We start from the raw sequence: 66,513 nt of genomic DNA, 5'->3' as shown, positions 1-66,513 counted from the left end.
GCAATAATAAGAATCGAAGGAAGCAGCTGAAACAGTATGTCAAAGTTTATGTACTACTTGTCTCGCCTAAATACAAAATTTAAGGTGCCTCCTTATCTGAAAGTATTTCAGAATCTATGTTCTTTCTATGATAGAAACGGATTTTGGTGCTTTTTATCATCAATGCAAATTCTTATGAAAAGTTGATCTTAGCAGCTCACTAGTAATGGTAATGAATCTATCGTAGCGTACGTACTGATAAGTAATGATATTTGTCTTGCGATTGATACTGTTTGCTGCATTCAAAACTTGCTGGCTTTACCCGCGAGGTTCTAAAAATAGAATTTCTCAGGTTTTAGACGTTAGGAAGCAGTAGTCATTAATGATAACAAGTTCGATAAGGGTTATTTACTGAAATATGTGGTCATGTAAGTTACTGTAACATTATTCATGTCGCTGCAGGTGGTAAAAATGTAAAACTTTGTCAAAAGGTCTATTTTATTGATAGTTGAAAACATTCGTCATTGCTGGTAACCTTAGATTTGAACTGACCTATTTCTTGATCAACATTGTTTATTTAAGCCCATGTAATGACAAAGTGGGCTACGCTTGTGTGCTAAGATAGGCATCAGACAGCGTATACTTTGCCGTTGTATCAGCCGAAGATGCTATGAAAAATTCAATCAAACACTTATTATGGGATGTTTTCATAGTAAATATAGCGGTGTGTCCAACTTGGTGATGGCAGTCATTCGGTTGTGATTGCTGGGATCCAGTGTTAAGCGCCAGCAGACCAGGGGAACCAGGCTGTGAAACAAAGTGTGAGCGAATCTGGTTGCTTCCTGTATTTTCGCTGTGCATTTATGAGCGAAGTTGATTACCATACAGATAAGTCACTTTTATATGATGCATGCGATAGTTTTTGTTTCAACCATCGATTCAAATTGCCATCGGAGACTCAACAATTGCAATCCATCAATAGTTCATCCGTGATTCTGGTACTGACCTGATGTGTTTGCTCATATCTCCACCCATGGCCCCAAGCCACCTCACTGGGTTTGCTCCATAGTGTTTGCCTGGGCAGGTGTTGTTACCTGTATGTTGTTGCAGTGCCACAAGCCTGAGTGTTCATTCCCACCTGACAGGTAATTCCACCTGGCCTGACATTGTTGCCTACATTATTCATTTACCTGGCTTGGAGTGGGGGGATCCTCTGTTTGGATCTTCTTCCCTCCTCTATCTCCTACTGGGGCAGACACAAATCCACCAGCCAGGTCAGTTCATATTCCTTTTATCATAGTGCTGCAACATCAGGAAGGTGGGATTGAATGGTGGTGATTCATTGATGAGATGATGACTTTGGTTCTGCTGCATGTCATTCAAATCATCCATCTGGCAGGACAAGAATGGGCTTTCTGGCCTGTTTCTTGGGAATCAGATGGGTTCTGTGGAGAGCAGAACCTTCTCTCAGGCTCACCACTTCCAAATCATTGGTTGCTGGTCTCAACCACAGACCTATTTCCATCGCCCTCTCTGATGTTGATGAAACCATCATAGTAAATTCAGTCCTCCTCAGACAGGGGCAGCCTGGGGCCGACTCTTTTGAGAAAAGGGTAGTTTCAATATCAGTAGACAGAAATCATCATTTGTCGATTGAAGGAGTATGGTTTAGGAATGATTTAGATCATGGGGTGGTTTCATTGTAAGTTCAGTGTGAGATGGGGCCGTATGGGGTTAGAATATGGGAATGGTTTGTTATATAGGTTAGTCATGAGAATGAGATTTGATAGGTTAGTGTAGGGAGTCGTCCTCAAGTTGGATGTAAGTGGGTTGGGGTATGTAGTTGATGCAGAGACAGTTTGGTATGGGACAGGGACAGTTAGAATATAGGGTGTGATTTTGTGTGGTCAGTGTGGGAATAGTTTGATGATTTAAATGTGAGGCCATTTCAGTATAAGGTTAGAATGTGAGAACCGTTTGGGTATGAGTTAGGTCATGAGGTGATTTGGTATGGTTAAGTGTGAGTGTTTAGTATCAGGATGATGGGAATGATTCCGTATAGAGTTAAGATGTAGAGAATGAATTTCAAATATGATTCGAATGCAGGAGTGATTTTAAATATCAAGTTCAGTAAATGATTTTATATCAAAGTTCCATTATGAGGTGGTACTGATATAAAGTTCAGTGTAGAGTGATTTGTTATGGTCCGATGAGGGGCCGTTGCCATGATTCGATGTAGGAATACGTTCATTGATTCAGTCTGGGAACAATTCGTTATAAAATTAGATTTAGTATAGGACAGAGTCATCAAAGAATTGGTTTAGTACTCTAGGTTCAATTCATAGAAATTGGTTTAGGTACTAGGGAAGTTAAGAAGTGGGAGTAGGTTTGGTATAGGAGTTAAGTCTGAGGTAGGATTTAAGATTATAGAGTTCAAAATTCATAGGGAATGCAAGACCTCAGGACTAAAGTGTAGGAGTAAGTTTAGTATAAAGTTAAATTCACATAAAAGTGATTTAAGTGCTCAGTTAAATTCATGAGAATTACATTTTAAGTATGGAGTTCAGGTCACAAAGGGAATTAGTTGAATTATAGAGTTAAAATTTCAAGAAATTGGGTTTGATTGGTCATAGGAATGGGGATTTTAGAACATAGAAGTTAGGAGTCATAGGGTTAATTTTGGTATAGAGTTCAAGTGTATAGAATTAGGATTTTAAGTATAAAGTTCAAATTCTAGAGTTCGTTTAAAAGTATGGGAGGTTCCAGGTGTAGGGGTGAGTTTTAGGAATAGGTTAAGATTCATAAAGGGAGTAGTTCCTAGGTATAGGATTCATGAGATGGATTTTAGTATCAAGTTGATGTAAGATAGTTTGGGGATAAGTTAGGTATGAGAATGAGTTTGAATAAGGGTCAGTGTAATTTTACAGGCCTCCAATTAGAGATGATTTTAGAACAGAGATAGTTTCATCATGATTTGGGTATGGAGATGATTTAAACCTCAATTCAGATTGAATGATTTAAGACCTCATGATGTGAGAGTTGATTTGAGAATAGGGATTAAATGTAGAGATAGTTTAGAATGATTGGAATATAGGGCAAGTTGATATAAGTTAGAAATTAGAATGAGGAATTAATTTAAAATATAAATTGATGTAAGAATGATTTAGGCCTCAGAATTAGGCCATAGAATAGGTTTGGGAACCAGTTAAGTGGGAACAGTTTAAATGGATTGAGTAGAGGTGATTTGGAATATATATGAGTTGGACCAAGACAGTTTTGGGCCTCAAGTTGGTATGAGACATAGTTGGAATAGGAATAAAGTTAGTGTGGGAGTGAGTTTTGGCCTCAAGTTAGATGAATGAAGTTTGAGAATAAAGTTAAGTCATAGGAATGAATTTGGGGTACTCAGGTTGATGCCATTTGGTATATTTAAGTGTAGGAGTGATTTAGTATAGGATGAAATTATAGGAATAAATTTGACATAGGTTAAATTATGGGGCAAGTTTACAGGAATGAGAGTTAGATCTTGGGAACATTTTCAGAATGATTGAGGAGAATAAAATAAATGAGAGAAATCTATACCCATCAGAGAGAGTTTGAAACTCACTAAGTATAAATCATACTCCACTTCGATCAACCTATTCTAAAAAGCTCTTTCTAAAATCCTTCATAATTTCAAGACATTATTTAGAATGAACTGATATTATGAAAACAAAGTTCAATAATTCAGAAGAAAAGAATCATGTCATGAGTTCAACAAATGGTGGCTGCAACAAGCTTTCACAAAAGCAAAACTATTCCCCATGTGATCATTTTCTCCTTTTCTAAATGAACTGATGCATGAATCCTCAACATGCAGAAGCCAAGTATAAAGGACTCATATGAAAATCTATCATTCATCATAAAAATGACATGAAGTTGGTGATTCGGGTGTTTCCTGTTTCTGAGGATCCTTCATCGTAATGGGGTGGTGATTGAATATTTCTGTTTCTGGAATGTCAGTGTCAGAGGTGGTAGAAGCTAGGGTCATTTGTCATTTCTCTGACAGGGATAAATGTCTATTAAAGAATGACCAGTTAGGTGTTTCCTGTTTCTATAGGATATATCATTAAGCCAGAGGTGTTAAATAAGGTGTTTTCTCATTTTCTCATAGACAGGATACCATCATGTATGAATGGTCAGATGGTTTCCTGTTTTCACCAGAACAGGGATATCATTAATGAAATTTAGTAAGCCAAGATGTGTTTCACCATGACAAGGGATCATCAAAGTGGTGATAAATTCAGGAATGATTCCTGGCTCCCCACCATAGACAGGGATATATCAATATTCAAATTAGGCTGATAGAATGACCATTTCATGATAGGATACTATCCATTAATGGGGGTGATGACAATTAGTGTTTCTCATTTCCTGCCTGACAGGAATCAGGAAGCCGTAATAAGAGGTGTGTGGGGTGTTTCTGCTGAAACAGGGAATATATAGAATTGATAGATTATCATTCATGAAATTGATAGTAGAGACATTTCCTAATTTCTGCAGATCTTTCTATTATTCCAGGGGTGACAAATTAGGATGTTTCTCATTTCACTTGGGAGGCAGGATAACTCTGTGAGATGATAGTTGGGTGACAAACAGGGATCCCATCATTAATAGAACAGGTAAGTTAGGTCATTTCCTGTTTTATATGAGCAGGACCTTCATAAATGGAGTGGGGTGTTTTATGACTTAGGGACCAACTTCAATGGGTGAAATGGTTATCATTGATAGGGGGTGATGATGAGGAATGGTTTCATTTCATAGACAGGGACCTATTATTCAGAGGGTGGTGGTGGGGTGTTTCCTCATTTCTGAACAGGGAATATATCATGTGAGAGACGTGAATGGTGGGTGTTTCTGTTCATAGACAGTGTTTCTGTTTCTGCCGACAGGGATGCTATCATTATTAGAGGTGGTAGTTAGGTGTTTCTGTTTCTGCCGACAGGGATGCTATCATTATTAGAGGTGGTAGTTAGGTGTTTCTGTTTCTGCCGACAGGGATGCTATCATTATTAGAGGTGGTAGTAAGGTCTTTGTGTTTCTGCCGACAGGGATGCCATCATTATTAGAGGTGGTAGTTGGGTGTTTCTGTTTCTGCCAACAGGGATGCTATCATTATTAGAGGTGGTAGTTATCATTATTAGAGGTGGTAGTTAGGTGTTTCTGTTTCTGCCGACAGGGATGCTATCATTATTAGAGGTGGTAGTTAGGTGTTTCTGTTTCTGCCGACAGGGATGCCATCATTATTAGAGGTGGTAGTTAGGTGTTTCTGTTTCTGCCGACAGGGATGCTATCATTATTAGAGGTGGTAGTTAGGTGTTTCTGTTTCTGCCGACAGGGATGCTACCATTATAAGAGGTGGTAGTTAGGTGTTTCTGTTTCTGCCGACAGGGATGCCATCATTATTAGAGGTGGTAGTTAGGTGTTTCTGTTTCTGCCGACAGGGATGCTATCATTATTAGAGGTGGTAGTAAGGTGTTTCTGTTTCTGCCGACAGGGATGCTATCATTATTAGAGGTGGTAGTTAGGTGTTTCTGTTTCTGCCGACAGGGATGCTATCATTATTAGAGGTGGTAGTAAGGTGTTTCTGTTTCTGCCGACAGGGATGCTATCATTATTTGAGGTGGTAGTTAGGTGTTTCTGTTTCTGCCGACAGGGATGCTATCATTATTAGAGGTGGTAGTGGGTGTTTCTGTTTCTGCCGACAGGGATGCTATCATTATTAGAGGTGGTAGTTAAGGTGTTTCTGTTTCTGCCGACAGGGATGCTATCATTATTAGAGGTGGTAGTTAGGTGTTTCTGTTTCTGCCGACAGGGATGCTATCATTATTAGAGGTGGTAGTTAGGTGTTTCTGTTTCTGCCGACAGGGATGCTATCATTATTAGAGGTGGTAGTTAGGTGTTTCTGTTTCTGCCGACAGGGATGCTATCATTATTAGAGGTGGTAGTTAGGTGTTTCTGTTTCTGCCGACAGGGATGCCATCATTATTAGAGGTGGTAGTTAGGTGTTTCTGTTTCTGCCGACAGGGATGCTATCATTATTAGAGGTGGTAGTTGGTTTTCTGTTTCTGCCGACAGGTGGTATCATCATTATTAGAGGTGGTAGTTCTGTTTCTGTTTCTGCCGACAGGGATGCTATCATTATTAGAGGTGGTAGTTAGGTGTTTCTGTTTCTGCCGACAGGGATGCCATCATTATTAGAGGTGGTAGTTAGGTGTTTCTGTTTCTGCCGACAGGGATGCCATCATTATTAGAGGTGGTAGTTAGGTGTTTCTGTTTCTGCCGACAGGGATGCTATCATTATTAGAGGTGGTAGTTAGGTGTTTCTGTTTCTGCCGACAGGGATGCCATCATTATTAGAGATAGTTAGGTGTTTCTGTTTCTGCCGACAGGGATGCCATCATTATTAGAGGTGGTAGTTAGGTGTTTCTGTTTCTGCCGACAGGGATGCTATCATTATTAGAGGTGGTAGTTAGGTGTTTCTGTTTCTGCCGACAGGGATGCCATCATTATTAGAGGTGGTAGTTAGGTGTTTCTGTTTCTGCCGACAGGGATGCTATCATTATTGGAGGTGGTAGTTAGGTGTTTCTGTTTCTGCCGACAGGGATGCTCTCATTATTAGAGGTGGTAGTTAGGTGTTTCAGTTTCTGCCGACAGGGATGCCATCATTATTAGAGGTGGTAGTTAGGTGTTTCTGTTTCTGCCGACAGGGATGATATCATTATTGGAGGTGGTAGTTATCATTATTAGAGGTGGTAGTTAGGTGTTTCTGTTTCTGCCGACAGGGATGCTATCATTGTGTCTGTCCTGGATTGTCTGACCAGTGTTTTCGCCGGACTTGTCATCTTCTCCATCATTGGCTACATGGCTCACGAACTTCAGCAACCCATAGACAAGGTAGCCCAGGACGGTAAGTACACATACTACAGTAGCCCAGGATGGTAAGTACACATACTACAGTAGCCCAGGATGGTAAGTACACATACTACAGTAGCCCAGGATGGTAAGTACACATACTACAGTAGCCCAGGACAGTAGGTACACAGACTACAGTAGCCCAGGATGGTAGGTACACGGTCTACAGTAGCCCAGGACGGTAGGTACACAGACTACAGTAGCCCAGGATGGTAGGTACACAGAATACAGTAGCCCAGGATGGTAGGTACACGGACTACAGTAGCCCAGGATGGTAAGTACACATACTACAGTAGCCCAGGATGGTAAGTACACATACTACAGTAGCCCAGGATGGTAGGTACACATACTACAGTAGCCCAGGATGGTAAGTACACATACTACAGTAGCCCAGGATGGTAAGTACACATACTACAGTAGCCCAGGATGGAAAGTACACATACTACAGTAGCCCAGGATGGTAAGTACACATACTACAGTAGCCCAGGATGGTAGGTACACATACTACAGTAGCCCAGGATGGTAGGTACACATACTACAGTAGCCCAGGATGGTAGGTACACATACTACAGTAGCCCAGGATGGTAGGTACACATACTACAGTAGCCCAGGATGGTAGGTACACAGACTACAGTAGCCCAGGATGGTAGGTACACAGACTACAGTAGCCCAGGATGGTAAGTACACATACTACAGTAGCCCAGGATGGTAAGTACACATACTACAGTAGCCCAGGATGGTAGGTACACATACTACAGTAGCCCAGGATGGTAGGTACACAGACCTCAGTAGCCCAGGACAGTAGGTATACAGACTACAGTAGCCCAGGCCGGTAGGTACACAGACTACAGTAGCCGAGGACGGTAGGAACACAGACTACAGTAGCCCAGGATGGTAGGTATACAGACTGCACTAGCCCAGGACGGTGGGTATACAGACTACAGTAGCCCAGGACAGTAGGTACACATACTACAGTAGCCCAGGACGGTGGGTATACAGACTACAGTAGCCCAGGACAGTAGGTACACAGACTTCAGTAGCCCAGGACGGTAGGTATAAAGACTACAGTAGCCCAGGACGGTAGGAACACAGACTACAGTAGCCCAGGACGGTTGGTACACATACTACAGTAGCCTAGGACGGTAGGTTATGCAGACTACAGTAGCCCAGGACGGTAGGAACTCAGACTACAGTAGCCCAGGACGGTAGGTATGCAGTACAGTAGGTATGCAGACTACAGTAGCCCAGGACGGTAGGAACACAGACTACAGTAGCCCAGGACGGTGGGTACACACACTACAGTAGCCTGTAGACAAGGTAGCCCAGGATGGTAGGTACACATACTACAGTAGCCCAGGACGGTAGGTACACACACTACAATAGCCCAGGACGGTGGGTACACACACTACAGTAGCCCATAGACAAGGTACTGGACGACACTTAGCTGTGTCTATTTTACAAGTCATCAATATTTTTGTGTCTTTATATATCTGTAGGTAGAGCCAGGGTTGTGTGAGCGCAATTCATGCACAGCATTCACTTTTCTTATGAAAATCTTGAGTTCAGGTTAAGTATCCCTCCAACGTAAGGTTGACCAAGGGTAGCTTTGTACAACAGATGTAACTTTTTTGTTAAGGTTAACTTAAGCTTAAAGGTCACATGCAACGTAAAACACAACTTTGCAGATTCTGATACCTTTCTTTATGGACTTACCAAAACAAATCATCAAAAATGCAAATTCAACTCTAAGAGTTGAAAAATAACGCGATGAAAAAAACCACGCGAAATCGAAGTTCAAACGATTCACTAATTTTCCCCAGACTTTTCGGGGGAAAACTGGTTTCAACAGCTGGGCTGCGCTCGTAGCACGTGCGCAGTGAAATAGGTTCGCGCGGAGCTTGGAAGCGGGTTGTCCTGTGAATACTCAGTGAAGGCTTTGGTGAGAGCTATTTTCCTAATGTTTTGTTGATATCTCACAGGCGCGAGCTTTTTATATGTTATGACAGTAAATTAACTGTTTATATAATTTCATTTGTCTATTTCACCACACGTTCTTCTTACCGAGTCACTTTCTCAGTTCGATACTTAAAAGCAATGTCATTATTTAGCATTGACACAATTTTTAACTGTGATATAGATATGTCGTTGTCACAGACAAAACTCAATGTCTTGTTTTGTTGACACCTGTGTGTCTGCCTGCCTGTCTGCTAATGACAATATTCAATACACAACTGCGATCACTGACCACATGCAATTTGAACTTAATACCAATCAGGCTATACACCATAAACAAAACGCATTGATTTATGGCCCGAGTTGGGTCTGTCACATTATGTAATTACACAGACAGGCAGGTGTGATACTTGAACACATGACATGTTATGATGTCTGTTGATTGCAAAATGTTATACACAAAAAATGAGCATGTATTTACAAAACCCAACATCTCTATATATACACACACAATGAGCTGTGAGGGCATCTGCAAATGAACCTGACGTTACACTTGAGTGCACACCCACCCGCTCTAACTGGGTTCGGTATCCCGGCTGCTTCGTTTCTTGGGAAGTTAACCCAAGTACACAATATTGCACTTTTGATTTGCGATTGTACGCTTATAATTTTTGTTTATATGTTTTTTCATAACCAGCAATGTATATTATATGTCATGAATAAGTGATAATTGTGTTTTAATTATGTTGATTTTTTTGGTTGCATGTGACCTTTAACCTTAGAAGTTCATCCTGGCAGGTGCACGGCCTATAACAGTCAATGGGTGTTTGTTACATTCAAGACAGGATACATTGTACATTCCAGGTGCTGGCCTAGCCTTTGTTGTGTACCCGGAAGTTGTCACCAAACTTCCCATATCTCAGCTGTGGGCTGTGCTCTTTTTTGCCATGCTGGTCACGCTGGGGCTAGGAACTCAGGTAAGATTCTGCCTACACTGTCTCTGATCTGTCCTCACCTGTGAAGATCTGGTTACAGTTGGTCTTCAGTAACCGTGAAGATCTGGGTTTCAATTGGTCTTCTGTAACCCATGAAGATCAGGGTTACAATTGGTCATCTGTAACCCATGAAGATCAGGGTTACAATTGGTCATCTGTAACCCATGAATATCAGGGTTACAATGGGTCTTCAGTAACCCATGAAGATGTGGGTTACAATTGGTCTTCTGTAACCCATGAAGATCTGGGTTACAATTGGTCATCTGTAACCCATGAAGATGTGGGTGACAATTGGTCTTCTGTAACCCATGAAGATGTGGGTTACAATTGGTCTTCTGTAACCCATGAAGATGTGGGTTACAATTGGTCTTCAGTAATCCATGAAGATGTGGGTTACAATTGGTCTTCAGTAACCCATGAAGATGTGGGTTACAATTGGTGTTCTGTAACCCATGAAGATCTGGGTTACAATTGGTCTTCAGTAACCCATGAAGATGTGGGTTACAGTTGGTCTTCAGTAACCCGTGAAGATCTGGGTTACAAAATGTCTTCAGTAACCCATGAAGATCTGGGTTACAAAATGTCTTCAGTAACCCATGAAGATCTGTGTTACAATTGGTCTTCTGTAACCCATGAAGATGTGGGTTACAATTGGTCTTCTGTAACCCATGAAGATGTGGGTTACAATTGGTCTTCTGTAACCCATGAAGATGTGGGTTACAATTGGTCTTCTGTAACCCATGAAGATCTGTGTTACAATTGGTCATCTGTAACCCATGAATATCAGGGTTACAATTGGTCTTCTGTAACCCATGAAGATGTGGGTTACAATTGGTCTTCTGTAACCCATGAAGATGTGGGTTACAATTGGTCTTCTGTAACCCATGAAGATCTGTGTTACAATTGGTCATCTGTAACCCATGAATATCAGGGTTACAATTAGTCTTCTGTAACCCATGAAGATTTGGGTTACAACTGGTCTTCTGTAACCCATGAAGATGTGGGTTACAATTGGTCTTCTGTAACCCATGAAGATGTGGGTTACAATTGGTCTTCTGTAACCCATGAATTTATTTATAGACCGCCGTGATATAGCTGTAATATTGCTGAGTGCAGCATTAAACAACCAACCAATTTGACCTGTAGATTTGTTTGAGTGGCATTCTAGAACTTGGTGGTATAGGGATTACAGGACTTTATGGATGATCAACTTCTTTATTTTGACAATGGCGACGTTCGGTATAGATTCTTATACCGTTTTCAAGCATATAGGGGAATGAAGCCAAGGTAGAGTCAAAGTGGAAGTACTGGTCAGTGTACGTGGGTTTGTGGTAGTCAGGTTTGGATAGTGTTGTCAGTGGTACGAGTGACTAGGACACTGAGGAAGGGAACTTGTGATGAGTTGGATATGAGGGTGCTGTTGGTTGAGGTGTTTGAGGAGGACAATGGGGTCGTTATTTTGAGGGAGGATGACAAAGGTGTCATCAGCCTTCCTGAACCAGCAGGTTGGTTTGATTAGTGAGGTGCTGAGTGCATGCTGTTCAAAGGAGGTCATGTAGATTTCAGAGAGGATGGGAGAGAGTGGGGAGCCCATGGGTAAACCATGGACTTGCTCATAGAGGTTATGCTTTCCTAGCATTCACCCATTTCCAAAAACAACAGTCAAGATTTAAGGATCCAGTTTATCGTTTATTGGTAATCTTCATTTGTAGATATGGAAGATATAGGGTAAGACTGAAATGTACAAAACACAATAAGTACAAAGTTCCTAAAGTTCACACACATTCAAAGTTTTCCCTAATAGAGTAAATTTCCCCAAAATATGCATAAGTCACAATAATTGCTGAATAAATGCATAAACAGCCCAAACCTGAATTTGTTACACTGTTACATGTAAATGAGAATAATATAACTTCAGTAGATGCACAAGAGGTAACTCTGCAATGACCATATTAAAAGTACATACACTTTGTGGATTTGTAGCCCAAAAAGGGGAGAGAGTCCTGGCCAAGCGGCTTTCCATATCGAAAGTTCGAAAACAAGAGGCACGAGAAAGTTGCTTCCACAAAAAAGTACCCTTGACAAACGGTGCAAGTGAAAAAGTTCCCTGTGAAATACAGCACACTCCCCGCCTAATATCTGATAACTCAGATATTACAAAAATAATGGCCTAACAATAAAATACAAACATACCCACAATAAGATTCCCAAAACATGAAACGACAAATTGCTGGAAAATTATACATTTCAAAGCGTTCATATTAACGCAACAGACAGCAGCGATCTCTCCGGAGATCATACATCACAAGCTGAGTACCCGGAAGGATCTAGGCTGACATCAAAAGGACAAAGTCTGTGATAGGACGGGTAAGATAGGTCATCTTATTATTCTGAAACAACTTCACAACAGCTTTTCTGACATGTCCATCACTGCTTTGAATAGGATCAGTAATAACAGCAACTGGCCATTCATTTCTATGTACATTTTTGTCACAAACCAAAACAAAGTCTCCGATAATCAGGTCAGGTCGACCTTCCTTCCATTTCCTCCTATATTGCAAAGTGTGAAGATATTCACGATGCCATATGTTCCAGAATGTCCCTGCCATGGCTTGTACCTGTCTCCATTGTGATTTATACAGGTTTCCAAGATTATCTGAATTAGCAAAATCACAGTCCACTTCCTGAGTAGATTTCTGTGTCAACAGAGTTTGTGGGGTCAGTATAAATGGGGACTCTGGGTCACTTGATATTGGTGTGATAGGTCTACCATTCACTATTGCAGACACTTCTGCCATGAAAGTACATAAAACTTCATGTGTTAGGCTCCTTGTTGATTGGTTAAACAACAAACTGTCTAAGATTCCGCGAACTACACCGATCATCCTCTACCACACTCCTCCCATGTGTGAGGCGTGAAGCGGATTAAAATTCCACTCAGACTGGTTGCCCAATAGAAATTTCCTCATTTCTTCATATTCAACTGCGCCCACAAGATTTGTCCCTCTGTCCAATCGGAATTCTTTAACCTTTCCACGAATCGAGATGAAACAGCGGACTGCATTTACAATAGATGAAGAACTCAACTCTTCGATCAATTTGATGTGAACCGCTCTGCATACAAGACAAGAAAATAACAGCACCCATCATTTACTTTGTGCTAAACCACCCCGTGTTCTTCTTGAGGAGATATTCCAAGGTCCGAATGTGTCAACTCCTACAAATGTAAACGGCGGTGATGATTTCAGACGGTCTGAAGGCAAATCTGCCATTTTTTGAGTTTCCTGTTTTCCTCTCAATTTTATACACTTCCCACACTTGTAGATCAAAGATGAAATCAGTTGCTTACCTCCGACAATCCAATATCCAGCACTCCTCACGGCTCCAACTGTAGAATGGCGTCCCTAATGTTGCACTAATGCATGAAAGTGTCGTACCAGGTGTATTCATCCGCCAACACGTAGAAGTCCAGATTCATCTAAGAAAATATTAAGACCAGGTAACCGGCTGTCTTTTGACAAAGATGACTTTTGTTTGAGTGACTTGATTTCTAGAAAGAACTGTTCTTGATGAACTTCTTGAAGAATGAACAAGATGTAACAGATTCTGCAATATCCACTGCTAATACAGCTCCACAAAGTTCCAATCGGGGTATCGTATGTCAATGAGTTGGCGCAACTTTAACTTTCCTGTGTATGAAACCTGTATGTGACTGCCCAGTGTTATCTGTGACACAAAGGTACGAAACTGCTGCTATGGCTTGCTCTGAAGCGTCACAATAAACCAGTACTTCCTTTCTACTGGAGAGGTCATAGGAGGTGGGAACAAACATTCTTGGAATCTTAAGGTCCTGTAGTTGCTGGAGAGAACTTTTCCATTGGTCCGTTTCCTGTTCAATTTGTTGATCTAGAAGTTCATCCCAGCTTGACTTTCCAACCATTGCATTGCGAAGTAGTAGTTTTCCATGCACTGAGACAGAGCAATGAATTCCATTGGATCAAATATGTAATTTTCTGACTAAAATTGATATTTTATACTTATCCTGACTCATGCTTAATTGCTTGTCTTCTTCTTGCGAACTATAGTGGAACACTTGAATCCCCTTTTGAAGCTCCCTTCAAAAAAGTGGACGTAAAATCACTCACCCCAGTTGTCTCCCTTTTGCCCATCTTTTGGCGCGAAAGTGGTCACATGATCGGCCATGCTTGTCACTCTCTCCGTTAGTTTGAGCCCGACAGTTGGATTCGCAGGGAAATCCAGAGTGCTATGATGGGAGGTTGGGAGGGCTAACCTCATGAGTCAGGATAAGTATAAAATATCAATTTTAGTCAGAAAATTACATATTTTTCCTTATCCTGACTCATGCTTAATTGCTTGTAGAATCTGACGGAAACGGTGGTGGGTCAAGCCACTCTGGATTCTCTGCTGATTTACATCCTTATACCCCCTTGGGAACTTCTAATGGCATTTGTCCTTTCTTCCAGCTTCCTCTGATGAGTGGGGGGACCACAACTTGTCAGATTTATCTTGGAAATCTTCTCCTGACATTCTGTGTGGATTTATACAACTCCATCTCTTGATGCTTGCATCAAGTGGAGAAGTGACCCTACTTCGTGTACAAGTAAGTCCTTACAAGTACAGGGTCCATCACTTATGCTAGTCTGTCCTAGACGTGCGCATGGACTTTAAAACCGTACTCTGCTGAGTGTTGGCTTTTGCAAGTCACGTGACAAAGGGTTGAGATTATCTCAGCGTCTTTGAGGTACCGCCAATTGTTGTGCTACAACGAGGGGCCCAAACTGGTGTATGCCAGAGACGTCATCTGTAGCCATGTCTCTGAGGTAGTGGTTGGCAAACACCATCTCCGATCTCCAAAAGCAGCCCTCCATTACTGTTGAGATGGAGCAGTTTCCGTGCAGAGCTAGCATGGATGCCAGTGCTCTGACTTCATGAGGATTGGAGGCTCGTTGAGGATCAAGTCCTGCTGCTTTATAGGCTTTCAATATGACGGCTCTCATCCATGTTGATATGCGCTTGAATTCTGTCTCCTCAATTTAGATCTCTGTAGATATATTTTCAATTCTCTGACTGGACATAAGGATCGATCTTGCTTATCCTGTGGTCCTAATATCGACGAAAGTGCTGGGATATGGAATTGTCTGTCTGGTTGACCGGGCAGTTGATTCTTTGCTATAAAATCCCATCTTAGTCCCAGATGCACTGTGTCAAGATGCGTGTCAATCTTGTTCGTTCGAAGTCTAGAACATGAATTTCTGACATCCTTGCCGCTGTAGCTAGGGCTACAAGGAACAGTGTTTTATGAGTTAAATTTTCATACCATGTTTTTTCTAGTGGTTCGTAATCTTTACTGGTAAGATGTTGTAGAACCACCTTGAGATCCCAAGCGGGCGCCTTGAATTTTCTTTGTTGGTCTTCCAAATTGAATGAGCGTAGTAGTGCCGGTATCTCTGGCTGCTCAAGGCCGCTAGGTATGTAGAGAGTGTAGATCCCTTCAATCGTTTTGTCTGTCTAAGGTGACAAAGATATCCCGCCACTTGAGGATGTGTTGCTTCCATTGCAGTGAAGCCTTTATTCCGAGCGTATTTCTCAAAACTTTGCCACTTGTCATCATACAAGTTACGGTTGATCTACGTATGGCTAAAGTTACTGCTTTGGCCGCTCTGATGAAATATCCTCTTTTCCTCAAGCAAGTCGTGATACGCTCCATGCGTGTAGTTGACACATCGTTGGGTTTCTGTGTGCTTGCTTGGTGTGTGGATGAATCAGTAGATTTGGCCACTTTGGAAGTTGTAGGATTGGATTTCCTATTTCTTATATGAGGTTGGGGAACCACTCTCTCGCTGGCCAGTAAGGCGCGACCAAAATCAGTTGTAACTTGTTCGTCATTTTGATTTTCTGTAATACCTTCGGTATTAATGCTGGTGAAGGGAACGCGTAAGTGTTTAGTCCTTCTTAAGAGATGCTTAGAGCAACTGATGCCCATGCTTGTGGATCTTAAAACGGAGAGACGAATGTTGGTAGTTGTTTGTTGAACTTGGTTGCAAACAAGTCTACCAGCGGGGATCCTACTGTCTGAATGATGTCTCTGAATGCCTCTGGACATAACATCCAATCCGCCGGTAATGGATTCATTGGATGGTATAGGGAGTCTGCTATCACATTTCTGGCTTCGGGAATGTGTGATGCTTTTAAAAGTTTTATGTCTATGTTCAGGTTGTCTACTATGCTGAATAGATCAAAGCTGAGGTCCAACATGCTCCTTGACCTTGTTGACCCTTGTTTGTTGATGTAGAACGCCACTGTGGAGTTGTCCATATGGATCATCAGTTGTGCGTTCCTTAGTATGCTGGACCAGTGTAGTAAGGCGTTTATTACTGCTTCCATCTTGAGCATGTTGATGTGCAGACTCTGCTCCTGATTCGACCATATCCCTGCTGTCACTTCGTTGTCGAGGTGAACTTCCCAGCCTTGAAGTGATGCATCTACGTAGAGATGAGTGTTGCACTCCAGCTCTGATAAGTAGGATCCTCCACAAATATTCGACTTCCTAGTCCACCATAGAAGATATGGTTTCAATCTGTCCGGTAGTCCTAAAGAGACCAGACGGTTGAGATGGGCGTTCACAAACACTTGTAGTGTGGGCAATTGTAGACCTCCTCTGCGAGTCATGTCTTGTGCTGACGTGAGAAAACTGAGTAGGCTCTGCCAACTTTGTAGTGGTAACGGAGAGAGTAGTGCTTGAGATACCATGGCTTGTATCTAGACCCAACTATTCTTTGAGACGACAATGCGATTCTGCGGTGAGATGAACATCTTCCCAAGATTCTGCTCATATCCTACGTTGTAGGTACCCTTGCCATGTCCGTAATGGCAGCAAAGCAACATGTCCGGTTCTGGCAACATGACTTGAAGTTTATTTCTTCAATCTTCTGATAATATGTTAAAAGGACTTGTCATCAGAATCGCCACAAGTGCAGTGATGAAGCATAATTCATCGTCTCTAGATGTACTGGAATTGCCATCGCTGTGAAGTCTAATTATAGTAGACTGGCTGTCTCGAGCAGAAATCGTCAAACATATGTTGCTGCAATTCATTAGATTACCAATCTTCAAACTGCTGACAGGGAAGGTCCTTATGACCCGTGAAGACGGTCAAATCACGCTGTACCCTGCTAACTGGACTGTAAATGGAGCCACGTTGAAAAGTTGTTTACGATTGTAGATAACTTCCTGACACGTGAGCTGTGCCTGTTCTGCACAGGGCGTTGTCTCTCATGGACCAATCAGATTGCAGCATTTGATTCATCTCAGATTCCCGCGATGTGACGTCACCGGTGTTGCAGGAAAAAGATCCTTTTAATATCTTGTGCAGTCGTTGATTTCTCCCATCAACACTCGGCCTTGTCCGTAATTTCCCGGACTACAAGAGTGAACACGTGTAGAGCAGGCTGAGTGGAAAACGCGCGAAAGATTTCGCCGCGTAATATCGATGTAGGTAGACTGTTTCCCTGGCTGTTGTGACTTTTCTCTTCTTCACTGAAGATAATGCAGTCGTCATTTTATACAGATGCTCAGCTGAAGTTCCATACTTGCTTAACGTTGATACTTGTAGACTGTAGTCATCAGTCTCAATGAAGCGCCTTAAAATAACCGATTGTGTTGAATACACAAAAGTTATTGTAGAGTTGCCATATTTCTTGTCTCTAGCTCTCTGAATTCCTGCAAATTTAGATTTGCCAGAGTAGCGCTGTGATGTCTGTCTGATAACGCTGGCCAGTGTATCGATGGACTTGATCATCATAACTTCACTGGACTCCTTCGTAACTTCTTTAGCCACGTCCTCAATTTCTCCTGCGAAGATATTCGTTGCTGCCCATGGAGCTCTGAATGGCGGTTTTGTGAACTTCTCACTCCATTTACAAGATGATAGTAGACCTTGTCTTCGTAGCAGTGTTAATCCTGCCGATGTAGACGCTAAATGTTCTGACATGAACTGTTGGTCTTTCCTTTGTGTCAGTAAGGCTGAGTAGATCATCCGATCTTCTTCAGATGTTGAGTTTGCAAACTTCGCAATTAGGGTTTCTTGATCTGGCTAAACCGAAGAAGGTACGTCTAGTGGTTGTGTCTAGTTGCGCTAGCTTCTTGTCCTCCACTTTATAAGTCCTGATGCGAGTGTCATTGATGAGTTAATAGTTTTCATCTGCTTCTGGGGCCTTCATGAACGGTTCCATGTGATGTAGTGAAAATCTCTTGGCATTAAACGGTGGAATGCTTTGACTTTGATACTTCGTTGCCTTCTTAAAGGCTGAACTGAGGTTGTCTTAGGGACGTCCAATACCGGTGCTATGTGTGGCAGCCTTAGCGTGTCAAAATCGTTAGACATCATGTACGTGTAAGCTTCATTATTCTCTTTAGATGGTGATGCAAGCTCCAGACCATTAGCCATCCAAGATTTGATCTCTGTGTCGGAGAAAATGACTCCATCATGTTCCGGTTTCGATAAGTCTCGTTCTGAAGATCTTTGCCGTTGGTCCTGATCTCTAGATGGAGATCTATGTGTAAGCCTGCGCGAAGGCACTCGCGAGTGCCTTATTGGAGATCTAGGTGATCTGTATCTGCGTGGTGACGACCATGAAGACCTTGCCGAGGATCTGTGCGATGGTGACCTGTCTCTGTAAGTTGTATGCCTTAGTGAAGGCGTATAATTTCTTCTGCTTGGTGTACGCGTAGACCTCTGGTGATTGTCTGAGTCCGAGGAAGAAGATGATCTGCGATGCCTTCACGAATGCTCCTTGTCTATAGCAGGAGTGAATGCCTTCGCAGGTGTTGTCTCGGTTGTTGTTCCCATGAGTGTCTTCAGCAGTGGTTCTTTTGCGAATGCCTTCGCGAGATTCGCCACGAGCGTTGCTGTCACCCTGGCCATTCCCTTCACGAACGTTTTCTTCACGCAGGTTGTGTCCTTCATCCCGATGAGGTGTAGACGATGTTCGTCCTCCATGCAGACTCGTCTGCTTCTCTGCAGTCTTCTCCTGAGCGAACCTACATTCCATCAGGTCCATCATCTGCTGGGTAAACTGCTGCATAAAGATGCCCGGGTTGAAGGTCTGCGCTGATAACTGCTGTTGTACAGATGCCGCCACATCTGACTGACTGACTGAGTTTAGTTTTACGCCGCTTTTAGCAATATTCCAGCAATATCACGGCGGGGGACACCAGAAATGGGCTTAACACATTGTGCCCATGTGGGGAATCGAACCCGGGTCTTCGGCGTGACGAGCCAACGCTTTAACCACTAGGCTACCCCACCGCCCCCCGCCACATCTGACAGAGCTGAGGTGTCATCTAAGGACTGCCTGTCCTCTCTGGTAGTTGCAGTCTGCGCAGATAGGCCGTCTGACTGTGTTGATATAGTTGCAGACGTCAGTGTAGAGGAAGACCTCGTCTTCTTTCTGGCCGGTACTTCGGGGATGAGGATCGGCGGCTCATCGTAGACGTCTGCTTCATCCGATGGGTTGATATCTGCGGCGACGGACCTCGACTTCTTCGCTGCCCCCACTGACGACTTCACTGTAGACTTGTCTGAAGACGGCTTAGTCTTCACAGCAGACGGCGTCCTGGTCTTCTTGGACTGCGACGAGGATTGTTGAGTTGAAGACGATCTTTTCCTAAGGCCGGAACCCTCATTTCTCTGCTCTGCAGACGTCACCGGCAGTGCACTGGAATGATGTACCTCGACAGACAACAACCCACGGTTATTAACGCCATTCACCCTGTTGAGATATGACTTGTAATTGCCGTCTCAATTTATCCTTGGCACGTCTATGAACAGAATATAAATAATTATAAAATTCAATTTGAGATAAATGCTGACAAAGATTACAGCGGAGGCTGGAAGAACATAAAGAAGTGCAGTTAGGACATAGTAAATGCAGATCAGCAGCCGACAATTGAAACCTGCAAGAAATGCAAGTCTTCATGAAATATAAACAAGTTGAGACGTTGTCAACAACGTGAAAAACGGACAAATTTAGAATAAATTTCAAACCATATTGTTGGTAAATCCTTGATAAAGCCCTTATACAGTCTAATTTAGTATAAAAGCCTAAAATTCAAAGGATATATGCCGTATAGGGGACCCAGGCGCTCTCACAACCATCCACTAGGGCGAAGGAGAGAGTGACAGGCATGGCCGATCATGTGACCACTTTCTCGCCAAAAGATGGGCAAAAGGGAGACAACTGGGGTGAGTGATTTTACGTCCTCTTTTTTGAAGGGAGCTTCAAAAGGGGATTCAAGTGTTCCACTATAGTTTGCAAGAAGAAGAAGACAAGCAATTAAGCATGAGTCAGGATAAGGAAAAATATGTTATTAACAGTTGATAACATACCACATCTGGTACAAGGCTTCTCCTCTTGTGAGACTTTGAAAGTGAAGACATCATTTCCAAGGTTCCAAAGAATACCAAGGCTTCTCTGCAAAGGAAGAGAATCTTCTAACAGATTTAAAATTTTGAGATCCTTTGACAAGTCTGTATGAGGAAATGATTGCATCAATTCAGTGCTGTTTGAAACAATCTTGTGAAGTCTCAAGTTACCATTTTCACCAAGTGATTTCTGTGTCCGTTTGAGTAGGCTAACCATATTAATGACCATATTAAAAGTACATACACTTTGTGGATCTGTAGCCCCAAAAAGTCCTGGCCACGCGTCTTTCCGTATCGAAAGTTCGAAAACAAGAAGCACGAGAAAGGTGCTTCCACTAAAAAGGTACCCCTGACAAACGGTGCAAGTGAAAACGTTCCCTGTGAAATACAGCACAGAGGTCATCGGCCCAGGTAAAGTAGGACGAGGTGATGGAGTTAGAAATGAGCTGAATGATGGAGTCAGTGGAGACGTTGGTGTCAAGTAGGGCTATCAAGGCTGTCAATGCGGTGGCGGAGAATGTGCAGGGTTTCATTAATGGGGGCGCTGGTAAACAAATCCACAACATCATAACTTACGATCTTACCAGAGTCAGTAACAGTCTTAAGTTTATGACAAAATTCAGCGGAGTCTGAAATATATGAGTTGGCAGTTTTGCCCAGTGGGGCTAACACTTTGATGAGGTGTTGGGCAGTGTTGTAGAACACTGTGTCCTATGAACATCCTAACAATCTTCACAGTAGGCCGTGCATGCAGGGCTTGTGGATGAGGGACAGAAGTTTCTGATGGAGTTGATGACTGATCTCACAGGTGTCACCTAGCTCTTTCAGGTCGGCCTTGTGTTGTCTCTGCAGTTTCAGCGTTGGGTCTTTGTTGATTTTTCGGTAGGTTGTGGTGTCGTCAAGGATTTTGCTGACCATGGTGTCAAAGTCAGTGGTGTTGAGCACCGCTGTTGCCTTGCCCTTGTCAGCAGGGACGATGGTGCTGGTCTTGTCTCTGCACGTCGGCGGTGGCTTGTTTCTCTTCTTTGGTGATGTTAGGTTGCTGTGGCTTCGACTTCTGGATGATTTCGGCAATCTGGTGATTGAGGAAGTCAACTTTGCCACCCGGGGGCCAGCTGCTGGAGCCCCTACTCGGTGTTGATGATGAAGTCGTCGTGGTTACAAATACGCCGTTTTAACCCCTCTATTAACAGGGATCAGAGCTATTACATCCCATCAGCTTACAACCACCTAATCCACAAATAATTATCCACTCAACCCACTCTGGCTTCTCATCACCTCCCAAGGTATCCTCCCATTACCCCTACATCCCATTACCCCTACAGCTTATAACAACAAAGTTCATGGTCCAATGCACTGCTAATCCCCTTCCTGTTACCTGTTACCTGTTACCTGGACAATGGACGAGCCCAAACACATGAACACAAGAACACGGTAAATGCCGTGTGTTGTTTTAACTAATTGTAGGGGTACTGGGATGTAGGGGTAATGGGATACAACCCCTCCCTAACTTGCATTCCTCACCACTGGCTTCCCACTAATAAATCCCCCCCCAACCCCATCCCACCACCTTGGCTTCTGCCTAATTAATGTACATTCGCTAATTGTCATGGTAATCCCACTCATCTCATTCATGTTATCTTAGCTCATCATCATGCTATTGTAGCGCATCATGTAACTTTCTTTCATGCTTTGATTTTCCACCCTTGTTAATGTTATCTGTTTATCATATCTTGTATATAAACTGGTGTACCCCTTCGTTCCCCCATATGCTTGAAAATGCTATAAAAATCCATACCGAAATGTCACCATTGTCAAAATAAGAAGTTGATCAACTATAAAGTCCTGTGATCCCAATATGATCTGTCATTGTTAGTCCAGTTCCCTTGTTCTGTGCAGAGTTGTGTCACTTGAGCTTCCTCTGACTCATGGATTTTACTAGTATGTTTCTTGGTATTACACAAGAATGCTCTTGCTTGTGGAGTTGACCAAAGTGAAACATGCATCCTTTCAGGCTGACATGCCATGGCAAAAAATTAAATGCGATGTATTCATCTGTTCTGTGAGACATGGTATGTTTGTTTCTTACCCTCGATAATCCACTCTATTTCGTACTGCCACCATAACGGCAATGTCATGATTTGTATTAATTTGTAAACATAGTTAATTTCAATATACATTTGTGAGTTATATCACACTGCTTTGTTGTTTTTTGGTTTTACGCAAAGTTCTTTTACAGCCTGATTCCTGGTTAACTGCTGCATTAGTCTCAGCCTGGAAATCAGCATGTAACATTACATATTCATATATTCATGTTTCAGATCGCTACTGTAACAACAGTGCACACAACTCTAAAGGATCAATTCCCACATCTGTTCCGTGGCCCTCGGACATCTGTGTATCTCCTGTTTGGCATAGCTCTACTGTGCTTTCTTGTAGGACTGGGCTTCTGTACACAGGTGGGTGTGGCCTTCTTGTATTCCTTGTACTAAGTTGTAGGACTGGGCTTCTGTACACAGGAGGGTGTGGCCTTCCTGTATTCCTTGTAGGACTGGGCTTCTGTACACAGGTGGGTGTGGCTTCTTGTACACAGGAGGGTGTGGCCTTCCTGTATTCCTGGGCTGGGCTTCTGTACAGAAGGGGTGGGCGTGGCATTTTGTACAAAAGTAGCCTTCCTGTATTCTTATTGGACTGAGTTTGGTACAGTGGTACAGTTCTATGACGCCAATGCTTGTGTTTCAGGAAGGCATGTAGTGATACAGTTCTATGATACCAATGCTTGTGTTTCAGGGCGGATGTAGCGATACAGTTCTATGATGCCAATGCTTGTGTTTCAGGGAGGGATGTAGTGGTACAGTTCTATGATGCCAATGCTTGTGTTTCAGGGAACATGTAGTGGTACAGTTCTATGATGCCAATGCTTGTGTTTCAGGGAGGGATGTAGTGGTACAGTTCTATGATGCCAATGCTTGTGTTTCAGGGAGGGATGTAGTGGTACAGTTCTATGATGCCAATCCTTGTGTTTCAGGGAGGGATGTAGTGGTACAGTTCTATGATGCCAATCCTTGTGTTTCAGGGAGGGATGTAGTGGTACAGTTCTATGATGCCAATGCTTGTGTTTCAGGGAAGGATGGAGTGATACAGTTCTATGATGCCAATGCTTGTGTTTCAGGGAACATGTAGTGGTACAGTTCTATGATGCCAATGCTTGTGTTTCAGGGAGGGATGTAGTGGTACAGTTCTATGACGCCAATGCTTGTGTTTCAGGGAGGCATGTATGTCCTACAACTGTTCGACAACTACGCTGCCACCTATTCACTGCTTTGTATTGGGTTTGTGGAGTGCATTGCCCTGGCCTGGGTGTACGGTACGTGATCAGATTCAAGTACAGTCAAGTCTTGTTAATCCGACTCCCATTTATCCGACAATCGGCTTTATCCAACACTTTTTTGGTTACAAATTGAATAAACATAATTTAGTCTCGTTAATCCGACAGTCACACATTCCGACTCCGACAGCCCCAATTACAATCGACCGCCGTAATCAATTAGGAATTAGCCCCGTTACTCCGACATTGAGATTAGCAAGGCGTATGATCAATTACCCGTGAATACACTGCCACCTGTCACCGAAGATGTTATTATATGTGAGGAGCAATGGGGATTATAAACACAAATTCTGCCATATCTGATGAACATCGTATAACTGCCGTAAAACAGGAAGTCGAGTCTATTTACGTACGTATTGTTTAGCTGTAAAACACGTGTGATCTAAAGCTGATAATCGATTATGGTTCAAGAGGTCAGTTCCCAACATTTATTACACATACTCACTTAATGTGAATCATGATTGTCCTGTTTTGTACTCAGAATTCGATAATCCGACATCCTCGTTAATCCAACATTTTGCTGTGCAATAGACGATGTCGGATTAACAAGACTTGTCTGTATTTATCTTTATTACTGGCTAGCTTTAATAAATAATTATTACTGGCAACTGTTTAATACTAAAGCTTTGTTTATAAACCACGACAATTTGTTGACAGCAAATATTGAAAATGCTCAACAGCACTAAGCTTGTGGCGATGACAGGTCAGTGAGTGGAGCTGACGTCTCCAACGTTGTCATGGGATGATGGTGACAGGTCAGTGAGTGGAGCTGACGTCTCCAACATTGTCATGGGATGATGGTTTGCGTTTGTAGCTTGCTGCAAATTTTCCCAAATTACCTACTAGGGTATTGTTTGTCTTCATAAGCTTTGTTGTGCTTAATTCTAAAGGTAGGCCTTGTATGGTATTAAATAAATACTGCATATATATTGTATCCGTACATACGCCGATACGTCCCTTATCTGGAGCCCTGAGCTTTTAATGTATGCTATTCCAAAATATGTAGAGGAAAATGGGAACCACTGAAACTCATCTTGTCCACATACTTTTAGCAGATGAAAAAGTTACAATGATATCTGCTGGTAAGTAGGCTCTTTCGCAGGTGTGATGACAAGGTGGCCATCATTAAAGGGTGCAGGGTCAGTGTCAAATACGAAGTGTGCTTTTTCAGTTGATGTCACCATTTCCTTGAAGCGTGCTTCTGCTGAGTCTGCCATGTTCATCTTGATGATGTTGTTCATCAGTGAGAACAGCACTGAGTCTGTCATAGATCTGGCAGTGACCTATGTCTGTTTGTTGCTGCAGGTGCTGAACGCTTCTTGACTGACATAGAGTCCATGCTTGGCCGCCGACCTCACATCATCTGGAGTTACAGTTGGAAGTTCATAGCCCCCATTGCCCTCTTGGTAGGTAAACAGCGTGTGTACAGTATGTGGGAGAGATGGACTACTGGGTACAGTCTGTGGGAGAGAGGAGACTACTGTGTACAGTCTGTGGGAGAGAGAGACTACTGAGTACAGTCTGTGGGAGAGAGGGACTACTGAGTACAGTCTGTGGGAGAGAGGGTCTACTGTGCACAGTCTGTGGGAGGGTGGGACTACTGTGTACAGTCTGTGGGAGAGAGGGACTACTGAGTACAGTCTGTGGGAGAGAGGGTCTACTGTGTACAGTCAGTGGGAGGGTGGGACTACTGGGTACAGTCTGTGGGAGAGAGGGACTACTGGGTACAGTCTGTGGGAGAGAGGGACTACTGGGTACAGTCTGTGGGAGAGAGGGACTACTGGGTACAGTCTGTGGGAGAGAGGGACTACTGGGTACAGTCTGTGGGAGAGAGGGGACTGGGTACAGTCTGTGGGAGAGAGGGACTACTGTGTACAGTCTGTGGGAGAGAGGGACTACTGGGTACAGTCTGTGGGAGAGAGGGACTACTGTGTACAGTCTGTGGGAGAGAGGGACTACTGTGTACAGTCTGTGGGAGAGAGGGACTACTGTGTACAGTCTGTGGGAGAGAGGGACTACTGTGTACAGTCTGTGGGAGAGAGGGACTACTGAGTACAGTCTGTGGGAGAGAGGGACTACTGGGTACAGTCTGTGGCAGAGAGGGACTACTGTGTACAGTCTGTGGGAGAGAGGGACTACTGGGTACAGTCTGTGGGAAAGAGGGGACTACTGAGTACAGTCTGTGGGAGAGAGGGACTACTGAGTAAAGTCTGTGGGAGAGGGACTACTGAGTACAGTCTGTGGGAGAGAGGGACTACTTGGGTACAGTCTGTGGGAGAGAGGGGACCTCTGTGTATAGTCTGTGGGAGAGAGGGACTACTGGTTACAGTCTGTGGGAGAGGGACTACTGAGTACAGTCTGTGAGAGAGGGACTACTGTGTATAGTCTGTGGAGAGAGGGACTACTGTGTACAGTCTGTGGGAGAGAGGGACTACTGGGTACAGTCTGTGGGAGAGAGGGACTTATGAGTACAGTCTGTGGGAGACAGGGACTACTGGGTACAGTCTGTGGGAGAGAGGGACTACTGAGTACAGTCTGTGGAAGAGAGGGACTACTGGGTACAGTCTGTGGGAGAGAGGGACTACTGAGTACAGTCTGTGGGAGAGAGGGACTACTGAGTACAGTCTGTGGGAGAGAGGGACTACTGAGTACAGTCTGTGGGAGAGAGGGACTACTGGGTACAGTCTGTGGGAGAGAGGGACTTATGAGTACAGTCTGTGGGGACAGGGACTACTGGGTACAGTCTGTGGGAAAGAGGAACTACTGAGTACAGTCTGGGGAGAGAGGGACTACTGGGTACAGTCTGTGGGAGAGAGGGGACCTCTGTGTATAGTCTGTGGGAGAGAGGGACTACTGGTTACAGTCTGTGGGAGAGGGACTACTGAGTACAGTCTGTGGGAGAGGGACTACTGTGTATAGTCTGTGGGAGAGAGGGACTACTGTGTACAGTCTGTGGGAGAGAGGGACTACTGGGTACAGTCTGTGGGAGAGAGGGACTTATGAGTACAGTCTGTGGGAGACAGGGACTACTGTGTACAGTCTGTGGGAAAGAGGAACTACTGAGGTACAGTCTGTGGGAGAGAGGGACTACTGAGTACAGTCTGTGGGAGAGAGGGACTACTGAGTACAGTCTGTGGGAGAGAGGGACTACTGAGTACAGTCTGTGGGAGAGAGGGACTACTGAGTACAGTCTGTGGGAGAGAGGGACTACTGGGTACAGTCTGTGGGAGAGAGGGACTTATGAGTACAGTCTGTGGGAGAGAGGGACTACTGGGTACAGTCTTTGGGAGAGAGGGACTACTGTGTACAGTCTGTGGGAGAGGTACTACTACTGAGTACAGTCTGTGGGAGAGGAGGGACTACTAGGGTACAGTGTGTGGGAGAGAGGACTACTGAGTACAGTCTGTGGGAGAGGGACTACTGGGTACAGTCTGTGGGAGAGAGGGACTACTGGGTACAGTCTTTGGGAGAGAGGGACTACTGTGTACAGTCTGTGGGAGAGAGGTACTACTGAGTACAGTCTGTGGGAGAGAGGGACTACTAGGGTACAGTGTGTGGGAGAGAGGGACTACTGAGTACAGTCTGTGGGAGAGATGGGACTACTGTGTATAGTCTGTGGGAGAGAGGGACTACTGTGTACAGTCTGTGGGAGAGAGGGACTACTGGTTACAGTCTGTGGGAGAGAGGGACTACTGGGCACAGTCTGTGGGAGAGAGGGACTACTGTGTACAGTCTGTGGGAGAAAGGGACTACTGTGTACAGTCTGTGGGAGAGAGGAACTATTGGGTACAGACTGTGGGAGAGAGGGACTACTGTGTACAGTCTGTGGGAGAGAGGGACTACTGTGTACAGTCTGTGGGAGAGGGGACTACTGGGTACAGTCTGTGTGAGAAAGGGACTACTGTGTACAGTCTGTGGGAGACAGGGACTACTGTGTACAGACTGTGGGAGAGAGGGACTACTGAGTACAGTCTGTGGGAGAGGGGACAACTGGGTACAGTCTGTGGGAGAGAGGGGACTACTGAGTACAGTCTGTGGGAGAGAGGGGACTACTGGGTACAGTCTGTGGGAGAGAGGGACTACTGGGTACAGTCTGTTGGAGAGAGGGACTACTGTGTACAGTCTGTGGAAGAGAGGGACTACTGAGTACAGTCTGTGGGAGAGGGACTACTGAGTACAGACTGTGGGAGAGAGGGACTACTGAGTACAGTCTGGGAGAGAGGGACTACTGGGTACAGTCTGTGGGAGAGAGGACTACTGGGTACAGTCTTTGGGAGAGAGACTACTGTGTGTACAGTCTGTGGGAGAGAGACTACTACTGAGTACAGTCTGTGGGAGAGAGGGACTACTGTGTACAGTGTGTGGGAGAGAGGGACTACTGAGTACAGTCTGTGGGAGAGAGGGGACTACTGTGTATAGTCTGTGGGAGAGAGGGGACTACTGTGTACAGTCTGTGTGAGAGAGGGACTACTGGTTACAGTCTGTGTGAGAGAGGGACTACTGGGTACAGTCTGTGGGAGAGAGGGACTACTGTGTACAGTCTGTGGGAGAAAGGGACTACTGTGTACAGTATGTGGGAGAGAGGAACTATTTGGGTACAGACTGTGGGAGAGAGGGACTCCTGGGTACAGTCTGTGGGAGAGAGGGACTACTGTGTACAGTCTGTGGGAGAGAGGGACTACTGGGTACAGTCTGTGGGAGAGAGGGACTACTGTGTACAGTCTGTGGGAGACAGGGACTACTGTGTACAGACTGTGGGAGAGAGGGACTACTGAGTACAGTCTGTGGGAGAGAGGGACTACTGGGTACAGTCTGTGGGAGAGAGGGACTACTGAGTACAGTCTGTGGGAGAGAGGGACTACTGGGTACAGTCTGTGGGAGAGAGGAACTACTGGTTACAGTCTGTGGGAGAGAGGGACTACTGTGTACAGTCTGTGGGAGACAGGGACTACTGTGTACAGTCTGTGGGAGAGAGGGACTACTGTGTACAGTCTGTGGGAGAGAGGAACTACTGGGTACAGTCTGTGGGAGAGAGGGACTACTGTGTACAGTCTGTGGGAGACATGGACTACTGTGTACAGACTGTGGGAGAGAGGGACTACTGGGTACAGTCTGTGGGAGAGAGGGACTACTGTGTACAGTCTGTGGGAGAAAGGGACTACTGTGTACAGTCTGTGGGAGAGAGGGACTACTGGGTACAGTCTGTGGGAGTTTGGGACTACTGGGTACAGTCTGTGGGAGAGAGGGACTACTGTGTACAGTCTGTGGGAGAGAGGGACTACTGGGTACAGTATGTCGGAGAGAGGGACTACTGAGTACAGTCTGTGGGAGAGAGGGACTACTGGGTACAGTCTGTGGGAGAAAGGGACTACTGAGTACAGTCTGTGGGAGAGAGGGACTACTGGGTACAGTCTGTGGGAGAGAGGGACTACTGTGTACAGTCTGTGGGAGAGAGGGACTACTGGGTACAGTATGTCGGAGAGAGGGACTACTGAGTACAGTCTGTGGGAGAGAGGGACTACTGGGTACAGTCTGTGGGAGAGAGGGACTACTGAGTACAGTCTGTGGGAGAGAGGGACTACTGGGTACAGTCTGTGGGAGAGAGGGGACTGCTGAGTACAGTCTGTGGGAGAGAGGGACTACTGGGTACAGTCTGTGGGAGAGAGGGACTACTGTGTACAGTCTGTGGGGGAGAGGGACTACTGGGTACAGTCTGTGGGAGAGAGGGACTACTGGGTACAGTCTGTCGGAGAGAGGGACTACTGGGTACAGTCTGTGGGAGAGAGGGACTACTGGGTACAGTCTGTGGGAGAGAGGGACTACTGAGTACAGTCTGTGGGAGAGAGGGACTACTGGGTACAGTCTGTCGGAGAGAGGGACTACTGGGTACAGTCTGTGGGAGAGAGGGACTACTGGGTACAGTCTGTGGGAGAGAGGGACTACTGGTTACAGTCTGTGGGGGAGAGGGACTACTGGGTACAGTCTGTGGGAGAGACGGACTACTGGTTACAGTCTGTGGGAGAGAGGAACTACTGTGTACAGTCTGTGGGAGAGAGGGACTACTGAGTACAGTCTGCGATAGAGGGACTACTGTGTACCGTCTGTGGGAGAGGGACTACTGTGTACAGTCTGTGGGAGAGAGGGACTACTGTGTACAGTCTGTGGGAAAGAGGGACTACTGGGTACAGTTTGTGTGGAATGACTTGAGGGAAGTTAGATTTTTTGTTACAGATTTACACATGGAACTATTTCAGTTGTGTTCATGAGTCTTCAGAAAAATTGACAGATGTTTTCCCATGTTATGTAGGTGATCCTGATCTTCACATGGGTCGACTTTAAACGTACCAACTACTCTGGTGAGCTGTTCCCTGTGTGGGCTGATGTTGTTGGCTGGCTCATCACATTGTCCTCCGTTCTCGCCATCCCAGTCATCGCGATCTTCAAGCTCATCCAGCATCAGCGCAATAACGACAGCACTATCATACAGGTGAGTGTTATCACTGCAACAACGACAGAACTATCATACAGGTGAGTGTTATCACTGTAACAACGACAGCACTATCATACAGGTGAGTGTTATCACTGTAACAACGACAGCACTATCATACAGGTGAGTGTTATCACTGCAACAACGACAACACTATCATACAGGTGAGTGTTATCACTGTAACAACGACAGCACTATCATACAGGTGAGTGTTATCACTGTAACAACGACAGCACTATCATACAGGTGAGTGTTATCACTGTAACAACGACAGCACTATCATACAGGTGAGTGTGATCACTGTAACAACGACAGCACTATCATACAGGTGAGTGTTATCACTGTAACAAAGACAGAGCTATCATACAGGTGAGTGTTATCACTGTAACAACAACATCACTATCATACAGGTGAGTGTTATCACTGTATGAACAACAGCACTATCATACAGGTGAGTTTTATCACTGTAACAACGGCAGCACTATCATACAGGTGAGTTTTATCACTGTAACAACGACAGCACTATCATTCAGGTGAGTGTTATCACTGTAACAACGACAGCACTATCATACAGGTGAGTGTTATCACTGTAACAACGACAGCACTATCATACAGGTGAGTTTTATCACTGTAACAACAACAGCACTATCATACAGGTGAGTGTTATCACTGTAACAACGACAGCTATCATACAGGTGAGTGTTATCACTATCAACGACAGCACTATCATACAGGTGAGTGTTGTCACTGTAACAACGACAGCACTATCATACAGGTGAGTGTTGTCACTGTAACAAGAACATCACTATCATACAGGTGAGTGTTATCACTAAAACAACAACAGCACTATCATACAGGTGAGTGTTATCACTGTAAGAACAACAGAGCTATCATACAGGTGAGTGTTATCACTGTAACAACGACAGCACTATCATACAGGTGAATGTTATCACTGTAACAACGACAGAGCTATCATACAGTTGAGTGTTATCACTGTAACAACGACAGCACTATCATACAGGTATCATACAGGTGAGTGTTATCACTGTAACAACGACAGAGCTATCATACAGCTGAGTTTTATCACTGCAACAACGACAGCACTATCATACAGGTGAGTGTTGTCACTGTAAGAACAAGAGAGCTATCATACAGGTGAGTGTTATCACTGTAACAACGACAGCACTGTCATACAGGTGAGTGTTATCACTGTAACAACGACAGCACTATCATACAAGAACGACAGAGCTGTCATACAAGTGAATGTTATCACTGTAACAACGACAGAGCTATCATACAGGTGAGTGTTATCACTGTAACAACGACAGAGCTATCATACAGGTGAGTTTTATCACTGCAACAACGACAGCACTATCATACAGGTGAGTGTTATCACTGTAACAACGACAGAGCTATCATACATGTGAGTTTTATCACTGCAACAACGACAGCACTATCATACAGGTGAGTGTTGTCACTGTAACAACGACAGAGCTATCATACAGGTGAGTTTTATCACTGTAACAACGACAGCACTATCATTCAGGTGAGTGTTATCACTGTAACAACGACAGCACTATCATACAGGTGAGTGTTATCACTGTAACAACGACAGAGCTATCATACAGGTGAATGTTATCACTGTAACAACGACAGCACTATCATACAGGTGAGTGTTATCACTGTAACAACGACAGAGCTATCATACAGGTGAGTGTTATCACTGTAACAACGACAGCACTATCATACAGGTGAGTGTTATCACTGTAAGAACGACAGAGCTATCATACAGGTGAGTGTTATCACTGTAACAACGACAGAGCTATCATACAGGTGAGTGTTATCACTGTAACAACGACAACACTATCATACAGGTGAGGGTTATCACTGTATCAACGACAGAGCTATCATACAGGTGAGTGTTATCACTGTAACAACGACAGCACTATCTTACAGGTGAGTTTGATCACTGCAACAACAACAGCACTAACATACAGGTGAGTGTTATCACTGTAACAACGACAGAGCTATCGTACAGGTAAGTGTTATCACTGTAACAACGACAGAGCTGTCATACAGGTGAGTTTTATCACTCTAACAATGACAGCTGTCATACAGGTGAGTGTTATCACTGTAACAACGACAGAGCTATCATACAGGTGAGTGTTATCACTGCAACAACGACAGCACTATCATACAGGTGAGTGTTATCACTGTAACAACGACAGCACTATCATACAAGTGGGTGTTATCACTAAAACAACAACAGCTCCATTATATAGGCAACCGTTTTATACAACCTTAGCCAGGTGGTTAAACCATTTGCTTGTCTTGCTGAAGACACATGTATGATTCACCACATCGGTGCAATGAGTTGAGTCCATTTCTGGTGTCCCCTGTCATGATATTGCTGGAATATACTGTAAACCTGTTAGTCACACCTGTTATTCCTACATTTCGCTTTCCTTGCCAGTCTGTCAAGGCCCTGATGAAGCCAACGTCTCAGTGGGGTCCGGCTCTCAAGGAACACCGTGCCCAGAGAGAAACAGTCAGTGGGAGTTTGCCAGAAACGTATGAGTCCCAGGTGCCACTGACGATGGGATCGAAAAATAGTGGACTTGCCAACATAAACGGGCAGGTAGACTCCAGCAGGTGCTGAGACCTTTACTTGCTGGAGCACCCGAAACATCCAACCACTCTCAACACATCAGTATCAAGTTATCTTTGTACCCTGTTGTAGCGTCAATAGACACCCAGTACACTCTCAGTACCTTGTAGCAGTAGACTGTTACATCCAATACACTCTCATACCTTGTATCAGTAGACCGTTACATCCAATACACTCTCAATACCTTGTAGCAGTAGACTGTTAAATCCAGTACACTCTCAATACCTTGTAGCAGTAGACTGTTACATCCCGTACACTCTCAATACCTTGTAGCAGTAGACTGTTACATCCAGTACACTCTCAATACCTTGTAGCAGTAGACTGTTAAATCCAGTACACTCTCAATACCTTGTATCAGTAGACCGTTACATCCAATACACTCTCAATACCTTGTAGCAGTAGACTGGTACATCCAGTAGCAGTACTCTCAATACCTTGTAGCAGTAGACTGTTACATCCAGTACACTCTCAATACCTTGTAACAGTAGACCGTTAAATCCAGTACACTCTCAATACCTTGTATCAGTAGACTGGTACATCCAATACACTCTCAATACCTTGTAGCAGTAGATCATTACATCCAGTACTCTCAATACCTTGTAGCAGTAGACTGTTACATCCAGTACACTCTTAATACCTTGTAGCAGTAAACCGTTACATCCAATACACTCTCAATACCTTGTAACAGTAGACCGTTAAATTCAGTACACTCTCAATACCTTGTAGCAGTAGACTGGTACATCCAATACACTCTCAATACCTTGTAGCAGTAGATCATTACATCCAGTACACTCTCAATACCTTGTATCAGTAGACCGTTACATCCAGTACACTCTCAATACCTTGTAGCAGTAGACCGTTACATCCAGTGCACTCTCAATACCTTGTAACAGTAGATCATTACATCCAATACACTCTCAATACCTTGTAACAGTAGACCGTTAAATCCAGTACACTCTCAATACCTTGTATCAGTAGACTGGTACATCCAATACACTCTCAATACCTTGTAGCAGTAGATCATTACATCCAGTACTCTCAATACCTTGTAGCAGTAGACTGTTACATCCAGTACACTCTCAATACCTTGTATCAGTAGACCGTTACATCCAGTACACTCTCAATACCTTGTAGCAGTAGACCGTTACATCCAGTGCACTCTCAATACCTTGTAGCAGTAGACCGTTACATCCAAAACAATCTCAATACCTTGTAACAGTAGACCGTTAAATCCAGTACACTCTCAATACCTTGTATCAGTAGACTGGTACATCCAATACACTCTCAATACCTTGTAGCAGTAGACCATTACATCCAATACACTCTCAATACCTTGTAACAGTAGACTGTTACATCCAGTGCACTCTCAATACCTTGTAACAGTAGATCATTACATCCAGTACACTCTCAATACCTTGTAGCAGTAGACCGTTACATCCAGTGCACTCTCAATACCTTGTAACAGTAGATCATTACATCCAGTACACTCTCAGTACCTTGTAGCAGTAGACTGGTACATCCAATACACTCTCAATACCTTGTAGCAGTAGATCATTACATCCAGTACACTCTCAATACCTTGTAACAGTAGACCGTTGCATCCAATACACTCTCAATACCTTGTAGCAGTAGACCATTACATCCAATACACTCTCAATACCTTGTAACAGTAGACCATTACATCCAGTGCACTCTCAATACCTTGTAACAGTAGATCATTACATCCAGTACACTCTCAATACCTTGTAGCAGTAGACTGGTACATCCAGTACACTCTCAATACCTTGTAGCAGTAGATCATTACATCCAGTACTCTCAATACCTTGTAACAGTAGATCATTACATCCAATACACTCTCAATACCTTGTAACAGTAGACCATTACATCCAATACACTCTCAATACCTTGTAACAGTAGACTGTTACATCCAGTGCACTCTCAATACCTTGTAGCAGTAGACTGGTACCTCCAATACACTCTCAATACCTTGTAGCAGTAGATCATTACATCCAGTACTCTCAATACCTTGTAGCAGTAGACTGTTACATCCAGTACACTCTCAATACCTTGTAGCAGTAGACTGTTACATCCAGTACACTCTCAATACCTTGTATCAGTAGATCATTACATCCAGTACACTCTCAATACCTTGTATCAGTAGACTGGTACATCCAGTACACTCTCAATACCTTGTAGCAGTAGACAGTTACATCCAGTACACTCTCAATACCTTGTAGCAGTAGATCGTTACATCCAGTACACTCTCAATACCTTGGAACAGTAGACCGTTAAATCCAGTACACTCTCAATACCTTTTATCAGTAGACCATTACATCCAATACACTCTCAGTACCTTGTAGCAGTAGACCATTACATCCAGTACACTCTCAATACCTTGTATCAGTAGACCATTACATCCAATACACTTTCAGTACCTTGTAGCAGTAGACCATTACATCCAGTACACTCTCAGTACCTTGTAACAGTAGACCATTACATCCAGTACACTTTCAGTACCTTGTAGCAGTAGACCATTACATCCAGTACACTCTCAGTACCTTGTAACAGTAGACCATTACATCCAGTACACTCTCAATAATTTGAAACAGTAGACCGTTACATCCAATACACTCTCAGTACCTTGTAGCAGTAGACTGTTACATCCAGTACACTCTCAATACCTTGTAGCAGTAGACTGTTACATCCAGTACACTCTCAATACCTTGTAGCAGTAAACCATGAAATCCAGTACACTCTCAATACCTTGTAGCAGTAGACCGTTACATCCAGTACACTCTTAATACCTTGTAGCAGTAGACTGTTACATCCAGTACGCTCTCAGTACCTTGTAGCAGTAGACCATGAAATCCAGTACACTCTCAATACCTTGTATCAGTAGACTGCTACATCCAGTACATCTCAATACCTTGTACACCGTTACATCCAGTACACTCTCAATACCTTGTAACAGTAGACCGTTACATCCAGTACACTCTTAATACCTTGTAGCAGTAGACCGTTACATCCAGTACACTCTCAATACCTTGTAGCAGTAGACCGTTACATCCAGTACACTCTCAATACTTTGAAACAGTAGACCGTTACATCCAGTACACTCTTAATACCTTGTAGCAGTAGACTGTTACATCCAGTACACTCTCAATACTTTGAAACAGTAGACCGTTACATCCAGTACACTCTTAATACCTTGTAGCAGTAGGTCATTACATCCAGTACACTCTCAATACCTTGTAACAGTAGACCGTTACATCCCGTACACTCTCAATACCTTGGAACAGTAGACCATTACATCCAGTGCACTCTCAATACCTTGTAACAGTAGACCATTACATCCAGTACACTCTCAATACCTTGTAGCAGTAGACCATTTCATCCAGTACACTCTCAATACCTTGTAGCAGTAGACCATTACATCCAGTACACTCTCAATACCTTGTAGCAGTAGACTGGTACATCCAGTACACTCTCAATACCTTTTATCAGTAGACCATTACATCCAGTACACTCTCAATACCTTGTATCAGTAGACCATTACATCCAGTACACTCTCAATACCTTGAAGGAGTGAGTGGACACTTGGCAATGCACTGCTTGAAGACATTGTCCAGTCACTTCTTCAAGCAGTGTACTGGGTATTTGACAGAATATCTGTCACCTGGATTATGGGCAAGTGTTCAATATGTTATTTTGCTTTGATTGAAAATGTTTTTCTTCAACATGATCACATACACGTCTACATGAGCTTGAGCTCTCGACGGAAAATTCTTAAAAGTATTGAAATTTTTCATAATATTGTACAGTCGGTTTTGTGTTGTACAAAGTACAACGTGGCCTTAACTGTTGATGGAAATGTTGCACAGTGTGATCAGGATGATGATCATGATGTAAGTGTATATAATTACATTGTGGTACTGTGAAAGGAAATATAATACACAATGTTGGACAATTATATTGTGTTACTGTGAAAGGAAATATAATGTACAATTTTGGACAATATATTGTGTTACTGTGAAATGAAATACAATGTTGGACAATTATGTTGTGTTACTGTGAAATGAAATACAATGTACAATGCTGAAAATTATATTGTGTTACTGTGTGAGCAATGTTTGCTCAGTGTTTTAATGACAATGTCAAGAGTAGACACAATGTTTCAGCTATGCTGCACTCTGTAAGGAATGTTTGAGCTATGCTGTTCTGTGTAACTAATATTTGTGTGATGTTGCAAAGTGTAAAGAATGTTTGCACTATGTTGCAAAGTGTAAAGAATATTGTGCTATGTATGTTTGTTCAATATAACCTCATGCGAGCAAATACAATGATGTAAAGTGTCCAAGACAGGTGTGTGACTGACAGGCTGATAATACTTCTGTCATTCCTTGGACTTCATAAGTTCTTTTTTTTTTGTTTTCTTGTAAAGAAAATGATACGTGGTCAATGCGAAACATGGAAATAGTTTTCAAATAGAAATGAACGACCATCATTGACCCAATAGTACATAAGCTGCCTGTAATGCTGTATCAGCATACTTTCACTTCACTAACCTGCTAGGTGACTCGGCCAGTCCAACCTTACCTATATCATAACCCTTATAGACAGTCAGCACTTCAAGTTGGATACAGTGTGTGAAATAGCCACTGGCCTGCTAACCCATGGCTAGTAAAACTCCAGTCAGGCCAGTAAATCTCCACAGTCACCGGCCTGACTGGCTAGTGAATTTTCATGGGTTCATTTTGTAAATATATAACTCTCTCCGACTTTTCAAGTTAATGCACTTTTAAATCATGCAAGACTATAGCCAGATAAAAATGTTCATCATATTAGGAGTTTCATGATAAAACCCATGTCATGCCGACAATATCTTATTCTAATCTATTTTTGCAATCTTTTACTTAGTTTCTACATTCAAATTTCAAGCTAGTGAATTATTTTGTGGGCTAGTAACTTTCAGGCATAGCTGGCCAAATTGGCCAGCAAAATTTGGAAACTATTTCGCACACTGTTTGGATAGTATATAGTCTCACCTAAACAGTCATGTATCTATGGAAATGTCTTGAAACATATGTTCCTTGAGTCGGTGATACATCTGACCTGATCCGGACCAAGTTTTGTGCTCACTCCCAACCAAGGCTGAGGGGTCAGCTGGCTGTTCATTCCAGGGCTGTTTTATAATCAGTACTGAAAGTGTTACTCTCAATGTTTTGAATTCCTCACCATTAAACATGTATTATTTTTTAATTGTGTACATATCAGTGGGCAATAGATGTCATCACTGAGTAGGAATTCCAGGTAAGGTTAGGGAAAGAGGGGAGCTGTATACCCCGTCATATCAAATAATATTGTTTCGTTTTATGTCTTTGTATAATTTTGCACTGATTGCATCAAACATAGACTGTTTCTGTTCTAAAGATTGATCTTAGTTCATGTAAAATTTTAGGATTTCTTTTTGGTCTTTATGCTGAAAAACATACTTGATTATCACTTTTGGTGATTAACATATAAATAAATGTAGCAATCAGAAATATGTACGTTGTCTTGGGATCACTTGGCATTTATGTCATTTTAATGAAGTATGTAGTTATGAATACTCTAATCAAATTTGAATGATTATGTGTAAAAAATTGGCTTTCATCTACAGTGGAAGTAAAATTCAGTTAAGATCAAGATAGCAGGATACAGGTGTCATGTGTTCTATACTGTTTGGAGAAGTCTGTTGGCTTTCTTAATTATTGCAACAATTGTGTAATGTGTTACTTTGAGCATGAGTAAACAATGAACATATGTCACTAAATGGTCTGCTGATAAAATTGATGTTGTACTGTGTATATATTTAGGAATTTAGACCTTGATTAGTTAAATAATTTGTCTCTACAATGTGTAAATGGTGTCATGGTCAATTCAAGGTCGGTACAAACCACAGCCTGGAACACACCACCATTCTGGCAACTGCTTACATTGGCCAGCAATGGCAAAAAGTAGGTTTTTCCCAAATGATTGACATGGAAACCAAACTTCATACAGAAATGGATGGGGCAGCAGTATGGGATCCTGGAAGGATGATGTCACCATCCTGATCATGTCAAAATTTCCCCATCCTGGTCCTGTCAGTTTCCCCTTCCTGGTCATGTCAGTTTCATCTTCCTGGTCCTGTCAGTTTCACCTTCCTGGTTCTGTCAGTTTCACCTTCCTGGTCCTGTCAGTTTCACCATCCTGGTCCTGTCAGTTTCACCTTCCTGGTCCTGTCAGTTTCACTATCCTGGTTCTGTGAGGGTTTCTCCATCCTGGTCATGCCAGTTTCACCTTCCTGGTCATGCCAGTTTCACCATCCTGGTCATGTCAGTTTCACCATCCTGGTCCTGCCAGTTTCACCTTCCTGGTCCTGTCAGTTTCACCATCCTGGTTTTGTCAGTTTCACTATCCTGGTCCTGTCAGTTTCACTATCCTGGTCCTGTCAGTTTCACTATCCTGGTCCTGTGAGGGTTTCTCCATCCTGGTCATGTCAGTTTCACCTTCCTGGTCCTACCAGTTTCACTATCCTGGTTCTGTCAGTTTCACCAACCTGGTCATGTCAGTTTCACCTTCCTGGTTCTGTCAGTTTCACCATCCTGGTCATGCCAGTTTCACTATCCTGGTTCTGTCAGTTTCACCATCCTGGTTCTGTGAGGGTTTCACCATCCTGGTTCTGTGAGGGTTTCACCATCCTGGTCATGTCAGTTTACCTTCCTGGTCCTGCCAGTTTCACTATCCTGGTTCTGTCAATTTCACCATCCTGGTCATGTCAGTTTACCTTCCTGGTCCTGCCAGTTTCACCATCCTGGTTCTGTCAGTTTCACCATCCTGGTCATGTCAGTTTCACCTTCCTGGTAATGTCAGTTTACCTCCTGGTCCTGCCAGTTTCACTATCCTGGTTCTGTCAGTTTACCTTCCTGGTCCTGCCAATTTCACTATCCTGGTTCTGTCAGTTTCATTTATCTAGTCTTGTCAGTGTTCATTGTCTGAACTGTTATTGTTTTGGCCAGCGAGGTACAGCCTGTAGAGTTACGGCCCTTGTGACAGACTATTTAAGCAGTGCATGACTCTGGTAACAAAGGTAGTGGAAGAAAACAAGTGCTTCAGAAAATTATAAAAGAAAAGATCTTAAATGTTTCTGATACTGCTAGACGATGAAGCGAGCATCTGCATGCAAGATATTATGGAGACATCATTAATGCAATAAATGAAGTTTTGTTGGATGTTAATGAATCAATGAAAATATCCAAACTGTGTAAAATTCAGTTTTTGCACTCAGTATTATTGTAAACAATATTCTTTTTCTTAGGATCTTTTGAACTAATTTTTCTTTTAACTCACTTCAGATATTTGTCATCAAAATAAAGTTTAAATGGTATTTAAAGTTTTCTTTAAAGTCAGTTGAGCCCTGTGTCACTGTTTTGTTGGATTTTAAAGTATTCTTGTATTTAATAAGGAAACAACAATATGTTATTACACACCGTAGGTAGTATATATATATAGTAGAGGGTAAACATATCAGTACATAATGGTCTGGTAAATATTGATGTGTATGACCGGAATATATCGATGTATGCATATCAGTACATACAGAACTGGTGTACATTGATGTGTATTGCTGGTATATATCAATGTATACTGCAGGGCATACATATCAGTACATACAGAACTGGTGTATATTGATGTGTATTGCTGGTATATATCAATGTATACTGCAGGGCATACATATCAGTACATACAGAGCTGGTGTATATTGATGTGTATCGCTGGTATATATCAATGTATACTGCAGGGCATACATATCAGTACATACAGAACTGGTCTACATATATATTGATGTGTATCGCTGGTATATATCAATGTATACTGCAGGGCATACATATCAGTACATACAGAACTGGTATATATTGATGTGTATTGCTGGTATATATCAATGTATACTGCAGGGCATACATATCAGTACATACAGAACTTCTGTTTTTGACTGTACATAATGACCTGTACAGAATGTTGTTTTTAATGTTGTTTCTTTCCTCATGCCCCTACATCAGGTATACAACATTCAGAAAGAGGGGAGTGAAAAGTGCAGGAAGACTTGGATGAATTGGTTTCTGGTTTGAGACATCTGCTCATCATTTCCAGCATGGATGACAAATTCAAATGACCGTATATATCATTATGCTTAGGATGAGACTTGTTGCTTTTGTCTCATATCAGTGTTTATCTGTTGTGATGTATTAATGAGGAAGATTTTTCTAGAACAGTTGATGTATGACTGTGATTGGCAACATCTTGCCTGTATTTACCAAAGACGCCTTTCAGCCAATGTAGGCAATCTTCATTTCAGACATAAGTGTTGTCTAGATAGTTGACTGACTTCAGATTGTCCGTTCTTCTTGATAGTTGACCGACTTCAGATTGTCCTTTCTACTTGATAGTTGACCGACTTCAGATTGTCCGTTCTTCTTGATAGTTGACCGACTTCAGATTGTCCGTTCTTCTTGACAGTTGACCGACTTCAGATTGTCCGTTCTTCTTGATAGTTGACCGACTTCAGATTGTCTGTTCTTCTTGACAGTTGACTGACTTCAGATTGTCTGTTCTTCTTGATAGTTGACCGACTTCAGATTGTCAGATCTTCTCGATAGTTGACTGACTTCAGATTGTCAGATGTTTTTGATTGTTGACTGACTGGGTGTACAAAACATGTTTCAACACTTGAGTGCATATTGTGATAGGAAGAACGGGTTGCATATCTTATCATTGTGCTCTCCTCACATTTCTAAATACTTGTGCTCTAACTTGGCATTCAGTTGGTATATTCATGTGCTCTAAATTGTTTAAAATGTTATTTTGGTGCTGGAAATGTAATGCATGTTTTTCTATGATAACTGTCCTATACTTTGACAACAGCAAACTTGTACCATGAATGCCTCCTGAAAGGTTTGGCCACCAGTCAGCCCTGGCATCAATGGACTTGTTTTGTTGTACTGCTACTGATGTGACTAGGAAAATGAAAGTTTCATCCCATCCAGTTGTTGTATTACCCAGGAATGTGCATCTCATTTTGTTGTTTTGTTGTTATATTCTGATATCCATATCAGTGGCATGTATATCTGATCTGTGTATCCGACGGCAGTTTGCCCAAATTATCAAACTGCTTCTATTGGATGAAATAATCCCGCCGGTACTTCTTACTAGCAACACGACAGTGATATATTTATGAAGTATACAGTAGAAATGTAGCTGTACTGAGACAAGCCTTCCTTCAACACTGCCTTAAGGTAACAGTGTTGAAGTGCTAAGAAAACACTAGAAGTTTTATCCATGAATTCCATGACTGCAGTATGCCATATGAATGGGGCTTTTATATTTTACAGACATGTGTGTTCAATACCCAGTAAATGTGTCTTATATGCACAATTTAGTTGTAGACACACTGTACATGTACCAGCGTTTAAAATTCCTGCATGCCCGACCGTCCGGAACGGTCTATTTTCATCTCGGACGGTCAAAGTTCTAAAGTAGCCTGTCCGGTGGTCTGGTGGATATTTTTCCCCCTAACAGTAAATATTTCATGATATCAGACAGGTTCTCTTGTCGTCAGTTTGCGGTGTTTAAGGTATTATGATGATTATGTTAAACTACTTACGATTGGACAGTTCATGTTACGATAACCAATCACAACACGTGCACTTTAAGTTTACCTAAACTCGGTGCATTGCCTGTTAGTGCTATGTGGTTCATTGCGATGCCTACAAACAGTAACCTGACTAACCTGATTTTGTTTGTGTTTTATTGTTTGGCAAGTTTGACAGGCAAGTTTGTATCCGGACTGCTAATTTTTTTAAGTTACCAATTCGGCTGTCTAGCTTGGAATATAGGGAGTTTTTAACACTGCATTTACACACCTGTACATTACAGTTGTTCAAGGCAGGTACTGCATGGATCCTGGCAGTCAGTATCAGTGAAACAAGACATAATAATGGAATAGTTCTAAGAATTCATGATACAGTATGTTCTTCATTGGCTGATTGTGAAATCAACTTTTGAGTGATCTATGAGACTGGGGAAGCAGTCATTAGTTCAGAACTTGCTTGCTAATGGCTGAAGGGTCCCGCCTGTCCAGTTTGCTAATTGATTAGGAAACAAGTGCAGAAGTGACAAGAGTACTGCCACAATAAATAGTGGAAAGCTTTGAACCAATCAAAAGGTATAATATCTACATGCATGTACTATCTACAACCTTTACTCCATATCTAGTGATTTTCCTTACATTTTGCAAAGGCTATGTATTTTTGTTTCATCTGTGTTAATTTTGTGAAATATTTCTACATGTTATCTATGCTAAACTTCCTGTACAAGAGATATTTTATTTATGTATCACAAGAAGCATATCTTTTGAAGAATAAACACTAAATGGTAACAAACGACTCTGTACTGTTTGATGTGAAGCAACACTGTCATTGTAATTGAGCTCAGCTTAACGCCTAAGTATTTATTCCCCACTAAATAAACACAAGGGGAAAAAAATATGTCTAACATTTAACTATTTGAAAACAGAAACAAAAATAGTCCCCATACTACACTTCCCACACATTCACCGAAAATGTGAATGCTAACCAACTTTTGTTGTAAATTTCTTGCCGATAATGCAAGTAATTTCTAATAACTAATTCCTAACCCCTGACTGGACTTCTATGGATATCTGTGTCCCTCCGTGATGATATTTCAAGTGACAATGTTAAACTGTCTAAAGTCATCAGATACAGACCATGAAAAGCATGAGATTCACAAAACCAGGTGCACACTGTACAGCGGCAGGTGTAATCAAGAGGGCTGACCCAATGACAACCAAGAACAGGTGTTTCCTTCAGTTCCTGTAGATTCAAACAAGTATCAGTACCACAGGAGCAACAGCGGCAACAGCAGCAATACATTGAGTAGGTGTAGTCTTTACAACATCAAACAAGTATCAGTACCACAGTCTCACCCACAGGAGCAACAGCGGCAACACATTGAGCAGGTGTAGTCTTTAAAGCATCAAACAAGTATCAGTACCACAGTCTCACCCACAGGAGCAACAGCGGCAACAGCAGCAACACATTGAGCAGGTGTAGTTTTTACAGCATCAAACAAGTATCAGTACCACAGTCTCACCCACAGGAGCAACAGCGGTACAACAGCAGCAACACATTGAGCAGGTGTAGTCTTTACAGCATCAAACAAGTATCAGTACCACAGTCTCACCCACAGGAGCAACAGCGGCAACAGCAGCAACACATTGAGCAGGTGTAGTCTTTATAGCATCAAACAAGTATCAGTACCACAGTCTCACCCACAGGAGCAACAGCGGCAACACACAGGAGCAACAGCGGCAACACATTGAGCAGGTGTAGTCTTTATAGCATCAAACAAGTATCAGTACCACAGTCTCACCCACAGGAGCAACAGTGGCAACAGCGGAAACACATTGAGCAGGTGTAGTCTTTATAGCATCAAACAAGTATCAGTACCACAGTCTCACCCACAGGAGTAACAGCAGCAACACATTGAGCAGGTGTAGTCTTTACAGCATCAAACAAGTATCAGTACCACAGTCTCACCCACAGGAGCAACAGTGGCAACAGCAGCAACACATTGAGCAGGTGTAGTCTTGTTACAGCAGGCTGGTGTTAGCACAACATTGTCAGTCTCACTTTCTGATGACCTATGGCACCTGGCACTAAATAGTTGATCAGTGATTGGCAAAAATAACCCAAATTTCTCTCTTGAGACTTATTAAAAGTACTTTCATCATATTTTGGACTTGTTATAAAATTATCCCCAGCAATATTGAACAAACGAAAATGCCACTCAAAGAAGATATCCCTAGCTACTCCAAAAGCTTTTTGAAAGCCTAGTCCAAACTGATGAAACGTCCCACGAACACATTTCAGGCCAATCATTGAGTCATTGTTCCTTCAAGTGTAAGGTCCATTTACAGTATGACCAAGTATGACCAAGGATGACCAAGGATGACCACGTATGACCAAGTATGACCAAGGATGACCAAGTATGACCAAGGATGACCAAGTATGACCAAGTATGACCAAGGACAAAGTCAAAAGGATTGAAATCTAAGGACTCCTGAACTGACTCCTTCATCTCAATCACTCTCAGTCTCAAAACAATAAGTCCTTATCATATTCACAAGTGTCTGATGGAATCTCTCAGATTCAGGACGATGTGCACATTACCAGACGTTATGCCTAACTCATGCACGGGCTGTTACAATACACCTGACATGAACTGGAACCTTGGCTGTCTCGATAGTCTCGGGTAATCCAAATATAGAGAAGAACTTTACCAAAGCCTTCATAAGGTGAGTAAGTTTAGTTTTATGATGCACTCAGCAGTATTCCAGCTATATGGCAGAGGTCTGTAAATAATCGAGGCTGGACGAGACAATCAATTGATCAACAGCATGAGCATCGATCTGCGTAATTGGGATACAAGGACGTGTGTCAATCAAGTCAGCAAGTCTGGCCACCCAATCCCCTTAGTTGCCTCTTTCTACAAGCTGAAGACCACAATTCTAACACGGGTCTTCACAGGACACAGGCTCTCCGAACATCCCTGACATGAAACTGGAACCATGGCTGTCTGGAAGGTCTTGGGCAAGCCAAACATAGTGAAGAACTTTACCAGAGACTTCATAAGGATGAGAGGCGTAATCTCCCACACATGACAGTAAGCATGTACTGATGGCCTGACTTAGCTTTGGGCAAAGGACCAACACAATCAATGGTGACCCTGCTGAAAGCTTCTTCCAAAGTTGGTATGGGGTTTAATGGCGTGACTCACCAGGTATTTTCTGATTAGGCTTGCCAAGAATTTGACACACATGGCCGATTTTGCAAAATTCAGCCACACCACAAGAAATGGGGCAAAAACAAGGGACAAGTTTTGTACATGCCCAAATGACGTACCTAACCAGTTTCATGAGTCAAAACTCAAAACATGTTTTCAATAGGAATTTGGAAGAACAATCTGATTAAAAAAACTCCATTAAATATCAGCAGGTACATCTGGTGGCATCTATGTCCTCAGCAATACGCAGTCCTAAACAATAGCCCACTAGAACACTGTAAGTTCTTCCCTGCAATTTAACCAACTGATCCCAGCCCAGAACAGGGCCTCCGTTCACAAAGCACTAAGGTGACCGTAAGTGACTATGGTGACCTCCGTGCAATGTTAAAGAATGGGAGTTAAGGTTAACCTTAGCAAAGGTTGCTTCGTGAAAGGAGCTCCTGGTTCCTCAACAACCAAATTGTCAAGATATAGAGAACTCTCCCTCGAAAAGTTAGATAGGTCAAGAGAATGATCCATGGGAGTGGCAGCTAAATCATTACTTACATAACGTATTGTGTTCAAAATGTAAAACACTAACTGTTAACAATATAGGTTATATGTCTATGAAAAATAGACATTGCTTTTTTTTAACAAGGAAACACGATACACGATACAAGAATGGCAGACATGTAATCAACACTTATTATTTTTGTACACATTTCAAGATTATTTCAGAATCTTCTTTGGTTTTGCCTTTATCTATTTTTCTGAAATCAACAAAACCCTGAAACATCTGAAGCAAGTACTTGAAATGTACGGGATACATAGAGAATACAACACGAGGTCTCATTACATACATAGAGAATACTACACGAGGTCTCATTACATACATAGAGGAGGTCTCATTACATACATAGAGAATACTACACGAGGTCTCATTACATACATAGAGAATACTACACGAGGTCTCATTACATACATAGAGAATACTACACGAGGTCTCATTACATACATAGAGAATACTACACGAGGTCTCATTACATACATAGAGAATACTACACGAGGTGTCATTACATACATAGAGAATACTACGAGGTCTCATTACATACATAGAGAATACTACACGAGGTCTCATTACATACATAGAGAATACTACACACGAGGTCTCATTACATACATAGAGAATACTACACGAGGTCTCATCTCATTACATAGAGAATACTACACGAGGTCTCATTACATACATAGAGAATACTACATATTACATACATAGAGAATACTACACGAGGTCTCATTACATCATAGAGAATACTACACGAGGTCTCATTACATACATAGAGAATACTACACGAGGTCTCATTACATATATAGAGAATACTACACGAGGTCTCATTACATACATAGAGAATACTACACGAGGTCTCATTTCATCATAGAGAATATTACACAAGGTCTCATTACATATATAGAGAATACTACACGAGGTCTCATTACATCATAGAGAATATTACACAAGGTCTCATTACATACATAGAGAATACTGCACGAGGTCTCATTACATACAAAGAGAATACTACACGAGGTCTCATTACATACATAGAGAATACTACACGAGGTCTCATTACATACATAGAGAATACTACACGAGGTATCATTACATACATAGAGAATATTACACAAGGTCTCATTACATACATAGAGAATACTACACGAGGTCTCATTACATACACAGAGAATACTACACGAGGTCTCATTACATACACAGAGAATACTACACGAGGTCTCATTACATACATAGAGAATACTACACGAGGTCTCATTACATCATAGAGAATACTACACGAGGTCTCATTACATACATAGAGAATACTACACGAGGTCTCATTACATACATAGAGAATACTACACGAGGTCTCATTACATATATAGAGAATACTACACGAGGTCTCATTACATATATAGAGAATACTACACGAGGTTTCATTACATACATAGAGAATACTACACGAGGTCTCATTACATCATAGAGAATACTACACGAGGTCTTATTACATACATAGAGAATACTACACGAGGTCTCATTACATACATAGAGAATACTACACGAGGTCTCATTACATATATAGAGAATACTACACGAGGTCTCATTACATACACAGAGAATACTACACGAGGTCTCATTACATACATAGAGAATACTACACGAGGTCTCATTACATACACAGAGAATACTACACGAGGTCTCATTACATACATAGAGAATACTACACGAGGTCTCATTACATACATAGAGAATACTACACGAGGTCTCATTACATCATAGAGAATACTACACGAGGTCTCATTACATACATAGAGAATACTACACGAGGTCTCATTACATACATAGAGAATACTACACGAGGTCTCATTACATACATGTCCCCTTGGTAACCGACGTCACGATGCATGTCAGTTGTCATCGCCTCTCGTACGGCCTCCTACAGTAAACTACTTGGTAGCACCCTGTTTCTTGGTTTGCAACTGCTTCACTTGGCAAACATCAAGAATGAAAAGGTAGTTCCGTCACAACGTGACCTAACTGAGAGGTCATCGGTTATCCAATCAAATCGTTAGAATCTCAGGTCAAGTTGTTACGACACAGGACAACGTGATACGACACTCGTGTGATGTACGAGATTAATATGCAACTACCCATAGGTTGACCACGTGGGTAATAAATGTATTTACTCAAACCAAGATACATTAATCCGTTGATGAAGTCTTCTAGCACCTATTTTCAGGCAAGCGTTTGATGGACATGAACACACAATGTGATGGAAATGTGGTAATAGTATAGTGAATCGTGTTGGATACCAACCATGTGACAACCAGAGTGTCAGGTATAATGCTGAAAAGGAATCAACAAGTATACTCTTCACAAAAAGTTAAGCAACACAAATATGTAGTCTCATTACATTTTCATTTATTGAAATTACAAATCATGGAATGATGCAATAGAAAGGTGAAACATATGTACACACGATTAACAAAATGAAAAGAAATGGTATTGAGCAATAATCGACTTACAAATCATCAAGAGCATGTACCCGTGAAACAGTCGTGCAAAATGTGCTGCGTTGACGGAGCAAAATCAGTGCAGCACATTTTGCAAGACTGTTTCACAGGTAAAATATTGAAAGGGCACGGAAACACATGTTCTCGGTGCCCTTTTGACACGCCTAATGTTTTAGAGAAATAACTCACATTTAGTCATTTAATCCCCAAAACAATTATTTTTTTCCAAATTAAATAATACCAGTGAAGCAGTGTTCAGTAACGCATATGACCACCATGAGCCGAATGCCAGCTTCTACACATCTTTGCATTGACCAAATGAGCCTTGAAAGTTGCTGTTGTGGAATGTTCTGCCATTATCTCTGTGGAACGCCTCCTCAAGGTCATCAAGAATCTGGGGGTGAACATGGAGACCATAAACACGACTTCCAATAATGTCCCAATGAAGTAAACAAATAGATGCTTGATTGGCATTTTCGAAGATGCTATTTGATAAACATAAAGAATTTTCTGAATTTCATCTTCTTTTTTCGCAATACATGACAACGTAATAGATGTGGAGCCGTTAGCTGCACCCATTAAGACCTCCACATGTATTGCATCATCATGTATTGTGCCGTCATAGCATTGTGCTGGTGGTGGAGTTGGGTTTAACGTCGTGCTTGAGAATATTTCGCTCATATGACGACGTGCATGCGTGTGTATGTGTATGTGCGGCTGCTTGTACTAGCCCAGACTGAAGCTAGTTTTATAGTGCTAGCCCACTGAGATACCATGCCGCAGTGAAGCATGAATACCCCACTCAGACACATTATACTGACTCGGAGCCGACCAGTCCTTGTTGTACCCATTAATGCCGAGTGCCAGGCAGGGACCAACAAGTACCATATTTTAACGTCTTTTGGTCGGCGGACGCTCTAACCACTACATCACGGAGACGGTCCATAGCCAGTTACTGATAATTAGTTTTACCTGATGATGAGGCCAGAACAGGCCCCGAAACGTATAGATTCAATGAATAAAAAGAAGTTGAAATCCAGAAGTATACAAAGCTATAAGTAGAATTACACCAGCAATCTAGCAAAACTGTGTAAAGAAAGTTGAGAATGTAATAGAGAATCTGCAATGGCTAAAAAAGTGGTTTAGATTATGCCACCATTCAACCAGGCATCATAAGTGTGTATGTAAGTCTATATAAGTCTTTGTAAGTCCATGTAAGAACAGGGTGTCTATGTAAGTCTATCTAAGACCAGGGTGTGTATGTAAGTCTATGTAAGACCAGGGTGTGTATGTAAGTCAATGTAAGACCAGGGTGTGTATGTAAGTCAATGTAAGACCAGGGTGTGTATGTAAGTCAAGGGTGTGTATGTAAGTCTATGTTAGACCAGGGTATGTATGTATGTCTATGTAAGACCAGGGTGTGTATGTAAGTCTATGTAAGACAAGGGTGTGTATGTAAGTCTTTGTGAGATTGGGGTGTGTATGTAAGACCAGGGTGTCTATGTAAATCTATGAAAGACAAGGGTGTGTTTGTAAGTCCATATAAGACCAGGGTGTCTATGTAAGTCAATGTAAGACCAGGATGTGTATGTAAGTCTATGTAAGACCAGGGTGTGTATGTATGTCTATGTAAAACCAGGGTCTGTATGTAAGTCTATGTAAGACCAGGGTGTGTATGTAAGTCTATGTAAGACCAGGGTGTGTATGTAAGTCTATGTAAGACCAGGGTGTGTATGTATGTCTATGTAAAACCTGGGTGTGTGTGTAAGTCTATGTAAGACCAAGGTATGTATGTATGTCTATGTAAGACAAGGGTGTATATGTAAGTCTATGTAAGACCAGGGTGTGTATGTAAGTCTTTATAAGTCTTTGTAAGTCTATGTAAGACCAGGGTGTGTATGTAAGTCAATGTAAGACCAGTGTGTGTATGTATGTCTATGTAAGACCAGGGTGTGTATGTAAGTCTATGTAAGTCTTTGTTAGTCTATGTAAGACCAGGGTGTGTATGTAAGTCTATGTAAGACAACGGTGTGTATGTAAGTCTGTATAAGTCTTTGTAAGTCTATGTAAGACAAGGGTGTGTATGTAAGTCAATGTAAGACCAGTGTGTGTATGTATGTCTATGTAAGACAAGGGTGTATATGTAAGTCTATGTAAGACCAGGGTGTGTATGTAAGTCTTTATAAGTCTTTGTAAGTCTATGTAAGACCAGGGTGTGTATGTAAGTCAATGTAAGACCAGTGTGTGTATGTATGTCTATGTAAGACCAGGGTGTGTATGTAAGTCTATGTAAGTCTTTGTTAGTCTATGTAAGACCAGGGTGTGTATGTAAGTCTATGTAAGACAAGGGTGTGTATGTAAGTCTGTATAAGTCTTTGTAAGTCTATGTAAGACAAGGGTGTGTATGTAAGTCAATGTAAGACCAGTGTGTGTATGTATCTCTATGTAAGACCAGGGTGTGTATGTAAGTCTATGTAAGACCAGAGTGTGTATGTAAGTCTGTGTAAGACCAGGGTGTGTTTGTAAGTCTATGTAAGACAAGGGTGTGTATGTAAGTCTATGTGGGGTGTTGGGGTAGCCTAATGGTAAAGCGTTGGCTCGTTACGCCGAAGACCCGGGTTCGAATCCCCACATGGGCACAATGTGTGAAGCCCATTTCTGGTGTCCCCCGCCGTGACGTTGCTGGAATATTGCTAAAAGCGGCGTAAAACCAAACTCAGTCAGTCAGTCAGTCTGTAAGTCTATGTCAGGCCAGGGTGTGTATGTAAGTCTATGTAAGACCAGGGTTTGTATGTAAGTCAATGTAAGACCAGACCCGTGAAGATCCGGGGTAGAATAGGTCTTCAGCAACCCATGTGCTTGCCATAACAAGGCGACTATCTTGTCGTAAGAGGCGACTAACGGGATTGGGTGGTCAGTTTCGCTGACTTGGTTGACAAATGTCACCGGTTCCCAATTGCGCAGATCGATGCTCATGCTGTTGATCACTAGATTGTCTGGTCCAGACTCGATTATTTACAGACCGCCGCCATATAGCTGGAATATTGCTGAGTGCGGCGTAAAACTAAACTCACTCACTCACTCACTCAATGTAAGACCAGGGTGTGTATGCAAGTCTATGTAAGATCAGGGTGCGTATGTAAGTCTATGTAAGACCAGGGTGTGTATGTAAGACAAGGGTGTGTATGTAATTCTATGTAAAGACCAGGGCGTGATAGACCAGGGTGTGTATGTAAGTCTATGTAAGACAAGGGTGTGTATGTAAGACAAGGGTGTGTATGTTAGTCTATGTAAGACCATTGTATGTAAGACTATGGTGTGTATGTAAGTCTATGTAAGTCAAGGGTTTGTATGTAAGTCTATGTAAGACAAGGGTTTGTATGTAAGTCTATGTAAGTCAAGGGTTTGTATGTAAGTCTATGTAAGACAAGGGTTTGTATGTAAGTCTATGTAAGTCAAGGGTTTATATGTAAGTCTATGTAAGTCAAGGGTTTGTATGTAAGTCTATGTAAGTCAAGGGTTTGTATGTAAGTCTATGTAAGTCAAGGGTTTGTATGTAAGTCTATGTAAGTCAAGGGTTTGTATGTAAGTCTATGTAAGTCAAGGGTTTGTATGTAAGTCTATGTAAGTCAAGGGTTTGTATGTAAGTCTATGTAAGTCAAGGGTTTGTATGTGAGTCTAAGTCAAGGGGTTTGTATGTAAGTCTATGTAAGTCAAGGGTTTGTATGTAAGTCTAAGTCTATGTAAAGTCAAGGGTTTGTATGTAAGTCTATGTAAGTCAAGGGTTTGTATGTAAAGTCAAGGGTATATGTAAGTCAAAGGGTTTGTATGTAAGTCTATGTAAGTCAAAGGGGTTTGTATGTAAGTCTATGTAAGTCAAGGGTTTGTATGTAAGTCTATGTAAGTCAAGGGTTTGTATGTAAGTCTATGTAAGTCAAGGGTTTGTATGTAAGTCTATGTAAGTCAAGGGTTTGTATGTAAGTCTATGTAAGACAAGGGTTTGTATGTAAGTCTATGTAAGACAAGGGTTTGTATGTAAGTCTTTGTAAGTCAAGGGTTTGTATGTAAGTCTATGTAAGTCAAGGGTTTGTATGTAAGTCTATGTAAGACAAGGGTTTGTATGTAAGTCTACGTAAGTCAAGGGTTTGTATGTAAGTCTATGTAAGACAAGGGTTTGTATGTAAATCTATGTAAAAACGGGGTGTGTAAGACCAGGGTGTGCATGTAAGTCTGGAAAAATTGGTAAGATGTCCGCCAGTAACCACCGTTTTTTTTATCATTCTGTGCCTAAGATTCATAAGAATAGATGATTTTCATAGGAAGCCTACCCTTACCCAAACACTATGCAAAATCTAAACCGTAAACCTAAACCCCTTGAAATAATTATTGAATCCACAAGTTTCAAACAGGACACGCCTTGTTATGGCCACTTTGAGCTGGATATGTCAGCCAGGTTGTTTATGGCCCCCCAATTGACCGTGTAGTGTCCCTCATCGTGACTAGGACACACCAGCCTGAAGACCGTACTGAGTCACCAGCGGAACGCCACTTTCTTATCTCGATTGTAAATGACCAGAACGGAAGTGACGTCAGTGTTGACATTCGTTTGCCAGGTAAAATTGCTACCTGGATTATTGTGGGAGATTAGCAGGATATGGATTAACGAGGGCGTCCACCCTTAGGTGATCCTGGATTAATGACTAACTAAGATGTAGGATCGGCGAAGCGGGACAGGTATGATTGTGTATCGCGACGAGATGGAGAAGTGGACCCACACCTGTGTCCTGTGGCTCTGCGTTATTGGGTCAGGTGAGTGTGTACATCCCTCCACCTCTCAAGGTTCACCTCAAGGATCCACATGTCAGTATGGTCATGCATGTTGAACGTGTTCCAATCACAGTCTCATGCTTTCTGTCTAATGTCAGGACACAGGTGACACGGCTGAGTTTGGGCGACATGTTTCCTGTTCATGTTTATGAACTTACCGAACGTGTGGGGAAGATTAGGTGTGGTCAGCGGGAGTCCAGTCTCACATTAGAACTTGTTCCTGTTGTTCTGTGGTTTCCGATGGGCACGGGTACCTGCAAAACTGCTTATGCAGTGTAAAGCTTCACTCACTCACTAACTCACTCATGAGTACCTCAAAGATATCCCTTATGCAGTGTAAAGCATCACTCACTCACTAACTCACTCGTGAGTACCTCAAAGATATCCCTTATGCAGTTTAAAGCATCACTCTCTCACTAAATCTCTCGTGAGTACCTTAAAGATATCCCTTATGCAGTTTAAAGCATCACTCATTAACTCACTCGTGAGTACCTCAAAGATATCCCTTATGCAGTTTAAAGCATCACTAACTCACTCACTAACTCACTCGTGAGTACCTCAAAGATATCCCTTATGCAGTTTAATGCATCACTCACTCACTAACTCACTCGTGAGTACCTCAAAGATATTCCTTATACAGTTTAAAGCATCACTCACTCACTAACTCACTCGTGAGTACCTCTAAGATATCCCTTATACAGTTTAATGCATCACTCACTCACTAACTCACTCGTGAGTACCTCAAAGATATCCCTTATACAGTTTAATGCATCACCCACTCACTAACTCACTCGTGAGTACCTCAAAGATATCCCTTATGCAGTTTAATGCATCACTCACTCACTAACTCACTCGTGAGTACCTCAAAGATATCCCTTATACAGTTTAAAGCATCACTCACTCACTAATTCACTCGTGAGTACCTCAAAGATATTCCTTATGCAGTTTAAAGCATCACTCACTAACTCACTCGTGAGTACCTCAAAGACATCCCTTATGCAGTTTAATGCATCACTCACTCACTCACTAAATCACTCGTGAGTACCTCAATGATATCCCTTATGCAGTTTAAAGCATCACTCACTCACTCACTCGTGAGTACCTCAAAGATATCCCTTATGCAGTGTAAAGCATCACTCACTAACTCACTCGTGAGTACCTCAAAGACATCCCTTATGCAGTTTAAAGCATCACTCACTCACTAACTCACTCGTGAGTACCTCAAAGATATCCCTTATGCAGTTTAAAGCATCACTAACTCACTCACTAACTCACTCGTGAGTACCTCAAAGATATCCCTTATGCAGTTTAATGCATCACTCACTCACTAACTCACTCGTGAGTACCTCAAAGATATTCCTTATACAGTTTAAAGCATCACTCACTCACTAACTCACTGTGGTGAGTACCTCAAAGATATCCCTTATGCAGTTTAATGCATCACTCACTCACTAACTCACTCGTGAGTACCTCAAAGATATCCCTTATACAGTTTAAAGCATCACTCACTCACTAATTCACTTTCGTGAGTACCTCAAAGATATTCCTTATGCAGTTTAAAGCATCACTCACTAACCTCACATCGTGAGTTTAATGCCTCAAAGACATCCCTTATGCAGTTTAATGCATCACTCACTCACTCACTGCGTGAGTACCTCACTCACTAACTCACTAACTCATTGAGTACCTCAATGATATCCCTTATGCAGTTTAAAGCATCACTCACTCACTCACTCGTGAGTACCTCAAAGATATCCCTTATGCAGTGTAAAGCATCACTCACTCACTAACTCACTCGTGAGTACCTCAAAGACATCCCTTATGCAGTTTAAAGCATCACTCACTCACTAACTCACTCGTGAGTACCTCAAAGATATCCCTTATGCAGTTTAAAGCATCACTCACTCACTAACTCACTCGTGAGTACCTCAAAGATATCCCTTATGCAGTTTAAAGCATCACTCACTCACTAACTCACTCGTGAGTACCTCAAAGATATCCCTTATGCAGTTTAAAGCATCACTCACTAACTCACTCGTGAGTACCTCAAAGACATCCCTTATGCAGTTTAAAGCATCACTCACTCACTAACTCACTCGTGAGTACCTCAAAGATATCCCTTATGCAGTTTAAAGCATCACTCACTCACTAACTCACTCGTGAGTACCTCAAAGATATCCCTTATACAGTTTAAAGCATCACTCACTCACTAACTCACTCGTGAGTACCTCAAAGATATCCCTTATGCAGTTTAAAGCATCACTCACTACCTCACTCGTGAGTACCTCAAAGATATCCCTTATGCAGTTTAAAACATCACTCACTAACTCACTCGTGAGTACCTCAAAGATATCCCTTATGCAGTTTAAAGCATCACTCACTCACTAACTCATTCATGTGGGTACCTGGAACATATCCCAGAATTTTTTAGCATAAAGCACAACTGATGTGTAAGGGGACGTGCTGACATAGATCAGCTAAGATGCTTACAGTTCCATCTTACCGTGAAGAATTGTGTTAGAACTGGTCCAGCAACCATGCTGGTAGTAAGTGACTAACGGGGATCGGATGGTCAGACACGCTGACTTGGTTGACACATGTCATCTTATCCCAATTGTGTAGATCGATGCTCATGCTGTTGATCACTGGATATAGCTGGAATATTGCTGAAGTGCCACGACAAACCAACCAACACTTTCACCTGGTAATTAATCTTAAGTGTATTCATGTAACCCTTCAGTTATTTTACTCAAAATGCTGCAAAATATTTATTTTTTTTATAACTTTTTATTTTTGTTGCATTTTTACTAATATCTAACAAAAAGATAAATGGCAACATGGCTAGTACTTGTAGAATGTGTCGATATTTGAATTTATGGAGGTTGCATAGTTAAAGTACTGTCGGAAATGCTAGAAAAATGCTTTTTGACTTATATTTAAAATTCAGAGGTATTACAGTTACTTAAATAACAAATATCACTTCAAGAAACATCTACCTAATGTAGACCGGGGGAATAAATTTAGAGACATGCTCTAAACTGTGTTTTTACTGATGAAAATACCAAAAACTTAGAAAAATAAGGGGTAGTTGGACGTTATTTGAAACAAACATTAACTGCCTGTGTTACGTCATCAGCACGCACGGTATCGACAGGTGAAATTGACACCAGAGCACACCTCGGGCGAGGGGTCATCTCAATAGATGTTTTCTGCAAAATGTGTACTATGTGTACGTATAGTATACGCATCAGTTATGTAAGGGATCATTTGTGTATGTGTGTTTGTTGTGACATAAACATACGAATTACTGTACATTGGAAAGAATCCTATCACTTGTGGTATCTTATCGATTGATTGTAGAAATGTGCAACGTTTTAATAAATGTTTTGCATGTCAACAGTATAGTTCATTGAAAAAATATGGATGTAATTCGGTCAGTTTAATCTAGTTGTGAACATTGGCCAAAGATATATTATATATATTTTTCTTCTCTTAAAGTTTGTAGACCGTCCGTCTAAGCACTCCCTTGTCAAAGTTGTCAAGGATGGTTTTACGTCTCGGTTTTGCATATGAGACGGTCCCTGTCTTGTCTGATTTGTTTACAATATTGTAAACTTGTTGGTAAGACATGCCAACAGCTCTACAAGTTCTGTAATAAACCCTCTCTACACTAATGAAAGGTTTACCTCTGTCTTTTTAAGCAGAAAAAAACTATAAACCTTTGCAACAATCGACTGCAAATCGTTGGCCATAGTGCACGCTGTGATAAAGATGTGCATGCATGACGGGAAACCTATTTATCAAGACTTAACATTTATATTAATATTTCTTCAATACAGAAAACGATAATTAAGTAAAGTAACACAAACATTAAACATTTATTTGTTTAGGAAAAACGTTAATTCATATTTTTACACCACCTGTATTATTAGCATAAATGTAAAGACTATTTCAGATTTCTGTTGTTGAACTCTGAATAAATCTTAAGTTGCTGTTTTGGTACCAAATTCTCTCCTGTAAACTGCCCTTTAAATGCATGGGGATGTTAAATCGATTGAAATAAAAATTAGGTAGACAATAGGCAAGTTGATATATTGACAACATAGTACATTTATCACCTTTATAAAGATACTAAGGCTAAAAAGCATTTTTCTAGCATTTCCGACAGTACTATAGTTAGTCTATAATACTCAGTTAGCTTCCTTTGGATTTCTTTGAATTCTGGCACTTTTGTTTGTGATCTTCTGGTGAATACATGATGTTTGGTTGTTAATGTGGTGATGTTAAGGGGTTATTATTCCTTTCAGTATAGCCAAGGAAAACAATATCTTTTGAGGTTTTCATATTTATCTGAGCTTCTGATAGCAGCCAGTTTACATTTGATTCACACATACCAGGCTCCTACAACAAAAGGCTTGTGAAAACGAGTTAGTTCCACCCCATGATAACAGTAATTAATCAATCAACTAAATTACTAATTATTGGTTGATACTTTGATGTGTTTTTTTTAACTCAACTGATAATTCTTGTTGCTTCTGTTTGCATGTTACACAACACGTAACACATTTACCAAGTCCGAGGAATGTGTCCGTCAGACCTGAGGGTACATAGCTGAGTAATTACCCCAGATGAGTAATTACCCCTGTCCAAACCCTTGTACACCCTTGTATACCAGTCCAAACCCTTGTACACCCTTGTATAACTGTCCAAACCCTTGTACACCCTTGTATACCTGTCCAAACCCTTGTACACCCTTGTATACCTGTCCAAACCCTTGTACACCCTTGTCTATCTGTCTAAACCCTTGTACACCCTTGTATACCTGTCCAAACCCTTGTACACCCTTGTATTCTTGTACACCCTTGTATAACTGTCTAAACCCTTGTACACCCTTGTATACCTGTCCAAACCATTGTACACCCTTGTATAACTGTCTAAACCCTTGTACACCCTTGTATACCTGTCCAAACCATTGTACACCCTTGTATACCTGTCCAAACCCTTGAACACCCTTGTATAACTGTCTAAACCCTTGTACACCCTTGTATACCTGTCCAAACCCTTGTACACCCTTGTATACCTGTCCAAACCCTTGTATACTTGTACACCCTTGTATACCCTTGTATACCTGTCCAAACCCTTGTAAACCCTTGTATACTTGTACACCCTTGTATACCCTTGTATACCTGTCCAAACCCTTGTAAACCCTTGTATACTTGTACACCCTTGTACACCCTTGTATACCTGTCCAAACCCTTGTACACCCTTGTACACCCTTGTATACCTGTCCAAACCCTTGTACACCCTTGTATACCTGTCCAAACCCTTGTATATCTGTATTATGATAAGGGTCTGGGGTCCAAGTGATGGTTCCGGTAAAACACCTTATCTAACTGGCGTGCTGGTCTGCTTGGGGGAATTAACTCAGCAAAAGAGTCCGAAGTCACAAGAAGCTAATCACAATTTTATTTACAAGAACGGAGTAACATGGGGTGGCCACAGAGAGTCGGTACAACCCTCTGGGCTGAGGGCTAGAGCTGACCTGTGTTGGGAGTCTAAACCCTACTCATGGACAAATGAAGATAGAGACATTTTATCTACAATTAAAACAATAAAGAGATTATGATTGGTTGACTGATACAAAAAATGGGTGTAACCTACATTAGCCTATCAAATACAGAATATACTAAATGGGGTGGGTCCTTCAATGACCAGACAGGGCAATCACTCTTAATCCTTGTTAATCCTAGTTTAACTGGCACTAATCTCGATGGCACTTGACAACTAGTGTCATCAGGTAACACAATGTGAAATGACTTGACACAAAATTACCTACCTAGAGCTTAACAGTACAGTTTATTGAGGAGACCTTGTACCTTTTGCAGGTATATGGCTATCTGGCGACCACAGGTAAATATCGGGAGTGAATATTGATATGGTATGTCGGGTCTGTGACATTCGTGTGATACACAGTATTCAAATGTGTACATGCCATTAGGTAATGTTGTACGTCTGGATTCATAGATTGGATATACATCTGGATCAATCTCATCTCCAGGGTCGTTAGTTTCGAACCACTTACAGAGATCATTCCAGCTGTCATTGATGTACTCTTGTATGAGTTGGGGAGGAACAGATTCAAAATAAGTTGTTTGGATCACGAGAGGATCATTTTTTGTCGTAGCTATACAAGACCTTGACATAGCAGTCTCCTTGAACTATTTCTATGCCCACAATTCTCTTTACGTCTTTGCTCGAATTCTCAGTAGGTGCCTTGGTACCATTGGATATGGTTCGACGTCTAATTCTGGTTCCGTGAGTGGTCGATTGCTGTTTGAAATTCTTTGACAGCACATTGACTGATTGATTGTCTTGTGCTGACTCTCTTTGGTTAAAGAATTTGTGATTTTTCATTGGCCCGTTTTAAATTCGTTTTCCCGACATATTTTTTCTTGACATGAAATTCTCTTGAATTGAGTCGGAATGGTGCTGCCATATTCCCATGTGTTTCCTCTTTCTGGATCTGTCCATTTCACTCTGTAGTAGATTTTGTTGTTTGCTCTCTTGGAAGCAAGAATTGAGTGAATGTCATCAGGATTGAAAACCTTGGCGTCATTGCTTGACGCTGGTTGTTGTGCTGGTTGTTGAACCTGACTTGATCCTGATTGTGGCCTTGACTTTGGCTGATGATGTTTGCTGTTTAGTCCTCTTTTTCCCTTGTTTGTATTTCCTTTCTTCTTGGTTGGGTTACTTGGACCTGGGAGGCTCTGTTTCTGGTTTGGAACAGTTGTACTTGGTCCTGCTGAGCTTTCCTGAATTCCTTTCTTCTCTTGATTAGGATTCCTTGGATTTCCTGCCTTAGTTTTTGAATTGACTTCCTTACCTTTAGGTGATTGATCCTGGGTTGAACCTGTTGACTCTGCATTGTTGCTGTCAAGTTGTGGATAGCTCATTGGTTCCTCATTGTCATCTATGATGCCTGAATCCATATTGTTGCTGTTGTTGAGGTATGGTTCTGGTGGATACTGTGGACGATCAGCTGGATCGAAATATGGCTTCAAACGGTTAGCATGGACCAATGGTTTGTGTGCACTTTGTCGTCAGAACTTGAGTAGTTTGTAGGTGAAATTTGGACCTAAATGAACAATGTAATAACTGCCATACCACTTTTTGTTAACTTGTTGCAGAGGCCTTTTTCTACTTTTGACAATATAGCCAAACTCTTTGACCTGGGGAGAAATCTGGCTCTTTAGCCTTACGATTGTATTGCTCTGAATACACCTCCTTTGCTCGAGCAGTGTTTTCAGCTGCAATAGTCCTTATAATTTCTAGCTCCTCAAGCAAATTTGAAAGATAGCTTTTGTTGTTATGGCCTAAATTTTCCTTTGGAATTAAAGAAACATCTTGTGGAGCTCTCATTTCTCGGCGAAATAGCATAACAAAGGGGACTTTTGAGTTGATGAATTTGGAGCCATCCGATAGGCCATCATGATGCCTGGAAGAAACCGGGCCAATCATTTTGAGTTTTGTTACAATAGGCTCTTAGTGATTGATTGATGTAGGAATTGAGCCTTTCTACACAGCTATTTGTTTGGGGATGGTATGGGCTGGTATGAGTGAATTTGATAGCCAAAAGTTCACAAATAGCCTTGATTAATTTTGACATGAAGTTCTGACCTCGGTCTGAAATTAAGGTCCTTGGAGCGCCATACCGACAAAATATTTCTCTCACGAGAACATCTGCCACCTCAGTGGCTTCTTGGAGTTCTCAGGCTTCACACCATCTAGATGCTGCATCGGTGATGACCAAAATGTGCTTGTACTTGTCTGGTGTTGTTGGCAAGGGACCAAGGATGTCTACATGCCACCTGGTGAAGACCTCTTCCACAGGTAATGGACGTAGGGGTGCCTTCTTGCTGTGGTAATGCCTCTTGGTCTGTTGACACACTTCACATGTCTGGACATACGTTGCAATTTCGGTGTACATCTTTGGCCAGTAGTATTTTGGTCTCATGGTGTTGTGCATCCTTTCCTTTCCATGGTGACAACCGCCAAACTGAGAATCGTGGTAGGATCTCAGGACCTGGTTCCTGAGAGTTCTTGGAACTTCTGCGAGCTGTTTAATGAATTTGTCCGCATGACCCTTCTGTCTCTGTGGAACAAATCTGTATAGGATTCCTTCATCTATTTCAAAGTTGCCTGCTTCAATAAGGACCTTTTGGCGGTCCTTTTCATTTTCTGGAAGGACATCATCTTCTTTGTAGTCAAAAATTTTGGTAAAATCTGGACAAATTCTTTGTAGATGGCGTAAGTTGGGATGTGCATTAATATTTACCTCAACCATTGTGGCTTGTGTGACATCATCACTTGTAGCATGTAATGCTGCAACAACGTTTGCTGGTACTGTTTGGTAGTCCTCTTCATATTCAAAGGTGACAGACAAATGACTTGTCTTTGATTCACTATCTAAGTGATTAATACTTGGGATGCAATCATCCTCAGTCTGAGTTGATTGGGTGACCTGTGAGGATAATTGCAGGCTTGCTGAAATGCTGGTATGGCTTCTTTGCTCAAGTGAAGTTACTGTAAAGACGGTTTTCTCAGCATCTTCTTCTGTTTGACTCTGACAGTTAATATTTTGCTCATATTCCCTGCGTGAGAGCGCATCGGCATTCCCGTTGGCTTTGCCGCTGCGATGAACAATATCAAAAGTGTAGGTAGACAGTTCTAAAGACCATCGCCCTAACCTACCTGTGGCGTCCTTGATGGATTTGAGCCATTTTAAGGCGATGTGGTCTGTGTAGACAGTGAATTTGGAATTTGCAAGGTATGGACGAAATGATCTAATGGCTTCAACTAAAGCTAAACCTTCTTTTTCTGTGATGCTCCAATTCTTCTCGCTGCCATGAAGAGCTCTGCCTCCAAAAGCTATAGGATGTTCATTATCCTTCTCATCTTTTTGACTCAAGACAAACCCTATGCTCATATCGCTGGCATCAGTTGCGAGAAAAAATTCTTTGTCAAAGTCTGGATAAGCCAGAACAGGTGTGTTACACATAGCATCTTTGAGTGTGTTGAAAGCCTGATCACACTCAAGTGACCACTGGAACTTTGGTTTCTTTCCAGTTTCTGCCTCTGAATGCTTTTTTAACAATGCATTCAATGGCACTGCTATTTTCGCATAATCTTTCACATACTTTCTGTAAAAGTTTGTGAGGCCTAAAAATGAGCGAACCTGTTTTTGTGATTTAGGTATTGGGAAGGTTTTAATTGCTTCGACCTTTTTGTCATCAACTTGAACACCTCCACATGATAAAACATGACCCAGAAATGAAACCTTGTCTGTTGCAAAATTGCATTTTGATGGCTTCAGTGTTAATTTTGCCTGTTTGAGATAGTAGAAGACTTGCTCCAAATGTTGGAGATGTTCTTCAAAGTTTTTGCTGTAGATTATCAAATCATCAATGTAAATCAACGCAACTTTGAAAAGCAATTTTCTTAGCACTTTGCTCATGAGTTGCTGAAAACAAAGTGGAGAATTAGACAAACCCTGGGGCAAACGTTTGAATTGATAAAGGCCTTGATGGGTGACAAAAGCAGTTTTATGCTTTGAGTCTTCGTGTAATGGCACTTGGAAGAAGCCATTGGCAAGATCTAACGTGGAAAAAATTGTAGCTTGGCTATTGCCGATGTGATCAACAACATCGTCAAAAACAGGGAGTGGCCATGACATGGGTAATGTGACAGAATTTAATTTTCTGTAGTCACAAACAAATCTATATGTGCCGTCACGTTTTTTAACTAAGATGATGGGGGCTGAATACATTGAAGTGGACTCCTCTATTAAATCATATTTGAGAAAATCTTCAACAAGTTCTTCAGTGACTTTTTGGAGATGAGGAGACTGACGATAAGGCCTACACTTAACAGGGGGATGGTTGCCCGTGTCAATGACATGCTCGTGCATGTCAGTTTTCCCTAAATCTGCAAGGCTTGTGGAAAACATGTCTCTGTTTTGTCCTAAAAAACCTGAGTAGTCTTTGTTGTTGGCCTGACGTCAGTTGTGTCTTGGTCAAGTCAAATCCTAAGTCTTGAGCAATTTTGACATAATCCCTAGTGTCATTGTCTGTTGTCTTAATGTCAGTGTTAACTGAATTTATTAAAGGTTGGTCACAGTCAATTTCAAAGATAGAGTGGCTGTCAATGTAACTAAATTTTCCTACAACTGTACCCTTATCTAAAACTTTTTCTTCTTGGGAAGGATTCATAAGCCTAAATGTAGCAGTTTTCTTATGCACTTTCGAGAGGGTCCTACCACCTGCTACTTCTGAATGAGCAGTGAGGGAGGCAATTGGTTCAATGAGGATGAGGGAATCATTGTTAACCTCAGGTAGTCTTACCTTGAAATGAATTTCACTCTGAGGGGGAATATATATCTGATCTATTGTTTTTGCTAATCCACAAATTTCTTGATCTGGATTGGCAATGAAATTGATATACTGCCTATCTGAGGTGCTGTTGCCTATTATGAGGGAATGGCAGCTATAATCTAAGACTGCATCGTTGTCATTGAGGAAGTTCTCACCTAGTAGGACTGACTTAGGTAATGAGGGCAGGACAGAGAATTTTGTGAAAATTCTTGATCTTCAATGACAAAATCTAACACAACTGAACCCAACACCTTGTGCACTCATACGCCCAACACCTTGAATTTGTGGAAAGGGTGAGTTTCCAAGTACAGGGTTGTTGAAAGCTTTGTTTAGAAAAGCAGACCGAAATGCAGCAAATGGATGCCCCTGTATCTATTAAACAAGTTGTTGTTTCAGTGCCAAATGTTACCTGAATTACACTTTTGGCAAGGGGGTAACTAAGGACACAATTGGAATTTCACTTCCACAGTTACTTTCCATACCAGACTCCATATTGGCCATGACACCTTATAGTATGTACCGTACTATAATTAAGAAAAGACAAGAAATCAACAATGTAAAGTAGTACTTTACAATTTTTGAAGACTTTTTCTTCCTTGGTTGGTGTCTTTACAGGAGTTGGTGGTCCTTAATCCAGTGTTGAGATCAGACGTGGATGCAGTCGCTTGTTATTCCATGTGTTCTTGTAGCTGGTTGTAGTTAGTTCCTGGGCTCCGAGGTTCAAAATCGCTTGATTCTCCGCCAACTATTATGATAAGGGTCTGGGGTCCAAGTGATGGTTCCGTAAAACACCTTATCTAACTGGCGTGCTGGTCTGCTTGGGGAATTAACTCAGCAAAAGAGTCCAAGTCACAAGAAGCTAATCACAATTTTATTTACAAGAACGGAGTAACATGGGGTGGCCACAGAGAGTCGGGTACAACCCTCTGGGCTGAGGGCTAGAGCTGACCTGTGTTGGGAGTCTAAACCCTACTCATGGACAAATGAAGATAGAGACATTTTATCTACAATTAAAACAATAAAGAGATTATGATTGGTTGACTGATACAAAAATGGGTGTAACCTCTACATTAGCCTATCAAATACAGAATATACTAAATGGGGTGGGTCCTTCAATGACCAGACAGGGCAATCACTCTTAATCCTTGTTAATCCTAGTTTAACTGGCACTAATCTCGATGGCACTTTTACTGGATGCTTGATGCTTACCCTGGGCTAGATCTCAATGAGCCTAATCTGATGTGTCAATTACAGGTGCTTGGATTACAATAGATGCATTTAATCGTCTGGTCATAACTCTGAATTACTGAAAGGGTTGCTAACAGCTTGAGTCCTCAATACCTTAGGCTAGGATTTTGTCTTGGATATCTGTGAAATTGTGTAGTCGTAATTTATACCTTTTTCAATAGTATGTCTGTGAGATGAGTTTTACAACTTTTGACTGGAGTCTTTCTCTAAGCTATTACTAATATTCTATATTTATATTTTCCTAATATCTGAATCCTAATATATTGCTTGTAGTGGTAATAATGAATAATGAATTTTGTATGAACTATTATCCCATGATATCTGTCTAAACCCTTGTAAACCCTTGTATACCTGTCCAAACCCTTGTACACCCTTGTGTACCTATCCAAACCCTTGTACACCCTTGTATACCTGTCCAAACCCTTGTACACCCTTGTATATCTGTCCACACCCTTGTATACCTGTCCAAACCCTTGTACACCCTTGTCTATCTGTCTAAACCCTTGTACACCCTTGTATACCTGTCCAAACCCTTGTACACCCTTGTATTCTTGTACACCCTTGTATAACTGTCTAAACCCTTGTACACCCTTGTATACCTGTCCAAACCATTGTACACCCTTGTATAACTGTCTAAACCCTTGTACACCCTTGTATACCTGTCCAAACCATTGTACACCCTTGTATACCTGTCCAAACCCTTGTACACCCTTGTATAACTGTCCAAACCCTTGTACACCCTTGTATACCTGTTCAAACCCTTGTACACCCTTGTCTATCTGTCTAAACCCTTGTACACCCTTGTATACCTGTCCAAACCCTTGTACACCCTTGTATTCTTGTACACCCTTGTATAACTGTCTAAACCCTTGTACACCCTTGTATACCTGTCCAAACCATTGTACACCCTTGTATAACTGTCTAAACCCTTGTACACCCTTGTATACCTGTCCAAACCATTGTACACCCTTGTATACCTGTCCAAACCCTTGAACACCCTTGTATAACTGTCTAAACCCTTGTACACCCTTTGTATACCTGTCCAAACCCTTGAACACCCTTGTATAACTGTCCAAACCCTTGTACACCCTTGTATACCTGTCCAAACCCTTGTACACCCTTGTATACCTGTATAAACCCTTGTACACCCTTGTATACTTGTACACCCTTGTATACCTGTCCAAACCCATGTACACCCTTGTATACCTGTCCAAACCCT

At 41.9% G+C, this 66,513-nt stretch overlaps 2 protein-coding genes and 3 long non-coding RNA genes across 12 annotated transcripts in view; 2 read left to right on the top strand and 3 right to left on the bottom strand.

The window, feature by feature from the left end:
• Window positions 1-6,806: 6,806 nt before the first annotated feature.
• Window positions 6,807-33,280, top strand: LOC124264809 (sodium- and chloride-dependent glycine transporter 1-like). The gene is made up of 7 exons (XM_046699600.1): window positions 6,807-6,928; window positions 9,751-9,863; window positions 22,647-22,784; window positions 23,593-23,692; window positions 25,019-25,119; window positions 30,021-30,200; window positions 32,674-33,280. Exons 1-7 carry the CDS (start codon window positions 6,883-6,885, stop codon window positions 32,857-32,859), a joined length of 864 nt encoding a protein of 287 aa, XP_046555556.1. The 5' UTR covers window positions 6,807-6,882; the 3' UTR covers window positions 32,860-33,280.
• Window positions 32,918-33,385, bottom strand: LOC124264813. Its single transcript, XR_006895263.1, has 3 exons — window positions 33,303-33,385; window positions 33,217-33,257; window positions 32,918-32,971 (listed from the first exon to the last, which is right to left on the bottom strand). It is a non-coding gene; the product is annotated as an uncharacterized LOC124264813 (long non-coding RNA).
• Window positions 33,386-33,654: 269 nt separating this feature from the next.
• LOC124264810 lies at window positions 33,655-35,958 on the bottom strand. 7 transcript variants are annotated; one of them, XR_006895260.1, is made up of 3 exons: window positions 35,830-35,958; window positions 33,914-33,995; window positions 33,655-33,710 (listed from the first exon to the last, which is right to left on the bottom strand). It is a non-coding gene; the product is annotated as an uncharacterized LOC124264810 (long non-coding RNA). The 7 variants fall into 7 exon arrangements; XR_006895258.1 differs by lacking the exon at window positions 33,655-33,710 and adding an exon at window positions 33,802-33,833; XR_006895256.1 differs by lacking the exon at window positions 33,655-33,710 and adding an exon at window positions 33,844-33,874.
• On the bottom strand, window positions 34,587-35,078 carry LOC124264811. The gene is made up of 3 exons (XR_006895262.1): window positions 35,058-35,078; window positions 34,894-34,975; window positions 34,587-34,651 (listed from the first exon to the last, which is right to left on the bottom strand). It is a non-coding gene; the product is annotated as an uncharacterized LOC124264811 (long non-coding RNA).
• A 17,408-nt stretch (window positions 35,959-53,366) lies between the features above and the next one.
• The window catches only part of LOC124264807 (cubilin-like), a 142,024-nt gene continuing 128,877 nt past the window's right edge, over window positions 53,367-66,513 (top strand). For both annotated transcript variants that reach the window (XM_046699598.1, XM_046699597.1), the window contains exon 1: window positions 53,367-53,598. In XM_046699598.1, coding sequence (XP_046555554.1) covers window positions 53,526-53,598 — 73 coding nt within the window. In that variant the 5' untranslated portion in view covers window positions 53,367-53,525. The remainder of the gene's footprint in view (window positions 53,599-66,513) is intronic.

Source organism: Haliotis rubra, unplaced genomic scaffold, assembly GCF_003918875.1.
Source record: "Haliotis rubra isolate DU_JTF1 unplaced genomic scaffold, ASM391887v1 Scf945, whole genome shotgun sequence".
In the NCBI taxonomy this organism is placed as follows: Eukaryota; Metazoa; Mollusca; class Gastropoda; order Lepetellida; family Haliotidae; genus Haliotis; species Haliotis rubra.
Note: the sequence above shows the minus strand (reverse complement) of the source record. Positions and strands in the feature narration are given on the sequence as shown.

Coding starts and splice junctions, on each gene's coding strand:
- LOC124264809 (XM_046699600.1), top strand. CDS start 6,883: ATGGCTCACGAACTTCAGCAACCCATAGACAAGGTAGCCCAGGACG. Junction 6,929..9,750: donor AGACAAGGTAGCCCAGGACG/GTAAGTACACAT, acceptor TGTACATTCCAG/GTGCTGGCCTAGCCTTTGTT. Junction 25,120..30,020: donor TAGCCCCCATTGCCCTCTTG/GTAGGTAAACAG, acceptor CATGTTATGTAG/GTGATCCTGATCTTCACATG.